This window comes from Ovis canadensis, chromosome 14, assembly GCF_042477335.2.
Source record: "Ovis canadensis isolate MfBH-ARS-UI-01 breed Bighorn chromosome 14, ARS-UI_OviCan_v2, whole genome shotgun sequence".
Lineage (NCBI taxonomy): Eukaryota > Metazoa > Chordata > Mammalia > Artiodactyla > Bovidae > Ovis > Ovis canadensis.
Window position 1 is genome coordinate 39,689,989 of NC_091258.1, and position 72,089 is coordinate 39,762,077.

The following is a 72,089-nucleotide window of genomic DNA, read 5'->3' on the forward strand; positions in this document are numbered from 1 at the left end:
CAATAAAGCACAAATACATGTTTTTCTGGAACTCTTTTGCTTTTTCCATGATCCAGCAGATGCTGGCAATTTGATCTCTGGTTCCTCTGCCTTTTTAAAATCCAGCTTGAACATCAGGGAGTTCACGGTTCACGTATTGCTGAAGCCTAGCTTGGAGAAAATTTTGAGCATTACTTTGCTAGCATGTGAGATGAGTGAATTGTGCGGTAGTTTGAGCATTCTTTGGCATTGCCTTTCTTTGGGATTGGAATGAAAACGGACCTTTTCCAGTCCTGTGGCCACTGCTGAGTTTTCCAAATTTGCTGGCATATTGAGTGCTGCACTTTCACAGCATCATCTTTCAGGACTTGAAATAGCTCAACCGGAATTCCATCACCTCCACTAGTTTTGTTCATAGTGATGCTTTCTAAGGCCCACTTGACTTCACATTCCAGGATGTCTGGCTCTAGATGAGTGATCACACCATCATGGCTATCCGGGTCGTTAAGATCTTTTTTGTACAGTTCTTCTGTGTATTCTTGCCACCTCTTCTTAATATCTTCTGCTTCTGTTAGGTCCATACCATTTCTGTCCTTTATCGAGCCCATCTTTGCATGAAATGTTCCCTTGGTATCCCTAATTTTCTTGAGGAGATCTTTAGTCTTTCCCATTCTGTTCTTTTCCTCTGTTTCTTTGCATTAATCACTGAAGAAGGCTTTCTTATCTCTCCTTGCTATTCTTTGGAATTCTGCATTCAGATGCTTATATCTTTCCTTTTCTCCTTTGCTTTTCGCTTCTCTTCTTTTCACAGCTATTTGTAAGGCCTCTCCAGACAGCCATTTGGCTTTTTTGCATTTCTTTTCCATGGGGATGGTCTTGATCCCTGTCTCCTGTACAATGTCACGAACCTCATTCCATAGTTCATCAGGCACTCTATCTATCAGATCTAGGCCCTTAAATCTATTTCTCACTTCCACTGTATAATCATAAGGGATTTGATTTAGGTCATACCCGAATGGTCTAGTAGTTTTCCCTACTTTCTTTAATTTCAGTCTGAATTTGGTAATAAAGAGTTCCTGATCTGAGCCATAGTCAGCTTCTGGTCTTGTTTTTGTTGACTGAAGGTTTCCTGGTTATAATGGCCCTGTGGCTAGCAGTAGCATAGAAAAAACTCTTCTGAGTAAGAGTTACATAACCTCAAACTAAGAAAGCATAGTTTATTTACTAACGATTTTGAGCAAGTGTGTCAATCATCATAGAACTTAAATTTTGTATGGTGATGAGGTGTTTCAGGTGCTGCTGCTGCTGCTAAGTCGATTCAGTCGTGTCCAACTCTGTGTGACCCCACAGACGGCAGCCCACCAGGCTTCCCCTGTCCCTGGGATTCTCCAGGCAGGAACACTGGAGTGGGTTGCCATTTCCTTCTCCAGTGCATGAAAGTGAAGAGTGAAAGTGAAGTCGCCCAGTCGTGTCCAACTCTTCACGACCCCATGGACTGTAGCCTATCAGGCTCCTCCTTCCATGGGATTTTCCAGGCAGGAGTATTGGAGTGGGGTGCCATCGCCTTCTCCTTTTCAGGTGCTATTGAAGGCATTTCAGGTGCTAATTTCAGGTGCTAATTTCTTTTTCTGTTATACCTGTGAGAATTCTTGTTGACTAGAATTCCATATTCCATTTCATTTAACTATGCTATGTCTTTAATGGGAAAACTTCTGTTTAGCATTTGGCAAAATTCTTTAATTCTATTGGATTCTATTTGTAAAAAGAAAAAAAAATAACCAAGTGACACTAAATCTTTTCAGAGAACCAGATATTCTTGTCCCCCCGCCTCCAGTATTGCAGGAAAAGTTCCAATAAAGTAGATAAACACTACAATAAAGTGATAGCGGAAAGAAGGGGGTTTGAAATCCACCAAATGTGGGTTTGAATCTCTCTTCAACCACTAGGTGGTCTATGAAAACCGAGATGTGACTAAACCACACTGACAATCAGCTATGAAGTGAAAAAAGGGAGTGAATTACTTCATGGTACCAGGGTGTGCTCATCTGATGTCTGGAATTCCTTAGTTGGTGGTTTCCTGTAGGTCCTGGCTGTGCAGAGTACCATCCCTTCCACCCCCACTGAGGTGACCTGGCTGACGCAGGGGCTGGTAAATCCTAATACTGAAGCTGTCTTGCTGTTTATTATTTGTAAATAATACATAGCATGTATTATTTAACATGCTGCATCTCCAGTGACATCTGTATTTAAAATAGGGATGAACGAGCAGATGCAATAGCCCTCTGAACTTTACCATTTACACACTTTACCATAGTGTGTCAGGGGCTTTTCCTGGGCTTGGACAACTAGGGTGGGGTGTGTGTGTATGTGTGTTTAAAAGAGCCACAGCTGTATAGAAAGTGACAGGACCTTCTAAGTGAGTGAGGGGAGCACTATGTGTGTATCTGTGGAGGCGAGGAGAAGATTGCCTTTCATAGGGTTAAAACATATGGTTACAATGTTTTCTGAACCCGGACTGAACCGGCATCTCCGACTCGCGCTAAAGAGATGAGGAGGACTCAGGTTTCCTCCCATCTGCTTGTTGCAGAAATGGGCGAGGCTGCTTGTAGCCTCTGTGGGTGGATGCTGCCACCTCGTGGTAGCTTCTCAGAATGCGCCACGCAGGACACTGCAAAGGCTGAGCAGTCCCGATTCTGCTTTTGGAAGAGGATTAAGCGATTTTACCAGAAAGTAATTAGAAAAAAAAACAAAACTGAAACAAGATAGATATATTCTGGAGTAGAATGTATGTCATATTTACTTTATTTAATACTGTTTTAGAGCAGTTTTAGATTCACAGCGACAATGAGTAGAAGGTACAGACGTTTTCCCTTATCGACTCTGTACCCCTACTTAGACACCTAGCTTTCCTCATTATCAACATCTCCCACCAGGGTGTTACATTTGTTACAACCGATGAACCTACATTGACCCATCATAACCATCCAAGGTCCACAGTTTACACGAGGGCTCATTCTCAGGGTTGTACCTTCTACAGACTTGGACAAAGGTATAATGACGTGTATCCATCATTATGTATGGTCCAGAATATCTTCTCTGCCCTAAAAAATCGTCCGTGCTCTGCCTGTCCATCCAAAACTTTACAGAATGCCAAGCCACGTAAGGACATCTACCGAAACCCTTATTAACCCTTTCACTCGACTTTGAACATGTAAGGCAAAAAAATAACACAGGCATGCCTCAGAGAGATCACACATTGTGTTCCAGACCATCGCAGTAAAGCGGATGTCAGGAGGACCAGAAGATGAAGTTCAAGCAAAAAAGCAAATTTGCCCTTCCTTTACCTTTTTGTTCAATTCAGGTTCTTTAAAAAAAAATTATTTATTTGGCTGTGCGATGCACAGGGAGGCCTGGCATGCTGTGATTCATGGGGTCGCAAAGAGTCAGACACGATTGAACAACTGAACTGAACTGAACTGAACTGAAGAGGAACTAAAAAGCCTCTTGATGAAAGTGAAAGAGGAGAGTGAAAAAGCTGGCTTAAAGCTCAACATTCAGAAAACTAAGATCATGGCATCTTGTCCCATCACTTCATGGGAAATAGATGGGGAAACAGTGGAAACAGTATCAGACTTTATTTTTTTGGGGATCCAAAATCACTGCAGATGGTGACTGCAGCCATGAAATTAAAAGATGCTTACTCCCTGGCTTCCCTGGTGGCTCAGATGGTAAAGCGTCTGTCTGCAATGCGGGAGACCTGGGTTCGATCGCTGGGTCAGGAGGATCCCCTAGAGAAGGAAATGGCAAGCCACTCCAGTACTCTTGCCTGGAAAATCCTGTGGACAGAAGAGCCTGGTAGGTTACGGTCCATGGGGTCGCAAAGAGTCAGACACGACTGAGCGACTTCACTTTCACTTTTCACTACTCCTTGGAAAGAAAGATATGACCAACCTAGATAGCATATTCAAAAGCAGAGACATTACTTTGCCAACAAAGGTCTGTCTAGTCAAGGCTATGGTTTTCCCAGTGGTGATGTATTGATATGAGAGTTGGATTGTGAAGAAAGCTGAGCACTGAAGAATTGATGCCTTTGAACTGTGGTGTTGGAGAAGACTCTTGAGAGTCCCTTGGACTGCAAGGAGATCCAACCAGTCCATCCTAAAGGAGATCAGTCCTGGGTGTTCATTGGAAGGACTGATGGTGAGGCTGAAACTCCAGTACTTTGGCCACTTCATGCAAAGAGTTGACTCACTGGAAAAGACCCTGATGCTGGGAGGGATTGGGGGCAGGAGGAGAAGGGGACGACAGAGGATGAGATGGCTGGATGGTTGGATGTGCATCACCAACTCGATGCACATGAGTTTGGGTGAACTCCGGGAGTTGGTGATGGACAGGGAGGCCTGGCACACTGCGATTCATGGGGTCGCAAAGAGCTGGATACGACTGAGCGACTGAACTGAACTGAACTGAACCAGGTCTTAGTTGCAACGTGAGGGATCTTTCAGGTGTGGCATACAGACTCTTAGTTGTGGCATGTGAAATCTAGTTTCCTGACCCGGGATCGAGCCTGGACCCCCTGCACTGAGTGCAGAGTCTTAGCCATTGGACCACTAGGGAAGTCCCAATTCAGGCTTTTAATGGATAGGATGATGTCCACCCACACTGGGGAGGGCAATCTTCTTTACTCAACTGCTGATTCATATGCCAATCTTTCCTGGAAACACTGTTGCAGACACACCCAGAAATTATGTTTTACCAGCTGTTTGGTCTCATCCCTTAGTCCAGTCAAACTGACACATAAAATTACCCATGACATAGCCCTAAGATGTCCATACCTCTGAATCCTCTTCTTCCTGAGGGTTAACATTTAGATAAAAATTGCAAAAAGATTTGCAACATCTCTCTGATTTAAACTTAGCTTTGTTTTTCTCCTGAGTCAATGGTGACACACCCAATTATTTGCTTACCTGCTAGGACATGAAATTGGGAACCATACAATAGATATTAAATATTTCAACATATTACCCTGCTACATTGCTCCTTCTGGTAAATTTTTGTGACAGCGATGGTGACCTGACCTGAATGTCTACTTTGACTTCTGATCAAAATTTCAAAATAACTAATACCATTACTTTTCCAGAGTGGAGTAGCTGATGGGTCAGAAAAACAGGTGAACATTGGAAGGTGTGTGTGTGTGTCTAGTGGGAAAGAGCAGTTGAGTTCTGTCACTGATAGATGGAGAGTTCAGGCACATGATTTGGTTCCTCTTGGATTTATGAGACTGGGGACCAGTGGCAGAGAGCCCTGGATATGAGGATCCTGGGATCTTTTTGCCATGGCTGCTGATCACAGAGAGCCTGTGGAAGGAAATTCTCATTACCTACCCCCTCTCCATCTGGCTTACAAAAAGACCGTAAAGTGACATTCAAGACTTATTTATTGATAATTGTGGTGTTCAGTTCCCATCTGCCTGCTGGAATCACCCTTCGCTGTCAAAGGTATAGGTTCAGTTCCTTTAGAAATGCTGGACAGGAGACAGGGGCTTGTAAAAATCACTTTAGAAGCCCCCACCCCCACCCAGGTATTCTTCTAAGAATTTTAGAGAATTGAATCTTCTCCATCATATTCTAGCAAGGGTTCATTTGTTCTCTCTTTTTGTTGACAACCCCAGTGTGGCCCAGAGGATTTAAACCACTGGGTAGAAATGCAGCTGATTTTTTAATATGATTTTACATCCTGCATCTTTATTGAATTTGTGTATTAGTACTAGCATTTCTTTCTTTTTTTTTTTTCTGGCAGACTCTTTAGGGTTTCCTTTATATAATATCATGTCCTTTGTAAACAGCGGCATTTTTACTTCTTCCTTCCCAATTTGGATGCCTTTATTTCTTTTCCCTGCTAAATGCTCTGAGTAGGAGTTCCATAACTGTATTGGATAAAAGTGGTCCGAATGGGCACCCTTGTCTTGTTCCTGATCTTAGAGAAAAAGGTTTCAGTTTTTTACCATTTAGTATAATGTTAGCTGTCATATGTGGCCTTTATGTTATTATGTTCCCTCCCTACTCATTTTGTTGCGAGTTCTTATAATGACTGGGTATTGGATTTTGTCAAATGCCTTTTCTGCATCTACTGAAACGATCCTATGATTTTTGTCCTTCATTTTGTTAATGTAGTATACCGCACTTACTGATTTGTGTATATTGAACAATCCTTGCATTCAGGGATAAATTTCACTTGGTCATGGTAGTATATGACCCTTTTAATGTGTTGTTGAATTTAATTTGCTAGTATTTTAAGGATTTTTCACCTATATTCATCAGGGATCTTGACCTGTAATTTTCTTTTCTTGTAATGCCTTTGTCTGGCTTTGGTATCAGAGTAATGCTGTCCGTTTAAAATGAGTTTGGAAGTGTTCCCTCTTCTCAAATTTTTGGAAGAGTTTGAGAAGGCTTGACGTTAATTCTTCTTTAAATATTCTGTAGAATTAATTGGTGGAGTCATCAGGGCCTGTTCTCTGTGTTGCAAGACTTTTGACAACTGATTCAATCTCCGTACTCATTACTGGTTGTCCAGATTGTCTGTTTCTTCATTATTCATTCTTGGTAGGTTGTGTGTTTCCAGGAATTTATCTGCTTCTCTTAGGTTGTGGGCGTATAAATAAATGTTTGTGGTAGTCTTCTATGATCCTTTGCATTTCTATAATATTAGTTGTAATGTCTCTTCTTTCATTTATAATTTTGAGTCTTTTTTCCTAGTCTACCTAGAGATTTGTCAAACTTTCTTTATCTTAAAAACAAACAAACAAACCCAGATCTGAGCTTCATGAATATTTTCTATTGTTTTTCTATCATCTATTTCATTTATCCCCACCCTTATCTTTATTCCCTCTCCTAACTTTAGGTTTAGTTTATTCTTCTTTTTCTATTTCCTTGAGGTGTACAATTAGCTTGTTTGTTTGAGATCCCTTCCTTCCTCTCTTTTATAAGATGACCTACTTTTATTTTTCAAACAAACTGAATTTCACTTTGTTGCACAGCAGAAACTAACACAACATTGTAGAGTAATTTTACTCTAAAACACAAACAAACAACCCAAATTGAATTTCTCAGGAGATTTGTGCACTGGTTAGTGATTGAGTTTAATTTACAGAAGTTGGAGTCACAGGCCTCCCCTAGACCCTCCCTTCAGTCTGCGCTCAGCCCCACGTCCCCACACGACACACTGGACGCTGTGTTGAGTGTTGGGTCACCTGTCCCTGCAGTTGGACGATGGATTTTCTCGGGGGCACGCGGGTCTCCGACCGGGCACCAGTCAGGTGCGTGCTGGCTGAAGAGCCCTCGGCCATCAAGTCCGCCGTGTGGTCTGAAAGGCGGTCACCAGATTGCTAGGAGGATCCGGGCAGGAGCAGCTGCTTCTCCAGGCTGCCATTCCCAGGGCATCGATCGGACTCCCCGGCCCGCCTCCTGCCCAGGACGCCCTCCGTGAGCGCGTGGCCTGTGGCGGCCGGTCCTTCCCTGCAGCTGCCGGGCAGCTGGAAAAGGGGGTGGAGGGCGGAAGCACGGGCGCCGATTGTTTCCTGCGGAGAAGGGCAGGGGACACGGAGCAGCGCCTGGACGCTGGGCCTGCGGCCTCTGCGGAGGGGTGCGCACCCCTGAGCCTGCCCTGGGCGCGCCGGCTGTCGGGGGACCCTTCGGCACGAGGCCGGTGACTCTGAGTGCGTGTGGGAGGCAGGCGGCGGTGGCGTTCCGTGGGCGAAGAGGCCGCCTGTGCCCTGCGTGTGGGCTCCGGCCTGGGCCCAGGTTCCGGGGATGACCCGGCTGTGGTCCCCCTTAGCGGCTCCCGCGTTTGGAGCAGGTGACAGAAGGTCGTGGAAAGCAGGCTGAGGCCCGGGCCCGGGGAGAAAGGAGGGCGCCGAGGAGGTTCCCCGAAGTGGCTGCTGCAGGAGCTGGGCTGGCATCACAGCTCCCCGGCATGTGTCCTGGTCGGTCACCTCCTCCCAGGCGTGTCCGGGCTTGTTGAGAACGGGAGAGTCAGGCACGCGAGGCTCTGAGCACAGTGCTGGCCAGGCCCCTTGCCGACCTGGCCCCGTGTAGCTGGCCGCAAGGTGACGGCTCAGTGCACCGCCGCTGGTGAGACCCAAAGGGCGGAGGGGCTCGGGACGCGGGGCCCTGGGGCCTCCCTCCCAGCCCACACCTTCTGCCCTCCAGCCGCATCCTTCCGGGCCCTTTCTGCTCGTGGACCCAGAAGGGGACCACCCCAATCCTTTCCGATGTGCTTTCCTAACTGATTCTCAGGATGGGGAAGCTGTGGTCAAGGTGTCTTTCCTTCCAGAAGCTTCTGGGCTCCAGGCCTTTGATAAACTACAGGGCCTGGTGAGGCCAGGGCCTGGATGGGGCAGGTCTTCTGGGAAGTGGAGCCCAGGAGCATCGGAGACGTTTGCAGATTCAGCTTTGTGCTGAAGAGCAGCTCACAGGCTGTCAGATGGCAGTGCTCCACCAGCTAAGTGGTCTCCTAAGGGTTTTCAGTGGGCTGATATCATCAGATGAACCTTCTGAAAGAGCCAAGACTCAAAACAGAGGTGGAAACGCATGTGTGGGGTGCAGAGGACACTGGGGAAACGACCTGGGCCACCACAGATATTTTGAGCGTGGCCAGAACAGTGGTTAGCTGGGGGCACGGGCTGATAGGGTGGTCTTTGTGGAGAAGGCTGGCAAGTCTCCACTCTAACCGCTTGCTGTTTCTCTCCCCAGGTTCAGAGGGCTCATCTTGAGCAGGACTGTCACCAGGCAGCAGTGCAAAGGCATGGCCACATTTGCTCTCATCGTGTGTGGGAGGTTTTGCCAGTCTCATCACTTGGGCTTCCAGATGGTGGGGCTGAGACAACAGCTACTTTGGGAGTCTGGTCTTGGCCGGGGAAGGCAGCTGGGAAGCTGAGCTGTGGCTGGGCTGCTGTTCTCAGATGGAAGCAAAAAGCCCTGCCTGTGGCTCCCCCAGCTCACACCTGCCCTCGTAGGCACCCAGGACCAGAGCTGATCCCACGCCTTGAAGGGTTTAACCTGGGATCTGCTGGCATCTGAGGCTGAAGGTGGCTTCAGAACTGGGGTGTTTGCCTCTTGTGGCTTTTCTTTTACGTTAGATTCACTGACGACACTTAGACAGTTACACGTGAAAATCTGGCTTCCCATCTTCTTAAAAATCAAGGCTGTGACGATACTGGTTCATGTCAGGGTAGGCAGGAGTCAGCTGCCACCAGGATGGGCTGTTCTGTGTAGTTTGCCTCAGTGCCCTCCATCCTTTGTTGTCTCCCTCCTGACCCTCCACTGGTTCAACTTGTAGGCCTAGACCCTGTGGGCATTTGTGGTAAGGACCCATTTTTTAACCAGAGCTTGACTTGCGTCCAATTTCTGGGAAGGCTCTGTAAGTGGGACCAGGTGGTTGGAGAGCAGCCAGTGTGGCAGCCCGCTGCCCAGGCCCTGGCTGTCTGGCCCTGCGTGTCCGTGGGCCTCGCTTCAGATCTGCACCCTGGCAGAATCCAGAAATTTCTTCCTAGCACACAGGCTGGTCACTGCAGGGAGGATGGCAGCAGTTATGGCAGGCCCAGGGGGCCACAGGTCTGGAGAGAGTCCCCTGGGGGTGCCCTCCTCAGCTGTCTGTAGGGGCTGAGTGAGCAACTAGAATGAGTGATTTATGCAGGGGAGTCAAGCTGGGTGGTGGGAGCAGTGGGGAGCAGGACAAAATGCAGAGTGGGTTTCTGGGTGACTGGTATAGTGCCTGGTAAGTTGCTAGCCGATGGGAACGAAGGTCTAGAGTTGCCAGAGTATATTTATAGCCAATTGTTACAGCACTGTTTGTTGTTAAGACTATCCTTTCTGCATTGTCTGTGTGCCTTTGTAAAAATCCAGCTGTTCGTATATGTGTAGGTTCTTTTTTTCTGGACTCACTCTTCTGTTTGTTTTTATAGAATACCATGTTGATTTGATCACTCTAGTTTAAAAAAAACTCTTAAAATGAGTTATGTTAGTCCTTCAAATTTGTTCTTTTTCTAAGTTGTTTTTGATTATTCTAGGTTCTTTATCTTTTCATATGAATTCTAGAGTTAACTTATCAATTTCTACAAAAATATCTGCTAGGATTTTGATTGAGATTGCTTTGAATCTGCAGATCAGTTTGGAGGAGAATTGATGTCTTAACAACACTGAGTCTTCTGACCCATGGTCAAAGTATAGCTCTCCGTTTGTTTAATTTCTCTCGGCAACATTTGTCTTCACTGGGTCTTTCCCATCTTTTTCTGATTTATCCCTAATTATTTAAAATTTTAAAATACCTGTTTTAAGTGATATTTTTTAAAATTCAGATTCCAACTGTAGATAGCATATACAAATATAATTGATTTTTATGTATTGATCTTGAATCTTACAACTTTCCTATACTCATCTATTTATTCTAGTAGTTTTTTGGTTGATTTCATCTTTTTCCAGATAGGTTATCATATTGTCTGTGAATAATACTGTTTATTTCTTTTTCTTGCTTGATTACACTGTTTAGAACTTCCAGTATAGTGTTCAGTAGAAGTGATAAGAGTGGAAATCCTTGACTTGTTCTTGATCTTAGGGGGAAAATATTCAAGTTTTTCACCATTCAGTATGATGTTAACTGTTTTTGGGTGTGTTTTCGTGTCTGTGGATGTGGATGGCTTTTCTCAGATTGGAGAAGTTCTCTTCTGTTTCTTGTTTTCAGAGGCTTTTTAAAAATCAGAATTGGATGTTGGATTTTGGCAAATGCTTTTTCTGTGGCTATTAAGATTTTCATGGTTTTTTTTTTTTGTCTTTAGTTAGTATTACATTGATTGAATTTTGAATGTTAAAATAACCCTGCGTTCCTTGGAAAAATCCCACACAGTCCTGATATATTATCCATTTAATATATTGTTGGTTTTGATTCGCTGAAGTTTTGTTTAGAATTTTTGCATCTATGTTCAACAGGAATATTGGTCTGTTTCTTTTCTTGTAATGTCTTTTTCTGATTTTGTTGTTGGGGTACTGCTGGCCTCAGAATAAGTTGGGGAGTAGTCCATTCTCAATTTTTGGAAGAGTTTGTATTGAATTGACATTATTTCATCTTTAAATATTTGATAGAATGCACTGGAAAGTCATCTGGCCTGGAGTTTTCTTCTTTTTTAATGATGCAGCTACTATTTAAAAATCTTTTTATTTTATATTGGATAGTTAACAATGTTTTATTAGTTTTAAATGTACAGCAATGTGATTCCGTTAAACATATACATTTATCTATCTTTCTCAAATTCTTTTCCCAGTTAGGTTATTATAGAATATTGAGCAGAGTTCCCTGTGCTATGCAGCAGGTCCTCGTTGCTTATCTGTTTTAAATACAGCAGCGTGTACATATCAGTCCTAAATTCCCAACCTATCCCTCCTTCAGCACTTCCCCTGTCCACCCCCTACGCCTGTCTGTTACTATAAGTTCTTTCTCTAAGTCTGTGAGTCTGTTTCTGTTGTGTAAATAAGTTCATTTGTACCGCTTGTCAAAGTTCCACGTATAAGTGATAGCGTATGCTCCTTGTCTTTCTCTGGCTTACTTCACTTAGTATGATGATCTCCAGATCCATCCATGTTGCTGCAAATGGCATTATTTCATTCTTTTTAATCACTGAGTGATACTCCATTGTATCTTCCATTGCACCTCATCTTTATCCACCGTCAAGGGACATTTAGATTGCTTCCATGTCTTGGCTATTGTAAACAGTGCTGCAATGAACATTCGGGATGTATGTATACTTTTTTTCCCCTGTATATACAATACCCTATTTATTTTTAAAAACTTTTAATTTCATATTGGGGTATAGCTGATTAACAATGCTGTGATAATTTCAGGTGAACAGTGAAGAGACTCAGTCATACACGCACACGTATCCATTTTCCCTTGATGGGGTGTTTTAAATTATAGTTTAGGCCCCTTTCATTGATAGTCATTTTCAGGTTGCCAGATTTTTTCTTTAATGAGCTTTGGTCATTTGTGTCATCCAAGGAATTTGTCCATTTCATCTAAGTTTTTGTATTTATTGTCATAAGGTTGTTTATTATATTTACTTTTATTTTTAAGTTTTTATTTATTTATTTTCTGGGTGAGTGGCATGTACGATCTTAGTTCCCCAACTAGGGATCAAACCCACGCCTCCTGCATTGGAAGTGCAGCCTCTTAACCACTGGACCATCCCCTATATTTGCCTTTTTCCTTTAATATCTGTAGAAATTTACTTTTTTATTTTTGACTGTAACATATGGCTTGCAGGATCTTAGTTCCCAGACAAGGGATGGAACCTGGGTCCTAGCAGTGAAAATAACAAGTCCTACCACTGGACTGCCAGAGAATTCCCTGTAGAAATTTAAATGTTGTAGCTCTTTTATTCATTATGTTGATAATTTGAGTCTTTTCTCTTTTTATCTTAATCATTATGGCTAGAGTTTTATTAATTTTATTGCTCTCAGAGAAGCAACTTTGGCTTCATTTCTTTCCTATTGCCTTTTTGTTTTCTGTTTCAATTTATTCCCACTTTAATCTTTAGTATATCCTTTATTCTGCTTAATGTGGGTTTGATTTTATCTTCTACTTCTAATTTTTAATGTCAAAAGTGAAATTGATTTTTCTTTTCTAATATAACCATTTAGTCTTATAGATTTCTCTGCTTTGGTGACATTCCATAAATTCTCATATTTTCATTTTCCTCCTTTTCAAAGTATTTTCTAATTTCCGTTTTGATTTTGTTTTTGACCTGTGGATTACTTAGATATGTATTTAGTTTTAAAAACTTTGGGGATTTTTTTTCAGAAATCTTTCTGTTATTGATTTCTAATTTAATTTCTTTGTGGTTGTAATTTCTTTTTGGGAGTTGAGTCCTTTTGAAATAATTGAGATTTAGGGTATGACCCAGTATAGGGTTTTTCTTGGTGACTGTTCTGTATGCATTTGAGCAGAATGTATATCCTGACATTGTTGGGTTGAGTGTTTTGTAAATGTCACTCAGGTCAAGCTGGTTGATAGCTGTTCAGATCTACCACCTCTTTGCTGATTTCCTGCCCATTTGTTCTGCCAATACTGAAATGTCTAGCTGTAACTTGGGGTTTGTCTGTTTTAATGGCTCACGCTTTGAGTGTAAGTATCTCCTGCTTTTTATTTCCCTGGGAATCTTGTTCTGTTCTCCCAGCTCACCTTCAGAATGAGGTGCTGCTCTGCAGAGCACATTCAACTTTTCCTGGAGGAGTGTTCACTGCTGTTTGTCGACTGTTTTTTTTGTTTTTTCTGTCCTTTCACTGGGTCATTATGTCCTGACCACAGTGGCTGGGTTTTGTTGCACTCACATATGAAAGACTCAAGAAGCATTTTATGACATAAGAAAGGTATTTGAGGCTCAGTACATGTACATGTGGCATTATTAAAACTAGGAACAAGAATTCATCAGATTCAGGGAAGTGCTGTGTGGAGTAGCAGTGAGAATATAAGAACCTTGAGAATTAACAAAAATTATTGTGGAGGACATGACTTTTTACTTGATGAAAAGTCAAGAGAGAAAGTCACATCAAGTGTTTCTGGCACGGGGTTTCATTCACATCTACTTAAGTTAGCAGGATCATATCCTTGATCCTTTTGTTTCTCTTCATAACCCATTCCCAAAGGATTCGTGTAAAATGTTTTCCAGCAGATGAAATGTGGGCTTCATTTGAGATCTTATGTGTAATGCCCAGAAATTACAGAGATCACAAGGGTTTACTCTGGATGCTTTGGCCAGAAGGTGGTATGACTGAGGTGGTATGGTTTCACTTTGTTCATGTAACCGGAAGTTGGAAAGTTCATGGGAAAATAAATCATTGTGTTTGGCCAAGAGCTTGGGATCAGAACCTCTGGTGCATAGTAAGAGTCTGAGGACATAGGCAAGATTCTTAACAGAAAAGAGATATAAAAACAAGAGGGTTATAGTTTAGGACAAAATTTGAGAAAGAGAAAAAGCTGGATGAGATAACTTCTTCTTAGGCCTTTTGATCTGGGGATGGGCTGTCAGGCTTAAAGGGACAGAGCTAGATTCTGTAGACAAAATATAGTCTTAAGAGGTGATACATTTGATATCATTCTGCAGAAGTGACAGAAGGAAGCTCTTTCAATGCTCAAAGACTCAACTCTCTGGAGCCAAGACAGATGGTGAGCAGCAATCACTACTTGAATGGGTAGAAAAATGTCGACATCAAGGAACGTTTTATCTCCCGTCTGTTTCCCTCTGCAGTTTCAACGTGGTACAATAAATCCAAGTTTCCCATTTCCTTTCCTCAGGCTGCCCAGGTTGCCAGTGTCTTAGAAGTTGACACGGATCCAGGTTGTTTTGGAAGGGAAATGTTTAACCAAGATGCTGAGCCTGGAGCTTTCAAAAATGGGGTCCTCTTGCTTAGGTTGTCAGATTGTATTAATGTTTTTGTACCCTGGGCTTTGATTCTATATATCCAGTATCCTCATAAAGAGATAGGAAATAATTCATTCAGTAGCTTTCCGTTCAAACAACTCTGCCTTAGCCACTCACATACTCCACTAGTGTATTAATGTATGAATTAATTGAAGCTTCTGTCTGTTTAGCAGCTGATGATACAAATGTAAATTTGATATGATCCTTACGCATAAGGAGCTCATGGTCAAGTAGAGGGGAAAGTAGACAGATATTGTTTTAGTTATCTATATAATAATTTATGATTTCCCATAAATCCATGGCTGACTCTAAGGTTTCTGAGGCACAAATGGGCAGTTTTTCTGCTTGTTTTGCTTGGGGAGTCTCTCATGCACATGCATTCAGCTGACTATTGAGCTTGGCTGGAAGATCCAATATGACATCACTCATATGTCTGGCATCTCAGTGCTCTTCCATATGGCCTTTCTCTTTCTTTGTGGTCTCATCATCCAATAGTCTAGTCCAAGTTTCTTTACAGCGAGGTGGCTGGCTTTCAGAGAAGGCAATGTCATCCCACTCCAGTACTCTTGCCTGGAAAATCCCATGGGCAGAGGAGCCTGGTAGGCTGCAGTCCATGGGGTTGCGAAGAGTCGGACACAACTGAGTGACTTCACTTTCACTTTTCACTTTCATGCATTGGAGAAGGAAATGGCAACCCACTCCAGTGTTCTTGCCTGGAGAATCCTGGGGACGAGGGAGCCTGGTAAGCTGCCGTCTATGGGGTTGCACAGAGTCGGACACGACTGAAGTGACTTAGCAGCTAGGATAAAAAAAGTCAAGCAGCAAAGATAAAAAAAGTCAAATTGATTAGATCTGTGCACAGTCCACAGTGGTGATCTTCTTGCAGGTGTTGCCATTTCTGGACCCAAAGCTCTCTATGGCTTCCACAGTATTCATGACCTCCTTCACCTTTTCAAAGACCACATGCTTGCCATCCAACCACTCAGTCTTAGCCGTGCAGATGAAAAATTGCAAACCGTTTGTGTTGGGGCCTGTGTTTGCCATGGACAAGATGCCAGCACCTGTATATTTCAGGATGAAATTCGTATCATCAAATTTCTCCCCATAGATAGGGGACTTGTCACCAGTGCCATTATGGCATGTGAAATCACCACCCTGGCACATAAATCCTGGAATTTTGTTAAAGCAGGATTTATCCTTTCCCCCCAGTGCTCAGATCATGAAAGTTTTCCACTGTCCTTGGAACTTTGCAGACAGCTCGAAGGAGATGTGGTCTAAAGACTCGCTGTTGTCAGCAGTGTTGAAGAACACAGTGGGACTGACCATAGCTGGGCAATATAGAAGGCTCTGGAGTGGTGGCGTCTGCAAGGCCTGTTGCATTTTATTGATCGAGGAAAGCCATAATGCCAGCCCTGACTCAAGAGGAGGGGTAGTAATAGTGGTAATGGGTGAAGCAGCACACACTTAGAGAGGGAATTCTCTTTGGAGAGTAACTTCCACAGATACAAATAAACAAGAACCATAGCTAAAATTTAGTGAGCTCTTCTGTGTCAGACAGCCGGCTAAGTAGGGTCATATGTTGTCTCACGACATCCTCATATTAACCTAAGTGAAGTAGGAATCATTCTTGTCCCCATTTTATTTATTTATTTTATTTGGCTGCATTGGGTCTTAGTTGCAACACATGGGATCTTTAGTTGCTGCATGTGGGATCTAGTTCCCTAACCAGTGATTGAACCCAGGCCCCCTGCATTGGAAGCACAGAGTCACAGCCACTGGACCACCAGGGAAGTCTTACCCCCATTTTACAAGCAAGTGAATGGAGGCTGGTAGAGATTAACTAAACAACCCCAGGTCTAATAAATGGCCGGGATTCAAACTCCTCAAGAGATTAATTTGTTGCACTAAGAAAAGTTTGAGTGAACTGGTGAAGAACTCCACCTGTGGAGTCATCACATTGTAATTTATGCTAGAGAGAGGGCACTGAGGCTCAGAGAAGGGAAAGACCCTTTCTGTGTGGGAGTTCAGGGAGGTCTTCAGGAAGGGGGACATTTGCTGCTGAAGGATGGTTGAGACATGAACAGATGGTGGATGAAGGTCTCCCTGCAGGGGGGAAACGTGCACACGTGTTGAGGAAAGGGTCCAGGAGTGCACTCAGGGACCGACAGCCAGTCTATCTTGAGGGACTCCAGAATTCAAGGAGGGGGACAGAAAGTATGATGGATGCAGAACATTGGGGGTCAGGTTGTGAACATACTCGAAAACCAGGCTGAGATATTGGGACCCTTATTTCATGGGGAGACATTTAGTGTTTGGGAATAAGAACTTTATTTTACAAAGGTTAAAACCACAGAGGTAGATTTGATACATGAAAATGCAGATGCTTAAGACAGGATGAACAGAGAATGAATTTTCTGTAGGCTCACTGAGAGGAGATTTATGTTTGAAGCTTTTAACTGACCCCTGGGATGGATTAGAGGTAAAGAAGAGTATAGATATTGAAGGGTTGATAGCTGAAGATGAAATCAAAGATGGGTGTCAAATAATCAGCCGCAGTACCTAAAATAATAGGGATGGGATAGATTTGGGAAATATACAGTTATTTAAATTTTAGGCTACTGAGCTGACTTCAAGCAATGCTGTTGACCTGATAGGGGGTGCCAAGGTGGGTTTGCAGAAGTTGATCCAAAGGTAAGAGTCATTGCTTATAAGGAGGAAATGTGACACTTTTCCTTTAAATTTATTTGGCAAGATATTGTAGGCTATTAACATGGTTTTTTCCTTTTCTCTTTGTTACTTTCAAATGCAAATGGAGCCCAGTTACTTTTATGGCCTGATGCATTAGCTGTATATATCTCCTAACTGTATCCCTCCCCCTGACATCCTCACATTAACCTCAGAATAGGTACTGCCCTGTGTCAAGGCATTGAGGGCTCATTGGGATACTATGCCTTGACCTACTGCTTTACACATAAAAAAATGAGAGAGGGAAAGTTTAAATGACCAGTATAACATAAGAGTCAGAATCTGTGCACTGACCTGAGTCTAGGCAGATAGAAGGACATTTATGACCTTTATAGACAGTGCATGGGAAGGTGGAAGGCCAAGCCATAGTTAGATAACCTTAAGCACACAGCGAAAAGATAGGTACTGCCCTGTGGCCTCTCAGCATCAGGAATAAGCCTGGGATAGATAGAGCTGTGAGCCAGTGACTCAGTTTCCTTTGCAAGATATTTACTTTTGACAAGAGTCCTCATGGGTTCAGGATATAAAATCCTGTAATAGTGCTGTGATTAAAGACTTTCCTTCTGAATAGAGTCACACACTGGCAAGTGGGTGGGAACCACCAGAACTGACGTAACTGCTCAACAGAACAAATGCAGTCATTTCTGAAGTGGGCTGTTAACTTTTTACTTGCTCTCTTGTTTTTCGTTTGTTTCAGATCTGAGTATGTGAGTTCTGGGGCCTTGGGAATGGCAACTGGGATTTAAATATTTAATGGGGAATGCTTCCTACCATTATGCCTCATTACCGACTTTCACCCTCATTATTCATCAGATCGGTAGCCCCTCAAGGAATGGGAAGATTGCACTGTCTCCTCACATATGCGTTGTCAAACCCCTGATTATTTGTCTAAGTTGGACTGTACATGGTCCCATGTTGAAGGGAAAGGATTCATGTAGGAGCTGTTTTCCAAGAGCCCGTGCAATTCATTGAGGACTTCCCAGGCCAGTGTTTTGTTACTTGTGGTCATGTGCTAAAAGAGTAACTACTACTTCTACTACTAATATTTACAATAGCAGCAGTGTTCAACTTGTCTTACAGTGGGCTTGGCAAGTTATTATTTTGAATCCTCGTAACAGGAGGGAGGGAAAGATGGCGGAGGAATAGGACGGGAAGATCACTTTCTCCTTCACAAATTCCTCAAAAGAACATTTCAACGCTGAGCAAACTTCACAAAACAAATTATGTAGGCTGGCAGAGGACATCAGGCAACCAGAAAAGCAGACCTTTGTCTTCAAAAACAGGTAGGATAAAATATAAAAGACGAAAAAGGAGACAAAGGAGGTGGGGAGGGAGCTCCGTCCCGGGAAGGGAAGCCCGTCCTGGGAAGGGAATTTTAAGAAGAGAGGTTTCCAAACACCAGGAAACACTCTCCCTGCCGAGTCTGTGGCGAGCCTTGGAAACACAGAGGGCAACATAACAGGAAGGAAAAATAGATAAATAATTAAAACCAACAGATTACAAGCCCACCAGTAACTCCCCCAGCGGAAAAGCAGCACAGACGCCTGCATCCGCCATTGGGAAGTGGGGGCAGGGCAGGGACGCGCGGGAGGCGCGGGCTGCAGAGCTTTGCAAGAATCGGGCAGGAACACCCCACGCGCAACCAGAACGACCTAACCTGGGCTAGCAAATCAGACTGTGGGATAGCTACCACGCGAAAAGCTCAAACATAAGACCCCGCCAGGACCGAGCACAGAACAAAGGACGGAACGGAAAAAGCCGGCTGCAGACCATCCCCCGCCGGGGACAGGCAGCCAGAGCCGTAAGGTCTGGAAAGGGGCAACTGCAGACCCGGAGAGACTTTGCTTACCTAACTGCAAGCAGGCTCCTTTGCTAAGACTTCTGGGGGAGCTGGACAGTCACAATTTGCCTCACGGGGTGCGCCAGCAGTCCGCCCAGAAAGCTGAGCAGCAGCGGCAGAAAAGGTGACAAGCCGCGGCGACCGCGCTCGCCAAACTCCTGAGCTACTCGGACCTGGGAAGGGCACAAAGCGCAGTTCCAGCCGAATCTGTGCCTCTGAGGGCTGCCTGAGCGCCGAACCTGAGCGGCTTGGACCGGGGAAGTGCACGCAGCCTAGGGCCGGCCCCAGACGGTTCCCAGCTGAGCATCGTAGAACCGGAGCGGTTTGTGCGCCGCGAGAAAGGACAGGTCAAGCGGAGCAGAGATACTGTGTGCACACGACAGTGCTATTTGTTTGCAGCATCCCCCCTCCCCACAGCGCGACTGAACTAGTGATCCTAAAAAACCAGCAAACAGAAGAAGTTAATCAGAGGGAACCACCTTGGAAGTGATCCCACACGGCCCATAATACCAGAAAGGGCAAGATATATATATATTTTTTAATATTTTTAAAAGCACTCCTTTTTTTTTTTTTTGCTTTTTTTTCTAACTTTTTTTTTAATTGTTGTCTTCTATTTCTCCTCAAATTTTTATTTCTATAACCTATTATTACTAATTTTTTTTAAAGACCTTTTTTTTTTTTTTAAGGCAAACACCATATATAGTCTTTGGATGGTTGTTGATGGTTTTTTTTTTTTTTTTTTTTTGATTGTCTGTTTGTTTGTTTTTTAATAATTCTTTTTTTTCTTTCTTCCTTTTTCCTTCTGCTTCTCTTTAATATTGTATCTTTGAAAATCCAAACTCTACTCTAGATTTTTAATCTTTGCTCTTAGGTGTTTATTGCCAATTTTGTACATTTAAAAACCCAAACTTCACTACCCCAGTTTACCTGAGAGCGAGATTACTGGCTTGACCACTCTCTCCTCCTCTGGACTCTCCTTTTTCTCCACCAGGTGGCCTCTGTCTCTTTTCCCCCCCATCTCTCCTCTATCCAACTCTGTGAATCTCTGTGTGTTCCAGACGGTGGGGAACACCTAAGGAACAGGTTACTGGCAGGATTTGTCTCTCTCCCACTCATTCCTCTCTCTGATCCTCCTGGTCACCTCTGTCCACTTCCTCCCTCTCCTCTTCCCCATATAACTCTGTAAATACCCCTGAGCGGGCCAAACTATAGAGCGCACATAAGGAAGTGACTACTGGCTAGTTTGCTCTCTTCTCTTTTGATCTCACCGCATCTCATTCCAGTTACCTCTAACTACCTCCTCCATCTTCTCTTCTCCTTATAACCCAGTGAACCTCTCTGAGTGTCCCTCAATGTGGAGAAACTTTTCATCTTTAACCTAGATGTTTTATCATCGGTGCTGTATAGATGGAGAAGTCTAGAGGCTACTGTAAAAATAAAACTGAAAGCCAGAAGCAGGAGGCTTAAATCCAAAGCCTGAAAACATTAGAGAACTCATGAATTCAGGGAACATTAAGCAATAGGAGCCCATCTAATGCCTTCATACCTACACCAAAACCAAGCTCCACCCAAGGGCCAACAAGTTCCAAAACAAGACATACCACGCAAATTCTCCAGCAACACAGAAACAATCCCCTGAGCCTCAATATACAGGCAGCTCAATATTATCCCAAAACCTTTGATGTCTTGTAACCCATTACGGGTTACTCCACTGCACTCGAGAGAGAAGAAACCCAGCTCCACCCGCCAAAACTCCAACACAAGCCTCCCTAACCAGGAAACCTTGACAAGCCACTGATAGAACCCCACCCAAAGTGAGGAAGCTCCATAATAAAGAGAACTCCACAAATTACCAGAATATAAAAAGGCCACCCCAAACGCAGCAATATAACCAAGATGAAGAGACAGAGGAATACTCAGCAGGTAAAGGAACAGGAGAGCTGCCCACCAAACCAAACAAAAGAGGAAGAAGTAGGGAATCTACCGGAGAAGGAATTCCGAATATTGATAGTGAAAATGATCCAAAATCTTGAAATCAAAATGGAATCACAGATAAATAGGCTAGAGACAAAGATTGAGAAGATGCAAGAAAGGTTTAACAAGGACCTAGAAGAAATAAAAAAGAGTCAAAATATAATGAATAACGCAATAAATGAGATCAGAAACACTCTGGAGGCAACAAATAGTAGAATAACGGAGGCAGAAGATAGGATTAGTGAAATAGAAGATAGAATGGTAGAAATAAATGAATCAGAGAGGAAACAAGAAAAACGAATTAAAAGAAATGAGGACAATCTCAGAGACCTCCAGGACAATATGAAACGCTCCAACATTCGAATTATAGGAGTCCCAGAAGAAGAAGACAGAAAGAAAGATCATGAGAAAATCCTTGAGGAGATAATAGTTGAAAACTTCCCTAAAATGGGGAAGGAAATAATCACTCAAGTCCAAGAAACACAGAGAGTTCCAAATAGGATTAACCCAAGGCGAAACACCCCAAGACACATATTAATCAAATTAACAAAGATCAAACACAAAGAACAAATATTAAAAGCAGCAAGGGAAAAACAACAAATAACACACAAGGGGATTCCCATAAGGATAACAGCTGATCTTTCAATAGAAACTCTTCAGGCCAGGAGAGAATGGCAAGACATACTTAAAGTGATGAAAGACAATAACCTACAGCCCAGATTACTGTACCCAGCAAGGATCTCATTCAAATACGAAGGAGAAATCAAAAGTTTTACAGACAAGCAAAAGCTGAGAGAATTCAGCACCACCAAACCAGCTCTCCAACAAATTCTAAAGGATATTCTCTAGAAAGGAAACACAAAAAGGGTGTATAAACCCGAACCCAAAACAACAAAGTAAATGGTAACGGGATCATACTTATCAATAATCACCTTAAACGTAAATGGGTTGAACGTCCCAACCAAAAGACAAAGACTGACCGAATGGATACAAAAACAAGACCCCTCTATTTGCTGCTTACAAGAGACCCACCTCAAAACAAGGGACACATACAGACTGAAAGTGAAGGGCTGGAAAAAGATATACCACGCAAATAGAGACCAAAAGAAAGCAGGAGTGGCAATACTCATATCCGATAAAATAGACTTTAAAACAAAGGCTGTGAAAAGAGACAAAGAAGGCCACTACATAATAATCAAAGGAACAATCCAAGAAGAAGATATAACAATTATAAATATATATGCACCTAATATAGGAGCACCGCAATATGTAAGACAAATGCTAACAAGTATGAAAGGGGAAATCAACAATAACACAATAATAGTGGGAGACTTTAATACCCCACTCACACCTATGGACAGATCAACTAAACAGAAAATTAACAAAGAAACACAAACTTTAAATGATACATTAGATCAGTTAGATCTAATTGATATCTACAGGACATTTCACCCCAAAACAATGAATTTCACCTTTTTTTCAAGTGCTCATGGAACCTTCTCCAGGATAGATCACATCCTGGGCCATAAATCTAAACTTGATAAATTCAAAAAAATCGAAATCATTCCAAGCATCTTTTCTGACCATAATGCATTAAGGTTAGATCTCAATTACAGGAGAAAAACTATTAAAAATTCCAACATATGGAGGTTGAACAACACACTTCTGAATAACCAACAAATCACAGAAGAAATCAAAAAAGAAATCAAAATATGCATAGAAACTAATGAAAATGAAAACACAACAACCCAAAACCTGTGGGACACTATAAAAGCAGTGCTAAGAGGAAAGTTCATAGCAATACAGGCATACCTCAAGAAACAAGAAAAAAGTCAAATAAACAACCTAACTCTACAACTAAAGCAACTAGAAAAGGAAGAGTTGGAGAACCCCAGAGTGAGTAGAAGGAAAGAAATCTTAAAAATTAGGGCAGAAATAAATGCAAAAGAAACAAAAGAGACCATAGCAAAAATCAACAAAGCCAAAAGCTGGTTCTTTGAAAGGATAAATAAAATTGACAAACCATTAGCCAGACTCATCAAGAAGCAAAGAGAGAAAAATCAAATCAATAAAATTAGAAATGAAAATGGAGAGATCACAACAGACAACACAGAAATACAAAGGATCATAAGAGACTACTATCAGCAGTTGTATGCCAATAAAATGGACAATGTGGAAGAAATGGACCAATTCTTAGAAAAGTACAATTTTCCAAAACTGAACCAGGAAGAAATAGAAAACCTTAACAGACCCATCACAAGCACGGAAATTGAAACTGTAATCAGAAATCTTCCAGCAAACAAAAGCCCAGGTCCAGACGGCTTCACAGCTGAATTCTACCAAAAATTTCGAGAAGAGCTAACACCTATCCTCCTCAAACTCTTCCAGAAAATTGCAGAGGAAGGTTAACTTCCAAACTCATTCTATGAGGCCACCATCACCCTAATACCAAAACCTGACAAAGATGTCACAAAAAAAGAAAACTACAGGCCAATATCACTGATGAACATAGATGCAAAAATCCTCAACAAAATTCTAGCAATCAGAATCCAACAACACATTAAAAAGATCATACACCATGACCAAGTGGGCTTTATCCCAGGGATGCAAGGATTCTTCAATATCCGCAAATCAATCAATGTAATTCACCACATTAACAAATTGAAAAATAAAAACCATATGATTATCTCAATAGATGCAGAGAAGGCCTTTGACAAAATTCAACATCCATTTATGATAAAAACTCTCCAGAAAGCAGGAATAGAAGGAACATACCTCAACATAATAAAAGCTATCTATGACAAACCCACAGCAAACATTATCCTCAATGGTGAAAAATTGAAAGCATTTCCCTTAAAGTCAGGAACAAGACAAGAGTGTCCACTTTCACCGCTACTATTCAACATAGTTCTGGAAGTTTTGGCCACAGCAATCAGAGCAGAAAAAGAAATAAAAGGAATCCAAATTGGAAAAGAAGAAGTAAAACTATCACTGTTTGCAGATGACATGATCCTCTACATGGAAAACCCTAAAGACTCCACCAGAAAATTACTAGAGATCATCAATGAATATAGTAAAGTTGCAGGATATAAAATCAACACACAGAAATCCCTTGCATTCCTATACACGAATAATGAGAAAGTAGAAAAAGAAATTAAGGAAACAATTCCATTTTCCATTGCAACGAAAAGAATAAAATACTTAGGAATATATCTACCTAAAGAAACTAAAGACCTATATATAGAAAACTATAAAACACTGATGAAAGAAATCAAAGAGGACACTAATAGATGGAGAAATATACCATGTTCATGGATCGGAAGAATCAATATAGTGAAAATGAGTATACTACCCAAAGCAATTTACAAATTCAATGCAATCCCTGTCAAGCTACCAGCCACATTTTTCACAGAACTAGAACAAATAATTTCAAGATTTGTATGGAAATACAAAAAGCCTCGAATAGCCAAAGCAATCTTGAGAAAGAAGAATGGAACGGGAGGAATCAACTTGCCTGACTTCAGGCTCTACTACAAAGCCACAGTCATCAAGACAGTATGGTACTGGCACAAAGACAGACATATAGATCAATGGAACAAAATAGAAAGCCCAGAGATAAATCCACACACATATGGACACCTTATCTTTGACAAAGGAGGCAAGAATATACAATGGAGTAAAGACAATCTCTTTAACAAGTGGTGCTGGGAAAACTGGTCAACCACTTGTAAAAGAATGAAACTAGATCACTTTCTAACACCGTACACAAAAATAAACTCAAAATGGATTAAAGATCTAAATGTAAGATCAGAAACTATAAAACTCCTAGAGGAGAATATAGGCAAAACACTCTCAGAAATAAATCACAGCAGGATCCTCTATGATCCACCTCCCAGAATTCTGGAAATAAAAGCAAAAATAAACAAATGGGATCTAATTAAAATTAAAAGCTTCTGCACAACAAAGGAAAATATAAGCAAGGTGAAAAGACAGCCTTCGGAATGGGAGAAAATAATAGCAAATGAAGCAACTGACAAACAACTAATCTCAAAAATATACAACCAACTTATGCAGCTCAACTCCAGAAAAATAAACGACCCAATCAAAAAATGGGCCAAAGAACTAAATAGACATTTCTCCAAAGAAGACATACGGATGGCTAACAAACACATGAAAAGATGCTCAACATCACTCATTATTAGAGAAATGCAAATCAAAACCACAATGAGGTACCACTTCACACCAGTCAGAATGGCTGCGATCCAAAAATCTGCAAGCAATAAATGCTGGAGAGGGTGTGGAGAAAAGGGAAGCCTCCTACACTGTTGGTGGGAATGCAAACTAGTACAGCCACTATGGAGAACAGTGTGGAGATTCCTTAAAAAATTGCAAATAGAACTACCTTATGACCCAGCAATCCCACTTCTGGGCATACACACCGAGGAAACCAGAATTGAAAGAGACACATGTACCCCAATGTTCATCGCAGCACTGTTTATAATAGCCAGGACATGGAAACAACCTAGATGTCCATCAGCAGATGAATGGATAAGAAAGCTGTGGTACATATACACAATGGAGTATTACTCAGCCGTTAAAAAGAATTCATTTGAATCAGTTCTGATGAGATGGATGAAACTGGAGCCAATTATACAGAGTGAAGTAAGCCAGAAAGAAAAACACCAATACAGTATACTAACACATATATATGGAATTTAGGAAGATGGCAATGACGACCCTGTATGCAAGTCAGGAAAAAAGACACAGATGGGTATAACGGACTTTTGGTCTCAGAGGGAGAGGGAGAGGGTGGGATGATTTGGGAGAATGGGAATTCTAACATGTATACTATCATGTAAGAATTGAATCGCCAGTCCATGTCTGACGTAGGGTGCAGCATGCTTGGGGCTGGTACATGGGGATGACCCAGAGAGATGTTGTGGGGAGGGAGGTGGGAGGGGGGGTCATGTTTGGGAACGCATGTAAGAATTAAAGATTTTAAAATTAAAAAAAAAAAAATGAATCCTCGTAACAACCCCTTTACACATGAGGAAATTGATATGTCTCAGTTCCATGACTTTAAATCCTGGTTCCGATACCAAAGGTTATGCCTTTTGTCTTCTGTGATGGGAACTCTGTTTTTTCTCTTACGTGGTGGGGAATAGGGATGTTAGGAGAGGCCTGTGAATATGATCTGCCATTGTTTCCATACCCACTTTTGGTTATTTCAGCAAATATGGGCATCGTGTATACACAGTTCCCAATATTGTATTTCTTCCTTACTGCCTGGGGTAGCCAGAATAGAATGCTCATGACAGTAAATTGGTCTTGGACGTCAAGGAACAAAACAGACCAGGATCATGGAGTATATGGATTTCTTGGGTCCTCTTTTCCCCTGCAGCTAGGCTGGCCTCTGCCAATAGGAGGTGAGCATTTTGAAGTGACACGTGAATCAATACTTAGCAGGTGTAACTTAAGGTGATAGGTAGTATCGATCAGGAGAGAAATCTATTTTATGTGTTAGGGGGGTACAGCAGGCTAGGAGGGGAGCCCACAATAATGAAAAGGACATAGACTGTCCAATTTAGTGGACACTGGCTTGAATATTGTCTCTACAACAAACCTTGTGACTTTGAGCCACTCTCTTAATCATTCTGAGCCTCAGTTTCCTTGTCTGCAGAATCCTCCTGCCTACTGGTTTGTTCTGAGGAAGTTATAGCTACTTGTTGCCAAGACTTATTACTCCTAAGGCACTCTGATCACCGCTTTAAGTACACTCTGTGTGTGTTTATGCTTTTATTGTTGTTTGGTGCTCACAAATGTTTGACTGTTAATTTCTGCTATTATATTTTCCTTGACTTATAATTTCACCTTTTGATGGTTATTGACATTGTTTTTGAACATACCAGCTTATCCTTGCTCTACTTAAGACAAGGAGTACATGTTTAGTGGTCACTGTGGATTCCAAGAAGTGAAGAGAAAGGATTTCCCTGGAGGTCCAGTGGTTAAGACTTCATGCTTCCAGTGCGGGGGTCACAGGTTTGATTCCTGGTCGGGAAACTAAGGTCTCGCATGCCACATGGAGAGGCAACCCCTCCCCAGAAAAAAAAAAAAGCCAAAACATCAGGATACTCCTGGATGCTACAGTGGAATGAAAGGAAAGAATACAAGCAGAAGACAAAACATAGAGCGCTCTTCATGCAGCCAGCCTTCTGTCTGGGGGAATCCCAGTTATGCCCTGAGCCATCAAGGGTCCAATTTCACAGGTCTCAATGCACTGAATTCAACAAAGCACTTATTCCTTTGCTAATCCCTTAAATTCCTTTATTTGCATCTTGTTTTTGTACTTAATCAAATGTTACCTCATACTGTTATTGTTTTCTAAGAACCTTATCAGTGTTTTTGGGGTTTCCTTGATAGCTCAGTTGGTTAAGAATCCGCCTGCAATGCAGGAGACCCTCGTTCGATTCCTGGGTTGGGAAGATCCAGCAGAGAAGAGATAGGCTACCACTCCAGTGTTCTTGGGCTTCCCTGTGGCTCAGCTGGTAAAGAATCTGCCTGCAGTGCATGAAACGTGAGTTCGATCCCTGGGTTGGCAAGATCCCCTGGAGAAGGGAAAGGCTACCCACTGTAGTATTTTGGCCTGGAGAATTCCATACACTGTACAATCCATGGGATCACAGAGTCAGACATGACTGAGTGACTTTCACTTTATCACTGTTTTTATATTATTATGTCATCACCATTTCTACTGTACCTAGCTCAGCATTGGCACATAGTAGGTGGTTAGGTAGGTATGTGTGTGTGATGTTTTTCTGTTGTTTCTTTTGATTTAAAAAGTAAACTAAAAAGAGAGAATTGCCGTTTCAGTTAATCCCACAGACCTTTGTTGCTGTTTCTGTCTCTTTGCTAAGTTGCGATTGTCTCTCTGCAACCCCATGGATTGTAGCCTGCCTGGCTCCTCTGTCCGTGGAATTGTGCAGGCAAGAATATGGGAATGGGTTGCCATTTCCTACTCCAGGGGATCTTCCCGACTCAGGGATAGAACCTGCATCTCCTGGGTCTCCTGCATTGGCAAGTGGATCCTGTACCACTGAGCCACCTGGAAAGCAAATCCTTATGAGGTAATTACACAGATAAACTCAGTTATACACACACTTGAGTGTATGGGCAGAGCTAGAATCTGAGCATACAAAGAAATCAACATAGTCCTTGCCCTTGAGATCCCATAGTTTGGTGTGCAAAATAGCCACACAGGAACACTTCGTAGTAGAACACTGGATATTATGTAAAAAAAGAAGGGGAGTCATATTATCTGGGGTTTCAGGGAAAGCCTTCTAGACATGCATCTATGCTGAACCTGATTGAATGGATAAAAGCCATCCAAGGGAGAAAAGAAGGGTGATACAATCCAAGCAAAGAAAATAGCATAAGCAAAGCTGGAAGCTATGTGGGAAATGATGTGTTTGACCAGAGTTTGTGGAAAGCAGTTTGGAGTTATCACACTCCAAAGTACAAAGTAACTTATTTTGGAAGTGAGGAAAGGAAAATGGATAGGGGGTCAGCCCAGAACTAGTAACTATAGCCCACCAAGATAAAGATGTTGTCTGTAAATATGGTGACATAGTTGCAATTGTCTTTAGATTGATCAGTATGGTTGCTGATTGGATGATGAATTTATGATGTGCTAGAAATAGGGGGAGGAATTAGAAGGTTGTTGAGATAGTCCAATGAGAGAAATTAGGGGCCTGGCTTAGGACGGAGAAGGACAGGATGATGATGATGAAGTTGCTTGTGCTACTGTTACTACCGATAGCAATATTTAAATACAGTTGATCCTGGAACAACTCAGGGGCCCCCCAACTGCCCCCCCTCCATGCAGTTGAAAATCCTCATCTAACTGATAGTTGGCCCTCCTACCCATGGTTCCACATCTGTGGATTCAACCAACCTTGGACCAGGTGGTACCACAGTATATACTATCGAAAAAAATCTGCATGGAAGTGGACCTGTGCAGTTTAAACCCACCTTGTTCAAGGATCAGCAGTACATCCTGATATATTACAGGTTCCGTTTAAAGGGTTTAGTAGGAATTAATTTAATTGTCCTATTGACCCTAATATTTTCCCCATTTTATAGATGAGGAAACTAAGAGGTTAAGTAGTTCACCTAGTGTGTCATAAGGCAAAGGGGCCGAGCTCGAGTTCAGGCCAGGCTATCTGGCTGAGTCTGAGTTCTAATCACTGCTCCATGCTGCTGCTTTCAATCTTGAAGCAACAACAGGGTTTGTTTTTCTGATATTTTAGCAAAGGAATCTATTCCTCAGTTAATTCTCATAATTAAAACTGTAACTTTATCCTTTGATTAATAGTTATGATAGCAAATTTATATAGTATTGATAAGCAAAAAGAGAAAAATAAGCAACAACTCCATTTCCAACATCCTTTGGTAACTAGTGAAAGCAATTTGTAATTTCTTTTTGTGTCTTCTTCCCTCCCTTTCTGACTCTTATCTTATCCTCTGTGTGTATGTACACATGCTTTTGGGACATCATTCTAAGATATTAGATATTTCTTCATCTCTCCCTCTTTTTTATTTTGACTGAGCCTTGCAGCATGCGGGATCTTAGTTCCCTGCCTTGGGAGTGTGGAGTCTTAACTACTAGACTTCCAGGGGAGTCCCTCAATCTTATTTTTAATGATTGCACAATACTCCTTTTTAGAGTGGAGGACTTTGGTGACTAGATCAATGTGGGTGGGTAAGGAAGAAGTAACATATTTAGTATGACTCAGATTTATGGCTCTGTGTGTGGTGATGCAATGAGGAACAGAGAACTCTGGAAGGCTATATAGGTTCATGTGGAGTTTGAAGGACTTATGTATCATTTAAATAAGGATGCTTTCAATTAGCTCAGTGTATGAATCTGAAGATCAACAGAAATTTGTTTTTCTTTCCATGCACTTGATGAATTTGAAACTCAGAGGTTAAGTCACTTTCCCAAAGTTCAAAGTCTGGTCTGGTCAGAGCTCATATGTTTTTCACACATTATTATTTTTTTACACACATTATCCATTACATGGGTAAATAAAATAATGAAGAAACTTATAAAATAGTCTTTTTTTGGGATAATATTCAGTGTTCAGCCCACTTTTCATTCTGCTAATTTTCACCTCTCACTTTCTTCCTCAAAGAAGATACAAGGGTAGGCTTGCCCTAAGGAAGTTTAGAAGCTGGATTTGTTTAACATTACTTCAAAGATCCAGTACCCTTAGGCTGTTTAAGATTGTTTAGCCTTCTTTGCTGCTATTTGAATAGACAGGATGCTTTGAAATGAGTACAAAACAAACAAGAAAACAGACAAAAATAACACTAAAACCCTAGTGATACATATAGGGTCATGAGATGGAAAGATTGGGATGTAACAAACAGGCCACCTCACGTTCTGAACTTTGTCTAGCTCTGTTTGGGAGCTCTACTCCTTGGCTGTTTGTGAGACCCTGTGCTCTTACTTTGCCACTGTGTCCAGTAATGGTTGCTGCTGATTTAAAGCTTTAATCCTGTGAAGCCATGTGTAGCTCATTTATTTCATGGGCAGAGGAGTAGACGATGAGGCAGTGTCCAAGTGAAAGGAGGCAAGAGGAAGAATGATTTTCCTGCACTTAAGGAGCAGCCAGTGTGTAGAAGTCTGCCCTGGCCCAGAGGGGAAGAGACCTTGGATTGCATCCAGCTTATTTTTCTTCTTGCGTCTGTCCCTTTCTCCAACATAGCTGGCACATTGTTGCCCAGCTTGCTGTACGCATGAGCAAACACACAAAGAAACAGGCACCACTCCATCCTGCACAGCTGGACCACTGACAGTTGCCCTTTTGGACTTCCTCCCATGGGACCTAGTTCTTTCTAGAGCCGCACGGAGTGTGTTGCTTACCTTGTCCCTGTGATGTCCCTTTAAAGAAATTCAGGCATTACAAGAAAACTTCCACATGCTTCATTAACTTCCTCCTTGAATCTGCTCCACTACTTCGCATCCGATAGTTCCCGCTTTGGACCCGTTTCTTTCAGGGTGTGGCATTCGAAATATTGCTGCATTTAGTGTTTAAAAAGCTTACTGTGGAGTCTTTATATAGATACTAGGTAGGATGTATGGACAGTTAAGAAGCCCTAGCCCCTGCAGTGGCCATACCAGTTACTGGGTGGGACTTGGGCAGACTAGCTCTCTAATCTCTAGTGCCCTAGTCTGAGCATCAGTGTTTCCGTCTGTAAAAGGAAGGGCTCAGATGAAGAGATCTCCATTCCTCCTGGTTCTGAATGGGCCCAGTGACAACGGAGGATGAACTTTATTAAAAATCACCTTTTAAAAAGATTTAACACAGAGGATTGTAGAAATGAATACAAAAGGATCTTAAATCTAATACCAGGATATCCTCTGGTGACTTTAAAGGGTTACATGTGTTGAGTAGAAAATTTAAAAAAATTTGATAAGATGTGAAGTAAAAAGTAAAAGTCCCTCTTCCGGTCTCTGATCCTGGTTCCTTTTCCCAGAGGATTTCAGTATAACTGAAATTAAACTGATTTCAGTATAATTACTTGTTTGTCTTCCCTCTTTTCCCAAAATGAGAGTACCAACTTTTAAAACAAGAATATAGAATTTCAACATGTCTGTTTCTTCATGGTCTTGGGTCGGGGGAAGCTACACTTTCTTGTGCAGTTTCTCTTGTGGCAAGTGCAATTAAATACAGACTTTCCTCAACTTGTAATGGTTCGACCGATGATTTTTATTTTATTTTTAGAAAATGCACAACCTCCTTTTTTATTAACTGATTAATTTATTTTTGGTAGTGCTGTGTCTCTGTTGCTACATGCGGGCTTTCTCTAGTTGTGGTGAGCAGGGGCTGCTCTTCGCTGCGGTGCGTGGGCTTCTTATTGCAGTGACTTTTCTGGTTGCACGGCACAGGCCTTAGGCACATGGGCTTCAGGAGTGGGCTTAGTTGCTCCCAGGCATGTGGGATCTTCCTGGACCAGGGATCGAACCCAGGTGCCCTGCACTGGCCGGTGAATTCTCATCCACCGTACCACCAGGGAGGTCCTGACTGATGATTTTTAGACTTAACAATGATATGAAAGTGATATGTGTTCAATAAAAATCGTACTTGGAATTTAAAATTTTGCTCTTTTCCTGGGCCAGCAATACACACATATAATACTCACCTGTGATGTTGGACATCCGCAGTGAGCTGCAGCTCCCAGTCAGCCACGTGATTACCAGGGTAAATAACTGATACATTCTTAATCATTCTGTTCTTCACTTTCAGTACAGTATTCAGTATCTTCAGAGATATTCAACACTTTATGATAAAATAGGCTTTGCATTGGGTGAATTTGTCCAACTGTAGGCTAATATAAGTGTTCTGAGCAAGTTGAAGGTGGTTGTTTAGCCTCTACGTCGTGTCCGACTCTTTTGTGACCCTATGGGCTGTAGCCTGCCAGGCTTCTCTATCCATCGGATTCCCCAGGCAAGAATACTGGAGTCGGTTGCCATTATCCTTCTCCAGGGGATCTTACTGACCCAGGGATTGAACCTATGTCACCTGAACGGGCAGGCAGATTCTTTACCACTGAGCCTTCAGGGAAGCCCCTGCCACCAATGTAAGTGTTCTGAGCAAGTTTAAAGTAGGTTAGGTTAAACTATGACGTTTGGTAAGTTAGGTATATTAAATTCTTTTTCTATTTATTATGTTTTCAACTTAGGTTTATCAGGAGGTAACGCTTGTTAGTTGAGGAAGATCAGTAGTTAAACAGAGAGGTGCTTTTAGTGGAATCTTTGGTAATGATTGTGGCTTGGCTTACAAACCGGAGAGCTAAAAAGACGATCTTGAAGTCCTCAAAGAGGAGTGAAACTGATGGCTAGAGGTTTCACTGGATGGTGGCTTTTAAGTAGACAGCAACACCTAGTGAAATGATTTGTGGGAGTCCTTATGACTGTGATGGACCTTCACTTGGTGATTGAAAAGAAACATTAGCATGGAGCATTAGCTACTGAAATAAGTTTTTTTTTTTTAATCCTAAATTTATGAGTCAGTGTTGAAGGAGCCCCACTTAATGGTCTCATGAGGAAAAGAGTCCTTGTATGAATGGTTGAAATAAATCTCTTGAAATTCTGTAGATTTTTATTTTAGACTTTACTTTTGTTAGTACTGTTTTATTTTAGATTTTATTTCTGTTAGTTAGGCAAATAGGCAGTTATCACCAGCTATGATCTGGCCCATAACATATTTTAGCCATGCTGGACTTTCAGATTGATATCTCATAGAAACTGTAGATTCCATTTCCCCTAAAATGTCTTCTCTTATTATAGCAAATGAAATTCCCACTAGTTTAGACATCTCTGTGGATTTATTATGATATGCTTTAATGCTTTATGATTCTAAAATAGTGAGTGCCCGTTTTTGTTGAGGCATGATTGATATTCAATAAATGGCACATATTATAGTTCATAATTTAATACATTTTAACTTATGTATACACTTGTCACAATCAAGGTAGTAAATGCATGATTGATATTCAATAAGTGGCACATATTATAGTTCATAATTTAATACATTTTAACTTATGTATATACTTGTCACAATCAAGGTAGTAAATGCATGATTGATATTCAATAAGTGGCACATATTATAGTTCATAATTTAATACATTTTAACTTATGTATACACTTTTCACAATCAAGGTAGTAAGTGCATGATTGATATTCAATAAATGGCACATATCATAGTTCATAATTTAATACATTTTAACTTATGTATACACTTGTCACAATCAAGATAGTAAACGTATAATTCAAGACCTGTATTTTTCTTGCTTTGCTTTAAAATTCTTCCCTCTTGTCCCTCATCATCCTGGCTGCTCCCTCTTCCCTCCAACCAGTGATCTGCTTTCTGTCACTATTGTTGTTGTTTAATCACTAAGTTGTATCCAAATCTTTGTGACCCCATGGACTGCAGCACACCAGGCCTCCCCGTCCCTTACTATCTCCCGAAGTTTGCCCAAGTTCTTGTCTATTGAGTCAGTGATGCTATCCAACCACTATATCCAGTTTGTATTTTCTAGAATTTATAGAAAAAGAATGACAAAATATGTTTTTCTATTAAAATTTTTTTAGTCTGGCTTCCTTAACTCAGCGTGATTATTTTGAAAGTCATTCATATTGTGTAAATCAATAGTTAATTCCTTTTTATTGCTGAATATATCCAATTGAATGGATATACCACAATTGTAATATCCTTTTACCTGTCGATGGACCTTTGGCTTATTCCCCGTCTTGGCTATCACAAATAAAATTGCTGTAACATTCTTAAACAAGTCTTTGTAGGGACATAGCTCTTCTTTTCTCTTGGATAAATATCTAGGGGTGGAATAGCTGGATCATATGGTAGATGTGGAGAAGGCAATGGCACCCCACTCCAGTACTCTTGCCTGGAAAATCCCATGGACAGAGGAACCTGGTAGGCTGCAGTCCATGGGGTTGCTGCGAGTCGAACACAGCTGAGTGACTTCACTTTCACTTTTCACTTTCATGCATTGGAGAAGGAAATGGCAATCCACCCCAATGTTCTTGCCTGGAGAATCCCAGGGACGGGGGAGCCTGGTGGGCTGCCGTCTATGGGGTCGCGCAGAGTAGGACACGACTGAAGCGACTGAGCAGCAGCAGCATGGTAGATGTAGGGCTTCCTCCACGGCTCAGCGGTAAAGAATCCGCCTGCAGTGCAGGAGTCGGAGGAGAAGCATGTTCCATCCCCGGGTCGGGAAGATCCCTGGAGGAGGGCATGGCAACCCACTCCAGTATTCTTGCCTAGAGAATCCCATGGACAGAGGAGTCTGGTGGGCTGCCGTCCACTGGGTTGCAAAGATGGACATGACTGAAGCAACTTAGCACGCACATGGTAGATGTATTATTAGTTTTTTAAGAAGGTGCCAAACTGTTTTCCAAAGCAGTTGTACCATTTTGCCTTCCTACCAGCAGTGTCTGAGGAGCCCAGCTCCTCGGCACCTTCACTAGCACTTGGAATGATCAGCCTGTTAAATTGAAGCCATGAAATTAAAGTGTGTGGTGCTGTATCATTGTGGTTTTAATTTGCATTTTCTTATTGAATAATGATATTGAGCATCTTTTTATTCTTTTTTGCCATTCGTATGTCTTTTTACTTTCTGAAGAATTGATTTAACTCTTTTGCCCATTTAAAAAAAATCAGGTTGTTTTCTTATTTTTGAGATTTAAGAGGTAAAATATTCCAGAAGAAGTCTTTTATCAGATATAAAATTTGCAAAAATTTCCCCCTGCTTTGTAACTTGTCTTTTAACTCTTTTAATAGTCTTTTGAAGGACAAAGATTTTCCATTATCATGAAGTTCAATTTATTAATTTGGTCTTTTGTGGATTGTGCTTTTTGTATTGTAGCTAGGAAACCTTTGTCTAATTCAATGTATTTTCTCCTTTGTATTATTCTAGAAGCTTAAGGTTTATATTTGGGTTCAAATGAGTTAATTTTTGTATAAAGTATGAGATATGGATCAAAATTATTTTTGCTATGTTTATATATAGATTATACTAATACAATAGTTCCATCTCCATTTATTGAAAGACTGTTTTCTTCAATTAATTGTTTTAGTGTCATTGAAAAAAAAATCAACTGAATTTTTCATACATCTATGGGTCTTGCCTGGAAAATCCCATGGATGGAGGAGCCTGGTAGGCTGTAGTCCATGGGGTCGCTAAGAGTTGGACATGACTGAGCGACTTCCCTTTCACTTTTCACTTTCATGCATTGGAGAAGGAAATGGCAACCCACTCCAGTGTTCTTGCCTGGAGAATCCCAAGGACGGGGGAGCCTGGTGGGCTTCTGTTTATGGGGGTCGCACAGAGTCAGACACAGCTGAAGTGACTTAGCAGCAGCAGCAGCATGGGTCTATTTCTGGGGTCTGTTCTATTCCACGGATTTGTCTATCTTTAGTTGTAAACCTGGCCATTTCTGCCTTTAATTGGAATATGTGGATCGTTTTCATTGATTGTAATTACTGCTTTGATTAGCTTTAAGCCTATCATCTTTCAGGTTGTTTTCTGTTTGTCTCATCTGTTCTTTGTTTTATTTTTCTTTTTCTGCCTTTTTTTTAAGATGATTTTTTATGGTTCTGTTTTTATCACCCTTGTTAGCTTCATTAACTGTGACTCTTTGTTTTGCTATTGTAGTTTAGTAATCACCTTCTTTTGCCCCCACCTCCCAGCTCTAAGCAACCACTAACTTACTTTCTCTCTGTATAGCTTTTCCTATTTTAGACATTTCATATAAATTAAATAGTATCTATAGACTTTGTCACTGACTTCTTTCACTTTGCATAATGTTTTCAAGGTTCATCCCTGTTGAATTGCTTTTATTTAGAAAGACATGTTTGCTAGGCTTAGAATTCTTTTATGACAGTTTTGTCTTTTAGTACTTGAGATGTGTTACTCTTCTATTTTCTTGTTTTGTTTCTGATGAGAAACCTGCTCTCATCCTTATCTTTGTTCCTCTCTACATGTCTTTTTTCTCCAGCTGAAATTAAGATTTTTTTAACCCCTCTGTAATTTGATTATGATACATCTTGGTATAGTTTTAAAAAATTTTTTCTTGTGCTTGGGGTACATTTGAGCTTGAATGTGTGGTTTATAGTTTTCATCCTATTTGACAGTTTTTGACTGTAATTTGTTCAAGTACTTTTTTCTCCTTCTCCCCCTGTTTTTTAGGGCTGTAAGTACCCATACATTAGATTGCTTTGAATTTGTCCCACATCTCACTGATTCTAATTTTATTGGGTTCTCTTTTCTCTCAAGGATACATTTTTCCCCCAGTGGTACATTTTGAATAGTTTTTATTGCTGTGTTTTTAAGTTCACTTATTTTTTTCTTTGTAATGTCTAATCTGCTGTTACTCTCATCAAGTCAGTTTTTTATTTCATAATTGTATTTTTCATCTCTAGAAGCTTGATTTGTATCTTATTTTTCATGTCTGTACTTCAGATTTTGAACATACCAATAGGTTTAATTGTCCTCCTCATTATGGCTGTATCTTTTTACTTTTTCATGTCTGTTCATTTTTCAATAGATGCCAGCCATTGTGAATTTTACCTTACTGAGTGCTGGATATTTTTGTATCCCTCTAAATCTTTTTGAGGTTTATTTTGGGACATATTTAAGTTACTTGGAAGAAATCTGATCCTTTTGTGTATAGCTTTTAAGAAATGTTAGGTAGAATTTGAGCAGAGCTGTCTAGTGATAATTATTTTCCATGACTGAGGCAAGACCCTCCTGTGTACTCAGCAACTTGTGAATCACATGGTTTTCTGGTCTGGATGGGTAGTTTTTTCACACATATGCGCTGCACTTATCAGTCCTCTTTAAATACTTAAAGGGCACCCTCTGTGGTGTCTGGAGTTCTCTGTGCTGTAAATTGCAGCCACTTTGGTCTCTGTGAACTCTCAGATTTGCCTTTTCAACTCAGGGAGTCTGCTCTGTTTTGCCTGGTTTCCCCTCCTGCACAGAGGCGCACTTTCTAAATAATGTATTTTGAGGCAATCATAGGGCTCCCCTCATTTGTTTCCCATCTCTCAGGGATCACTGCCTTTGTTGCTTGATGTCCAGAGTTTTGAAAACTTTTGTTTCATAAATTTCATCTTTACAAAAAAAATTGCTTATTTTATTTATTTGGCCATGCCAGGTCTTCCTTGCGGCATTCAGGATTTTTGGTTGCAGCATGTGAACGTTGTGGCTTGTGGGATCTAGTTCCCTGACCAGGGATTGAACCTGGGCCCTCTGTGTTGGGAGCAGGGAGTCTTACCCATTGAACCACCAGCAAAGTCCTTATCGTTGTGGTCTGGGCATGGGTTGGAAAAGAATTTCCAGACATGAGACAGAATGAGAGGGAAATAAAGTTTATTAGAGTGCGAGATGCTGTTAGAACATTGGACCAGCTCAAGGGAGAACTGACATTGAACAGGGTCCTCAGTTCCCTTTTATAGCCGGGGTACAAGGAGTGGGATAGGGGTCTTGCAGGTCATTTGCTGATTGGATGAGGCACGTATACTGGGTGGGGGAAGAGTATGGCAAATACCTTCTCCTTGTGGGGTAGGAGGGGAGACAGGTTATACTGTTCCATTAATAGTTATGACATGGGGGTTCTATTTCCAGTTTTTTAAGGAATCTCCACACTGTTCTCCATAGTAGCTGTACTACTTTGCATTCCCACCAACAGTGTTAGAGGATTCTCTTTTCTTCACACCCTCTCCAGCATTTATCGTTTGTAGACTTTTTGATAGCAGCCATCCTGACTGGCGTGAGATGACACCTCATTGTGGTTTTGATTTGCATTTCTCTGATCATGAGTGATGTTGAGAATCTTTTCATGTGTTTGTTAGCCATCTGTATGTCTTCTTTGGATAAATGTCTGTTTAGTTCTTTGGCCTATTTTTTGATTGGGTCATACTACCCAGCAATCCCACTGCTGGGCATACACACTGAGGAAACCAGAATTGAAAGAGACACGTGTACCCCAATATTCATCACAGCACTGTTTACAATAGTTAGGACATGGAAGAAACCTAGATGTCCATCACCAGACAGATGGATAAGAAAGCTGTGGTACATATATACAATGGAATATTACTCAGCTATTAAAAAGAATGCATTTGAATCAGTTCTAATGAGGTGGATGAAACTGGAGCCTATTATATAGAGTGAAGTAAGTCAGAAAGAAAAATACCAATACAGTATATTAACGCATATATATGGAATTTAGAAAGATGGTAACAGTGACCCTACCTGCAAGACAGCAAAAGAGACACAGATGTAAAGAACAGACTTTTGGACTCTGTGGGAGAAGGCAAAGGTGGGATGATTTGAGAGAATGGCATTGAAACATGTGTATTATCATATGTGAAATAGATCGCCAGTCCAGGTTTGATGCATGAGACAGCATTCTCAGGGCTGGTGCACTGGAATGACCCTGAGGGATGGGATGGGGAGGGAGTTGGGAGGGGGGTTCAGGATGGGGAACACATGTACACCATGGCTGATTCATGTCAATGTATGGCAAAAAGCACTACAATATTGTAAAGTAATTAGCCTCCAATTAAAGTAAATAAATTAATTTTTTTAAAAAAGAAAAAAATATTTACAACCTGGGGGAGGGAAGGATGATAAGGGTCTGGTTTTTCTGTTCCTGCATTCCAAGACCGTCCTTGGTTATTTGCTCTTTTGTTCTTGGGTCACCACACTTATGTCACCTGTTTTTTGTTGTTTTTGATGTAAGGGTGAGTTCCTTTTGTTACTCAATCGTTTATACCCAGTTTTAAATATTGAGAAATATAGGCAGTACTCTTGCCTGGAAAATCCCATGGATGGAGGAGCCTGGTGGGCTGCAGTCCATGAGATCGCGAAGAGTCGGACACGACTGAGCAACTTCACTTTGACTTTTCACTTCCATGCATTGGAGAAGGAAATGGCAGCCCACTCCAGTGTTCTTTTTTTTTTTTTTAATTTTTATTTATTTATTTATTTATTTATTTTTTAAATTTTAAAATCTTTAATTCTTACATGCGTTCCCAAACATGACCCCCCCTCCCACCTCCCTCCCCACAACATCTTCCAGTGTTCTTGCCTAGAGAATCCCAGGGATGGGGGAGCCTGGTGGCTGCCGTCTGTGGGATCACACAGAGTTGGACATGACTGAAGCGACTTAGCAGCAGCAGCAGCAGCAGCAGGCAATAATTAAGACAGACATAAAATTAGTTATCATCTTATATTCTAGCAATAATTACTAGTAACAGATTGTACAAGTTTTATCCATAAATCTTGTATGCTGTGTAGTAAAAATGCTTATGGGGGTCAGATATACTTAGGACTAAATATGCCAGTTATTTTTTATGTTATTTTTTATAGGTTACTAAAACTCTAACCTTAGCTTTCTTATCTGTAGGATAGAGGTAATAATACTTATCTCATGGGTTGGAACAAGGACTAAATAAAACTGTATTTTTAAAAGCTGTAGTTTTTATACAGTGCTGAGTATATAATGAGAATGGGCAGTTAATGTTGGAAGTCAGGAATCAGGGAGATGATAAGGCAGAAAGAAACAGACTTGAGTGTGAAGATAGCAATTTGTAAGTCTTGGGGATAAGCCACAAATGCTATGGTGTATCCTAGCTATGGCAGTTTTGGGCATTAGATCCTCAGTGCTTAGATTTGGTGGCTGTTCTGAAAGCATCATAGTTGGATTGCGTGGGAAGTGCAGATGAGGTGGAGGAACACAGGAACTCATGTTGAAGATGTGGATGAATAGGTATTAGTGTGACTTGATAGTAACCACCATAGAAAAGGGAAATGAGAGCATTCAGGCTGGGGGGAGTGATGCAGCTCTAGGCAGATAAATAATAAACTCATTAGCACAGTCCAAGCTCCAGTGGACCAGTTATGTGGCTGCGGAACTGCTTGTTCTCTGGACAGGAGGGGAAAGTGGAATGGTTGATTTTTAGCATGAAAGGGCTTAGCTGAAGGCAAATTGAGGGTCTTTTTTAAACTCTGAGAGCTCTATGAATAATACGATCTAGTCATTTATTCTCCCTTGATGGATTTCTTTATATCATCAAATTACATCGTTTGCTGTTGCTCTGGTTAAAGCTTTTAACTCCGTATCTTGGTTGGGCCATACGTGGTGTGGAAGGTGACTCAAGGTCAGTAATTTGGTCTCTGGCTCCTGGGTCTTCACTCTGTTGTCTTTCTTTAGTAGATAAAAGGGGTCCGTGAGCACTATAGTCTGCTGAGTGACTTTCATTTATAACTTTAAAAGGGGCTGTCTGAAGACAAAAAATTTCCCAAGGTGAGAGTTTTAATATTCAGAGATACAGCCTGCTTTTGGGAGCCGAATTCTTTTGTTGCTGACAAAAATCAGAAAAGCTCTGGAGTTTTGGGGAAAGATCCTTGTTTTTTAAATTGCTTCTGAAATCACTGTGTTATTGTTAAGAAAATGTTCACTTTGTGGATAATGGGGACAAAAATCCCATCCCCTGCCTGCCCTGTGCTGGGGGTTCAGTGCTTCCTGATGCTGTAGTCAGGGGCTCTGGGTGTTGTCTTTTTGAACAGGAGTCAGACTTTCCAAAACCTCTCTTTCAATTCAACATGGTCATCCTGTGGTGTGTTTTTATTTTATTAAAAAGTATTTATTTATTTATTTGGCTGCACTGTGTCTTAGTTGTGGCACTTGAGTTCTTCAGTCTTTTTTATTTTTTATTTTTTAATATTTATTTATTTGGCTGCACCGTGTCTTCGTTGCAGGACACAAGATCTTTGTTGCAACATGCAAACTCTTAGCTGTGGTATGTGGGATCTAGTTCCCTGACTGGGGATCGAACCTGGACCCCCTGCCTTAGGGGGGACAGCACAGAGTCTTAGCCACTGGACCACCAGGCAAGTCCCCCCCTTTTTTTTAACTTTGTAAAATTCTTTATTTCAGCATTCTTTGAGGTTTCACACTTTTCTGTGGGAATGAGTCATTTAATTCTGTACAAGTTTGCAAGAACATATTGTTGGTCTAGAGTAAGATACTGCCCCCCTTAGCTCATCACTTGGGAAGGAATTCCACCCAGATGAGCCCTCCTTCCAGGGGTCTCTAGGGTTATTGCTCATCTGCTGCTGACTCTGCCCCCCTCCTACTGGAGCTGCTCTTTCCTGGGCTTCTCTCCTCCCACCTTCCCCTGCTCAGTCCTGTTTGTCATCATGCCAGGGCATGGCTTCCAGGGCATGCCTCACCTCTACACTCTCCCTTGTGGATTCCTGGGAATTTCTATCTTTATTGTAGCATGTGAACTCTCAGCTGTGGCATGTGGAATCTAGTTCCCCGAACAGGGATTGAACCAAGGCCCCCTGCATTGGGAGCTCAGAGTCTTAGCTGGACCACCAGGAAGTCCCTTGTGGTATATTTTAAAAGTTGCCTCTGTAACACCAACCCCAACCTTCTCTTTTCCCAAAGGGCAGAAACCAGACACTCTCTGACCCCAGGCTTATGTGTGTAACATTGGGAAAGGCATGCCACCAGGACCAAGATTATGGACCATGAGGCAAAATCCTGTCTCACCCTGAAACTTTTCTTCCATATCTCCTGTGGCATAATGCAGAGTTACTTAAGTTTGGCACTACTGACATTTGTGCTGGATAATTCTCTGCTATGGGAGACTGTCCTGCCCACTGTGGCATGTTTGGCTGCATCTGTGGCCTCTACCCACTGGATGCCTGTAGCCTCTCCTCTGCCCCCAGTTGTGACAACCCAAAGTATCTTCAGACTTTGTATCTAAATGTCCCCTGGGGCACAATCACCCTCAATTGAGAACTCAGCATACTAGTTAAAGGCATGGGCCTGGGAATAAGGCAGGCCTGATAACATGTGATCATCATTTGCCAGCTGTGTGGCTTTGGGATAGTTAATGGATCTTTTAGCGCTCAGCAGCTCCATCTGTGGAGAAGGCGATGGCACCCCACTCCAGTACTCTTGCCTGGAAAATCCCATGGACGGAGCAGCCTGGTAGGCTGCATCCATGGGGTCGCGAAGAGTTGGACACGACTGAGCGACTTCACGTTCACTTTTCACTTTTCATGCGTTGGAGAAGGAAATGGCAACCTACTCTAGTGTTCTTGCCTGGAGAATCCCAGGGACAAGGGAGCCTGGTGGGCTGCCGTCTTTGGGGTCACACAGAGTCGGACACGACTGAAGTGACTTAGCAGCAGCAGCAGCAGCAGCAGCAGCAGCTCCATCTGTAAAATAGGGATATGATTACCTACTTTATATGTTCGTTCTAAGGGTTGAGAGAAACAGTACCATCATTGAATCTAAGTTCATGTGTCTGACGCACAGTGAGGCCAAACAAACTGAAAGAACAGAGTTTGGAGCCAAAAAACGTTTATTGATGGAGAGGGGACTGATCTAGAAGATGGGAGGCATAAGTTTGTTTCACATCCATCTTATTGGCAGAAGGCTTTTAAAGGCAACATTTGGGGTGAGGGTTATGGGGGGTGGACACATGACTTCTGATTGGTTGGTGATGAGGTAACAGGTGTTGTTTCAGGAATGTTCATCATCAGCCTTCTGGTTCCAGCAAGTCCGGGGTCTCCATTGTGTGATCAGCATATAGTCACCATGGTCTACCTGGTGGGAATCTTCATTCCTGCAGAACAGCTCAAGGTCAGATTGTTCTGTGTAGCTCCTGGAGGAGGAACTGGGACTCTGTTTTATTGCTCAACTATTGTTTCTTGACTGCTTTTCCTTTATTTCCGTATTCCCTCACTTCCCTATTAGTAACTGCTTAAGTCTACTCTTTGAAACTCAGGAAAGGTGTGGGAGACTAAGGTATTTTTCTACAGAAGATAAATGAGGGACAAGAAAAGGCTTTTGTGCCCAGGAGAGCCCAGAAGGGTCCTACTTGGTTTCAGTACCTGTAATAGCACAGTGCCTGCTAATGCTGTGCCTTTCTTTTTTCTTTTTTTTTTTTGCCATACTGCGCAGCATGTGAGATCTTAGTTTCCTGACTGGGGACTGAAACTGTTTCCCCAGGAGTGGAAGCATGAAGTCTTAATCACTGGACCACCGGGGAAGTCCCAAAGCTCTGGCTTTCTTGCCTGTCTTTCCTCCCTAGGTTTCTAGTGTCTTCTCCATCAACTTCTGCTGGCCCTGCTTTTAGATTGCATATATATATATATTAATATATATGATGTAAAAATACCTGGAAGGATATACACTGAAACAGTAACTACAGTCCCATCTGGAGAGATGGATTACTGGGGAGACAAAGAAACTCTTACTGTGTACATCTGTAATTTGAGAAATGATCTTATAAATGAATATATGCATATGTGCCAGCTAAGGCACTTTAGTCCTGTCTGACTCTTTTCGATGCTATAGACTGTAACCTGGCCAGGCGTCTCTGTCCATAGGATTCTCCTGACAAGAATACTGGAGTGGTTTGCCTTGCCCTCCCCCGGGGATCTTCCCAACCCAGGGATCAAACCTGCGTCTCTTATGTCTCTTGCTTCCCAGGTGGCTCTAGTGGTAGAAATTCCACCTGCCTGTCAAATGAATATATGTATTGACTCAGAGACATTTTGAAATGAAAAATACAGTTTGCAAAATAATGTGAAACCTTTTTAATAAAGAAATTCAAGTATGCAGAAAAAATAATCTAAACTGTAGAAGAAGGTAAATACAAGAGTCAATAACAATTACTTTTAGGCAGTAAGATTGTGGATGTTTTCAAATGTTCTTTTAGCTTACCTGTATGCTTCAATTTTGCTGAGACAAACATAGATTGCCTTTGAATAAGAAAACAAAAACACACACACATTAGGAAATAAAGTTAGAAGGTAGCTGCAGAGCAAATCATCCTTGTTTAGGAAGCAAACTCAGCTTTTTCCTTCAGTGTAAGAAAAAAAACCCAGTTCTTCCCTACTAGGTCTTTCTTCCCTATGTGTCTCCTTACCCTCACAAACACTTCACTTCTGACACTTCTGGTTACCAAATGCATGGAGATTTTTTCCCTACACCAAGCAATTCTCTGTGACACCAACTGGTTGTCCTGCAAGTCAACTCCATTCTGTCACTGTCTACCTGGAGATAGCTTCAGATCCCACTGGGTAAGGGTTCAGTCCTGCAGGATTGCTCCCTCCCTTTTCCCACCACTTCAGATGCCATTTGCAAAAGCCCAGGTTGTTATCTGTGCTTCTGACCAAATGGCTATAAATTAGAGGTTCCTGCGACTGCGCTCTTTGGGTTTAATTAGTTTGCTAGAGTGATGCATAGATCCTAGAAAACTGGTCTCCTCACTAGATTTGTTGTTGTTCAGTTGCTAAGTCATGTCCGACTCTTTTGTGACCCCATGGACCGTAGCCCACCAGCCTCCTCTGTCCATGGGATTCTCCAGGCTAGAATATTAGAGTGGGTTGCCATTTCCTTTTCTGGGTGATCTTGGACCAGGGGTCAAACCCATGTCTCCTGCACTGGCGGGCAGATTCTTTACTACTGAGCTACCAGGGAAGCCCTACTCACTTGATTACTGGTTTATTATAAAAAGATTTATAAGGAACCTCTAGATGGAAGAGATGCAGAGGGCAAGGTATGGATAAGGCACAGCGCCTCCATGCTTTCTGTCAGCACACCCACTCTTTCCAAGTCTTCCTGTTTGCCAGCCTGGAAGCTCTCCAAAGCTTGTCCTTTGGGTTTTTATGGAGGCTTCAGTACTCTTGCCTGGAAAATCCCATGGACGGAGGAGTCTAGTAGGCTGCAGTCCATGGGGTCGCTAAGATTCGGACACGACTGAGCGACTTCACTTTGACTTTTCACTTTCATGCCTTGGAGAAGGGAATGGCAACCCACTCCAGTATTCTTGCCTAGAGAATCCCAGGGACGGGGGAGCCCGGAGGGCTGCCGTCTGTGGGGTCGCACAGAGTCGGACATGACTGAAGCGACTTAGCTGCAGCAGCAGTATTACATAGGCACTGCTGATTAAATCATTGGCCATTGGCAGTGGAACTCAATCTCCATCCCCTCTCCTCTCCCTGAAGCTGAGCGGGTGGTGGGTGGGCACTGAAAGTTCCTACCCTTTGATTGCTTCCTTGGTCTTCCTGGGGACCAGCCCCCACCCCCCCCCCCCCCCCATCACTAAATTACCTACTAAAATTGAAAGTGTTAGTCGCTCATTTGCATCAGAAACTTTGTGACCCCATGGACCCTAGCCCGCCAGGCTCCTCTGTCCATGGGATTCTCCAGGCAAGAATACTGGAGTGGGGAGCCATGCCCTCCTCCAGGGAAATCTTCCCAACCCAGGTCTCCTGAATTGCAGGTGGATTCTTTACTATTCCAAGCCACCAGGGAAGTTACCTAAGGGTATTCCAAAAGTCACCTCATTAATATAACAAAAGACACCTTCAGCGCTCCAATCAGAGGAGATGCCAAAAGTGTTAGGAGTGTAAGGTGATCTCTCATAGTAGTTTTGATTTGTGTTTCTCTAATAACTAACGATGTTAAACATCTTTTCACATGCCTGTTGGCCCTCTGTGTTCTTTGGAGAAATGTCTATTCAGGTCTTCTGCCTATTTTTTTGAGTGGGCTGTTTGTTTTGATGCTGTTAAGACTCATAAGCTATTTATAAATTTTGGAGACTAATCCCTTATTAGTCACATCATTTGCAAATATTTTCTCCCTATCTTTGGTAGTCTTTTCGATTTGTTTATTGTTTCCTTTGCAATGCAAAAGCTTTTGAATTTAATAGGTCTCATTTGTTTCTGTTTCCATTTAGGTTTTTAATATTGATTTTTGTATAGATTTTGTATTGTATTTTGTATTGACCCACTTTTTCCAGCATCAGTTGGTTGACAGGCTATGATTTCTTCATTGACTTGCCCTTACACCTTTGTCTTTTGAACTGTGGTGTTGGAGAAGATCTTGAGAGTCCCTTGGACTGCAAGGAGATCCAACCAGTCTATCCTAAAGGAAATCAGTCCTGAATATTCATTGGAAGGACTGATGCTGAAGCTGAAACTCCAATACTTTGGCCACCTGATTCGAAGAATTGGCTGATTGGAAAAGACCCTGATGCTGGGAAAGATTGAAGGTGGGAGGAGAAGGGGATGGCAGATAATGAGATGGTTGGATGGCATCACTGACTTGATGGACATGAGTTTGAGTAGGCTCCGGGGAATTGGTGATGGACACGGAGACCTGGCGTGCTGCAATCCATGGGGTTGCAAAGAGTCAGACTTGATTGAGCGACTGAACTGACTCACTACTCTTGCACCTTTGTCTAAAATCAGCTGACTTATGTAAGCAAATCTGTTTCTGGATTTTCTGTTCTTTTCCATTGAGTTAAATATCTATTCTTTCCCTTTAATATCATTCGCCTTGACTATTTATCTTTAAAATAGTAGATCTTGAATTCAGATAGTTATCAGTCCTACTTTGTCCCTTTTCTTTTTCTTTTTTTAAAAGAAGACTCATTTGCTTTTCTGAACCACTTTTCAGAGTCAGACCCTTCTGGGCCATCCTCCTAGGAGCTGAGTGAGTGCCCATCTCTGAGCCTGTTTGCTGTTGCTGTTGTTTAGTTGGTCAGCCATCTCTGACTGTTTGTGATCCCATGGGCTATAGCCTGCCAGCCCCCTCTTTCCATGGGATTTCCCAGGCATGAATACTGGAGTGCTACTTTGCTCTTATTTTTCAATATTATTTTGGCTATTCTCATGCCATTGTAATTGCATGTGATTTTAAAAATCAGCTCATCTGGTTGTACAAAACTTTCTGATGGGATTTTTTATTGGATTGTGTTGAATCTATATATCAGTTTGGGAAAGACTCAACACCTTAACCATATTGAATCTTCCAGTCTATTCACCTGATATGTTAAATGTATATATATCTATTTTTTCAGGTACTTTAAAATTTCTTTTGTCAGTATTATATATTTAATATTTTTCAGCATATAACATATCCTTAATAAGATTTATCTCTGAGTATTGCATGCCTTTTCTGCTATTGTGAGTGACTTTTTACAAAATTAAAATTTTAATAGTTCACTGTGAATATATAAAAATATAATAGATATTTATACATTGACTTTGTATCATGCAGCCTTGCTAAATTCACTTATTAGTTCTATTAGGTTTTTTTCAGTGTGTGTGTGACAAATTCTTGGGATTATTTATGTATACAACAACTTTGTCATCTGTGAAAAAAGAATTTTATTTCTTCCTTTCCAACCTGTATTCCTGTTATTTATTTTTCTTATTATATCTCCTAGGGTCTTCTGTAAAATGTTAAATAGGATTGGTAAGGGTGGAATTCTTGCCTTGTTCCCTATCTAAAGCACACTCTGCCTTTCTCCAGTAAGAACATTAACTGTCAGGTTAAAGAAGTTCCTTTATATTTCCAGTTTGCTGAGAGTTTGTATCATGAGAGGTTTTTGAATTTTATTAAAGGCTTTTTCTGCTTCTGTTGAATCAGTAGTATTGTTTTTCTTGAGCCTGTTGATGTGGTGAATTATATTGATTTTCATGTGTTTAATCAGCTTTGCATCAAGAGATAAATTCCAATTGGTCATGATGTATTTTTCTTTTGATTTATTGTTGATTTTATTTACTAAGATCTCAGTGAATGAGGACTTACTTAGGAATGAGGATTTTTTTGGTCAGTGCTCAAGAGGGATATTGCTCTGCAGCTTTCTATTCTCCCAGTGTCTTTGTCAGGGTATCAGTGCAGTGTTGCACTCATAGAGTGATTTGAGAAATGTTCCTTCCTCTTCATTTTCTGGAAAGCTTTATGTAGAGTGTTACTATTTTTTCTTTAAACATTTGCTAGAATTCACCTTGGAAGCTGTCTAATTTTCTTTGTGGAAAAGTTTTAAGCTGCCAATTGATTTCTTTAACAGGTATAGTGCTATCCAGGATATCTCCCAGGCTTGCTTAGTTTCTGACAGGAAGTTTGCTGTAATTCTCATTTTCTCTATGTAATGTGTGATTTCCCTCTAGCTGCCTTTATTTATTTTTAAACTTGGCTGCTATGACAAAATTAAAGTTGAAATATAATTGATTTATAATATTGTCTTAATTTCAGGTATATAGCGTAGTGGTTCAGTTTTTTTTTTTTGCTGATTATATTCCATTATCAGAGCTCCAGAAAAACATCTACTTCTGCTTTATTGGCTATGGCAAGGCCTTTGACTCTGTGGCTCACAACAAACTGTGGAAAATTCTTAAAGAGAGGGGAATACCAGACCACCTTACCTGCCTCCTGAGAAATCTGTATGCAGGGAGATCAAACTGTTCAGTCCTAAAGGAAATCAGTCCTGAATATTCACTGGAAGGACTGATGCTGAAGTTGAAACTCTAATATTTTGGCCACCTGATGCAAAGAACTGACTCACTGGAAAAGACCCTGATCCTGGGAAAGATTGAAGGCAGGAGGAGAAGGGGACATCAGAGGATGAGACGGTTAGATGGCATCACTGACTCGATGGACATGAGTTGGAGCAAGCTCTGGGAGTTGGTGATGGACAGGGAAGCCTGGTGTGCTGCAGTCCATGGGGTCACAAAAAGTTGGACACAAACTGAGTGACTGAACTGAATTGAACTGATATTCCATTATAGGTTATTACAGGATATTGAGCATAATTTCCTTTGCTGTACAGTAAATCCTTGTTGCTTATCTATTTTATGTATAGTAGTTTGAATCTGTTAATCTCATACACCTCACTTGTCTATCCCACTGCCCCCACCTTTGGTAACTATAAATTTGTTTTCTCTGAGTCTGTTGCTGTTTTGTATATAGATTTATTCACTTTTCAGATTCTACATGTAAGTGAAGTCATATAGTATTTTTTCTCTGACATTTTGCTAAACATAATATTCTCTAGGTCTATCCACATTGCTGCAAATGGGAATATTCCAGTTTTTTAAATGTTTGAGTAATATTTCTTGAATATTAGCTGCCTTTTAATATTTTCTCTATATCTTTCATTTCAGGAAGTTTGGACATGGTATACATAGGTGTGCTTTGTTTAGTCCTTATCCTGCTAAACCACAGGTGTTTGTTGTTAGTTTTGGAGTATTTGTCACTATTATTTATTTGAACATTTTTCTTCCTCATTTCTCTCTCTCTTCTGGAAAAGAAATGGAATCTTTTTCTGGGATTCATGTGTATGAGACCATTTGATGCAGTCCCATAGCTCTTGGATTCTCTGGTCTTATTTTTCTCTTTGTGTTTCAGTTTGAGTAATTTTTGTTGACCTATTGATACATTCAAACTCACTGACCTTTTCCTTCAGTTATGTCAAGTTTAGTGATTGGTCTGTTGAAGGCATTCGTTATCTCCGTTACAGTGATCTTCATTTCTAGCATTTCCATTTTTTTTCTGAAATCATTCATCTGATCTCGCATGTCATTCACCTTTTCATGATGCACCCCCCCACCCCCCACCTGCCTTCCATTGGTTGTGCTCTGCAGCTTGTGAGGTCTTAGTTCCCTGACCAGGGATTGAACCTGGGCTTTCAGCAGTGGAAGTACGGAGTCCCAACTACTGCACTACCGGGGAATTCCCTCTATGATAGCCTTTAACATAATAACCATAATTATTTAGAAGTCCCTGTTAGTCTCCACACCTGTGCCATATGTAAGTCTGATTCTATTGCTTACTTTGTCTTGACAGTTTTTAATTTTTTTTTTGGTTTGTCATTGTTTGTATGCCTGGTAGTTTTTGATTGAGAGCCAGACCTTTCTTTTTTAGGACTGTAGAAATTTAAGTCAATAATTTTTATCTTTGGAAATTGGCATGCCTTTCTTTCTGCTAGGCCTTTAGTATAGTGGTTGATTCAGTCGAGTCAGGAGTTAAGTCAGGTTTGGGGTTTATTTTTTCTGTGGTTACTCTCTGTCTTAGTTTGTTAGGGCTGTCATTAAAAAAAATACCACAAACTGAATGGCTTGAAAAACAGACATTTCTACCTCATAGTTGTGGAGGTTAGAAGCCCTAAATCAAAGTGTCTTCAGAGTTGGTTTCTTCGGAGATGGCTGTCTTCCCTGTTTTTCTCTTCACATCATCTTCTATGTGTGTCTGGCTCTATATCCATCCTTCCCCTTTTAGAAGGAAATCAACCCTATTGAATTAGGGCTCACCTAAAGGACCTCATTTAACTTGACTGTGTGAAGAACTTATCTCCAAACAGGGTGATATTCTGAGGTACTAGGGCTCAGGAGTCTAACATAGCTTTTTTGTCAGGAAGCAGTTCAACCTAGAGCATCGTCTTTGTACCACAGATTCTTCTAGCTTTTCTTCGTGTTTAAGGTGGAAGGGACCAACTTGCTAGAGGGTTTCCCTTCATGTGTGCTCCGCCACAGGCATCAGGCCCTCACTGTTGCCCCTCTCCGGCAATGGACTGCTAGTATTGTTACTTTCAAATTGGAGTATGATTGCTTCACCCTGTTAGTGTCCTTACAGTGCAGTGAATCAGCTGTATGTGTACATAGATCCCCTCCCTCTTTTAAAACATTTATTTTTTAATTGAAAGGTAATTGCTTTACAGAATTTTGTTGTTTTCTGCCAAACAGTAACATTTGGTCAGCCATAGGTATACATATCTCCTCCCTCTTAAGCCTCCCTCCCTCCCCTCTAGGTCATCAGAGTATGGAGCTGAGCTCCCAGCCCTAGACAGCAGCTTCCCACTAGCTGTCTATTTCACACGTGGTACTGTACCTATCTTAATGCTTCTCTCCCAATTCGTCTCGCCCTTCCTTTCCCCCCAGTGTCCGCATGTCTGTTCTGTACGTCTGCACCTCTATTCCTGCCCGGGAAATAGATTCATCTGTACTGTTTTTCTAGATTCCACATATATGTGTTAATACACAATATTTGTTTTTCTCTTTCTGACTTTAGTCTGTCAGAGCAGAGGAGGGGCCATATTTTCTGTTTTGATTAAGCCTTAGAATCAGATAGGCACTGTGTCCTATCTGGGTCTTGAGGATGAAGTCTTCTGTGGATTCTGCTCCCTTCCCGCTTAGCTAGCTGCTGCTGCTGCTAAGCTAGAGGAGGTGTCTAATGGCCCATGTCTACTCTTTCCTCCAGGGACAGACATTTTTTTCTGTTCCTTTCCTCAGCTGCAATGGATCTGCTCCTGTGCCCTAAACATGATAAGACCTAACTCTTCCTCTATGAATTAGAAGTACGATAATAACAACAGCACGTCTATAGGGATATTTTATGATAAAATATAAAATGTGTGATATAAGTATGTTAGTCTCTTAGTTGTGTCCAACTCTTTTCGACCCCATAGACTGTAGCCTGCTAGGCTCCTCTGTTCATGGAATTCTCCAGGCAAGAATACTGGCAAGGGTAGCCATTTCCTTTTCCATGGGATCATCCCAAACTAGGGATCGAACTTGGGTCTCCTGCATTGCAGACAGGTTCTTTACCGTCTGAGCCACCAACAGTAGTTAACAGGTAGTTGCTGATTGTGCTTCACCCAACAGCTTTTTTCTCCACATCTTCGTTATTTACAAACCTGAGTTCCTATCTTTTACATCTTCATCTAAGTCATCACAAGTGCTGATTGTTATAAGTCCTGAGCCCAAAGATACTCATTAACAATTTGCAGAGAAATAATAATTATCTTATTGAATATCCTTTTTGGTTTAAATATTTTTCGGCATGACATAATCTGAGATGAACTTTCCAGAGAACCCTTCATGTTGGCAATTGTAATACAGTTGAGTGCCCCAAGAGAAATGTTTTATCTTGTGGGATATTTGCACGGGGCCATGAAAATAGGGAAAATCCAGATTTAGATTAAAGTTTAGAGGTCATAAATGGGAAGGTGAATTGCAAGACTGGAGGCTATTAAAGTTAAGATCCAAACCATAGGCACAATAGACAAGTTATGCTTAGTGTTAGTATTTTTTTTAAACTTGTGTTGGGACTTCCCTGATGGTCCAGTGGTTAAGACTCTGTGCTTCCAATGTGAGGGTATGGGTTTGATCCCTGGTCGGGGAACTAAGATCCCACATGCTGTGGAGCGACTAAGCCCTGTGCTGTAGCTACTGAGCCTGCACTCCGCAACTAGAGAATCTGTGCTCCGCAGTGAAAGATCCTGCATGGTACAATGAAGATCCCACATGCCACACCTAAGACCCGATGCAGCCAAATAAATAAATTAATAAATGTTAAAAAAAAGATTGTGAAAATCTTGAGGATATATAGCAAGTTTAGGTGAAATGTTCAGGGAGGAATATGGGGACGTTTTGGGAGAAAGGAACATTCTAATGGTAAAGTGAAGGGTGTGATTACCCACACATATGCGGTGATTTAGAAAGTTTGTGTCTCACCATGTCTACCTCTGGAATTTGAGCAAAAACAAGATGAATGTGAATTTCATCTCTTCTCAATGTGCTATATGAGTGTATAGAATGGTAGCAGAAAGAAAGTTGGGCAAAAGTATGGTTGAGTGTATAAGGAAGGATACTCATTTCTGATATCTGTGATACAGAGATTTAAACGATCTACCTCTTGAATCTCCAGTTCCATAGTGGAAGAGGACATTAATCATTTTTTAGGTAATTAATAGGAGCACTGAACCTTTTTATTCTCATGTATACAAATCATCAGCAGAGCAAAGAACCAGCTGGAGGCAAGTGATGTTCCAACTCCTCCAGAGCATTTGGAGAATTCATCTTTGGTGGTGAAAGTTTTTCAAATTTTCAAGCTGTGTTTTTACTAGAAAAAAGTTTATGGGAACTGAGTTTCAATGCCCCTGTTTAGATACCACTGATGTTATACCAGTGTCTTAGTAGAGTGTCCCAAGCCATCTATTCCATGGACTATATGAATCTGCTCATTTTTCAGGCTCATTTCAAATCCTTAGCAACCTATCTTAGCATTCAGTTTTCAATGAAAACAGTGACAGACTGTTTTTTTGGGCTCCAAAATCACTGCAGATGGTGACTGCAGCCATGAAAGTAAAAGACACTTACTCCTTGGAAGAAAAATTATGACCAACCTAGACAGCATATTAAAAAGCAGAGACATTACTTTGCCAGCAAAGGTCCATCTAGTCAAGGCTATGGTTTTTCCAGTAGTCATGTATGGATTTGAGAGTTGGACTATAAAGAAAGCTGAGCGCCAAACAATAGATGCTTTTGGACTGTGGTGTTGGAGAAAACTCTTGAGAGCCCCTTGGAATGCAAGGAGATCCAACCAGTCCATCCTAAAGGAAATCAGTCCTAAATATTCATTAGAAGGACTGATGCTGAAGCTGAAACTCCAAAACTTTGGCCACTGTTGTGAAGAACTGATTCATTTGAAAAGACCCTGATGCTGGGAAAGATTGAAGTTGGGAGGAGAAGGGGATGACAGAGGAGGAGATGGTTGGATGGCATCACCGACTCAATGGACATGAGTTTGAGTAGACTGTGGGAGTTGGTGATGGACAGGGCATGCTGCAGTCCATAGGGTTGCAAAGAGTTGGACACAGCTGAGTGACTTAACTGAACTGGACTTTCCCTCTCTCCTAAGTCTGTCTTATATTTTCCTCATATACCAACAGGCTGTGACCAGGATTTAGTAGCCAGCCCAGCTTCTTTTTACCTTTTCTCATATCAGGTTCAGTTCCCCACAATTAGGTCACCCTTTGGGAACAGATGTCATTGACCCCAAATTTGGGCCTTCTGTGCTTTTTTTTTAAATGTTGCTGCTGATTTGGGTTAGGGACCAAGTAAGCTTCCCTATGGAATAATTGAGTGCTTTGGAAAAAAAAAGCCACATTTATTGGGCTTATAAAGTTCCATGAATGAAAGCCAGTCTTTTTTCTTTTTGTTGTTGTTGTTTTTTTTTTGCCACGCTACATGGCATGTAGGATCTGCAGAATCTAAGTTCCATGACCAGGGTTTGAACCCATACTGCCTGCACTGGAAGCTTAGAGTCCTAACCACTAGACCACTAGGAGGTCCCTGAAAGCCCGTCTTTGTAAAGAACTTTCTTTCTGTTCTTGCTTCCTTCCATTCTTCCTTTGTTTTCATTAGATCTGAGTGTCCAGGATGAGCTAAATTCAATAACCATTTGGTTTCAAGGAGTAAATACTCTTAAATTTTTTTAAAATAAAAAAACCCTTTTTATTTTGTATTGGGGTATGGCCGACTAACAATGTTCTGATGGTTTCAGGTGCGCAGCAGAGTGGCCCGGTCATATCTACACGTGTATCCTTTCTCCCTCAGACTCCCCTCCCATCCAGGCTGCCGCATAACCTTGTGCAGAGCTCTCTGGGCTATACTGTAGGTTGTTGAGTAAATACTCTTCAAGCTTGGCTAAACTAAAGCAGAGAAGGGTGCAAGAGCATCAGAAGAATACTAAATCAGATCCCATGAATGTCTGGAGCCAATAAAATTAAAAGCCAGTGGGAGCGATGACAGTTTTTCCTCCCTTTCCTTCCCTCTCTTCTCTTTTCAAAACGTGTTCATCTCTGGTCCGAGACTCAGTGTGGGAAATAAAATGATGTGTGTGGGAGGAAGCCACTGGCTGTATTCTGAAGGTGTCCCTACTTCCCGGAAGTTGAAACAATCATTTTTCTAGCTCATCCCTTTTCCGCAAGGAACTCTATGCATAGGCTTGGATTCCTATCCAGTAGTCCCAGAGACTCCTTAGAGACTGTTTAGAACAGGCCAGAGATTTATTGCTGTAACATTAATTAGTTAGTTCATTCAACAAGTCTTTCCTGAATGTCTTCTTTGGGCCATGTGCAGTTCTAGGTTCTAATGACACATGGGTGAATAAGACAGAGTGTCTACTCTTGAGGACCTAAGTATTAGTAGTAAAACCTTCAGTGAGTTAACTGAGAGCTTTTTGCCCAGACTTACGGAGGAAAACAACTCTCTCCACCCGCTCCCCGCCCCTTTTTAAAAAAATTCAAACTCTTTTCTTTCAGGAGATATAAAGGTCCTGCTTGAATCTCCAAATAGCACAGCTGTTGGTAGGGCAGGTTGTTGGTCAGTTGTACTAAATAGCCTCTCTTGAATATTCCAAGTACTCCTCAATTCAAGAAAACTGAACTCCTCACCTACCAAACTCACACCTTCCGATGCACACTGGCATGCAAACACGTGCAGAAAAAGGCATCACAGTTCAAGGTATACCACTTGTCCAAGGTATAAACAGGAGATATTCTCCTTTTATGCCTTGTTTCCACATTCAGTCGATCTTGTTCAGCTAGTCCTTTTAAGAATTTTACTAATACATCATCTGTCACATTTGCTTCCTCTTTTTCAAAAAATTTTGGCTGCAGGGATCGTTAAGTTCCCCAGCCAGGGATTGAACAGCTCCCCCTGCAGTGGGAGTGTGAAGTCTTAACCACTGGACCCCCACTGAAACCCTCTCCTTCCTCTTCTTTACTCCTTCTGGTATCATCTTCAGACATTCAGTCTCTCTCACCTAAATCCCTGCTGTGGTCACCTAAGTGACCCTCAGTTTCCAATCCATACTCATCTCATCCATTCTCAAAGAGCAGCATCTGACAAACGGTGAAAAAAAGTGCTAGTCTCTTAGCTGTGTCCAGCTCTTTTCAACCCCCTGGACTGTTGCCCACCAGGTTCCTCTGTCCATGGAATTCTCCAGGCAAGAATACCGGAGTGGCTAGCCTTTCCCTTCTTCAAGGGATCTTCCTGACCCAGGGATGGAGCCTGGGTCTCCTGCATTGCAGGCAAATTCCTTACCATCTGAGCACCAGGGAAAGTGAAAGTGAAGTCCCTCAGTCATGTCTGACTCTTTGCGACCCTGTGGACTGTAGCCTACCAGGCTCCTCCATCCATGGGATTCTCCAGGCAAGAACACTGGAGTGGGTTGCCATTTTCTTCTCCAGGGGATCTTCCTGACCCAGGAATTGAACCCGGGTCTCCTGCATTGCAGGCAGACACTTTAACCTCTGAGCCACCGGGGAAGTCCCCTGAAAAACAGTGGTTATTGTTAAAAGTTGGGAAAAAAAAAAAAAGGAACTTCGATGTATTGATTTGATTGCATCAGTTACCCTGATCTCAGAGTCTGAGATGACTGTGTTTTCTATGTGGCCTCCTCTAGATCTTTTCAGTGCTAGGATGGTGGTGGTATCTATATTCTCTACTGAGTAAGAAAAATTATTTACCACTGTTAAATGAATTGTTTTGGTGATTAAAATTTCATATAGAGCTTAAAATTGTGTGCAAGATATTATTTAATCTGTAGACTGCATTTCATGAATAGAAATTCACATATGATGGGTAATGTCTGGATAGCTGTCTCCATGAGCTTGGTCTAAATGATAGAAATCACTGTCCCCTCTATAACAAAGTTAAATACAGCCTTCCACTGGTAAATCCTGAAGTGTAAATAAGTCTTGCTTCCACAGTGCTCTGGTAAATTGCATTCAATGTTAAGCAGATCCCATCATATGAGTTAATTATTTAATTGGTCTAAACTGTGGAAAATTCTGAAAGAGATGGGGATACCAGACCGCCTGACCTGCCTCTTGAGAAACCTATATGCAGGTCAGGAAGCAACAGTTAGAACTGGACATGAAACAATAGACTGGTTCCAAATAGGAAAAGGAGTATGTCAAGGCTGTATATTGTCACCCTGCTTATTTAACTTCTACGCAGAGTATATCATGAGAAACGCTGGGCTGGAAGAAGCACAAGCTGGAATCAAGATTGCCAGGAGAAATATCAATCACGTCAGATATGCAGATGACACCACCCTTATGGCAGAAAGTAAAGAGGAACTAAAAAGCCTCTTGATGAAAGTGAAAATGGAGAGTTAAAAAAGTTGGCTTAAAGCTCAACATTCAGAAAATGAAGATCATGGCATCTGGTCCCATCACTTCATGGGAAATCGATGGGGAAACAGTGGAAACAGTGTCAGACTTTATTTTCTTGGGGCTCCAAAATCACTGCAGATGGTGACTGCAGCCATGAAATTGAGAGACGCTTACTCCTTGGAAGAAAAGTTATGACCAACCTAGATAGCATATTCAAAAGCAGAGACATTACTTTGCTGACAAATGTCCCTCTAGTCAAGGCTATGGTTTTTCCAGTGGTCATGTATGGATGTGAGAGTTGGACTGTGAAGAAGGCTGAGCACAGAAGAATTGATGCTTTTGAACTGTGGTGTTGGAGAAGACTGTTGAGAGTCCCTTGGACTGCAAGGAGATCCAACCAGTCCATTCTGAAGGAGATCAGCCCTGGGATTTCTTTGGAAGGAATGATGCTGAAGTTGAAACTCCAGTACTTTGGCTACCTCATGAGAAGAGTTGACTCATTGGAAAAGACTCTGATGCTGGAAGGGATTGGGGGCAGGAGGAGAAGGGGACGACAGAGGATGAGATGGCTGGATGGCGTCACTGACTCGATGGACGTGAGTCTGAGTGAACTCTGGGTGTTGGTGATGGACAGGGAGGCCTGGCGTGCTGCGATTCATGGGGTCACAAAGAGTTGGACACGACTGAGTGACTGAACTGAGCTGAACTGAACTGAATTGAAAGCTTTCTTTCTAGCATATTCTTCCGATCAATATTCTAAATGTTAGGGACTCCCCTGGTGGTCCAATGGTTAAGAATCCATCTTCCAATGCAGGTGATGTAAATTTAAGATCCCTGGTTGGGAAACTAAGATCCCATATGCTGCGGGGCAACTGAGACCCAAAGCAGGCACATAAATATTAAAAAATACTGTAAATTCTCATCCTACTGCACACTCTCATTTTAGGATGTGTGTGTCTCCCCTGACAAGGTGCTTTTGCTGGTGCTGTTTCTGCTGCTAGTCAGGTATTCTTTCTTTCACATTTTTGTCTATTGAAATTGTACCCACCTTTCAGTTCAACTTCATCCATAAAATTCTCCTAAGATCTTTTCGAAGAGGCATTTAATATTAACTTCCCTGTTAGACCATAGCAATCTTGAGATCATAAATCATATTTTAATTACCTTCGTGTCCTTTTTCAGTTCTTAACACATCAATTAGCTTATAGTAGGTGCTTAGAATATTTGATCAATGGATGAAAATAGTGGCTAACACAGTTGACTTACAAAGTGAAGGTTACTAGGGAGGTATGGAGTCGGAGTGGCCAAAGATTAGTGAGATGTGGTCTCTAGTGTTATGTACGCCTCTGTTTGTGTTGTTGCATTTTCCTGCAAATCAAGCAAAAATAGTTTTTGTTTTGAAATATGTTAAAAATAATATGTCAACTCTGTATCGTTCCCTGAGTGCATGAGTCGGGTGAAGGAGGGAGAGAGGCAGATTGTGAAATTTTGCAAGGTCACTAAGATGAACAATGCTTATTTATTTATTTAACTTAATATTGACTTTTATTTTTTCGATGAAAACTGTTTTGATTGTGGTAAAAGTCACTTAATATAAAACATGCTCTTTTAGCTATATTGAACTGTACAATTGATCGGCACTAAGTACCTTCACAATATTGTTCAACTTGTACCGTTATCCATCTCCTGAATTTTTTACCTTCCTAAACTGAAATTCTGTCCTCATTAAAAACTAAGTCCCCACCCCCCTACTGATTCTATAAATTAGACTATTCTAGGTACCTTGTATAAGCGGAGTCAATCAGTAGAACAGTGCTCATTTTGATGGACGTTCTGGTCTGTTTGTTGCATTTCCAGGGTGACCTGGCAAGACTTTAAATATTTGCATGGTGTGTTATGTGGTTGTGGGCAGTATTTACGTATACAGTGAATTTCTAGTACTTCAGATAAGAATGGTTGAATATGGTCTCAGGAAAAGCAGAGTTTAGGTGAGTACTGTGTCTGAAGCACAGTTAAGATTCAATAAATATTTATTAGGGAGGAAGAAGGAAGAACGAAAAGAAGCCAAGCCAGCTAGCATACTTCTGAATAAACAGAAGCTACCAGTGTTCTTGCCTGGAGAAGCCCAGGGACGGGGGAGCCTGGTGGGCTGCCATCTACGGGGTCACACAGAGTCGGACACGACTGAAGCGACTTAGCAGCAGCAGCAGCTACTACATAAGAACAAGACCAAAATGGAGTCAACAGGTGTGAAACCATGAGGCAAATGAGACAGTACTCTTTTAATTATTATTTTATTAACAATACTGTAGCAACTTAATTTCTTTTTCTCCTTGCACCAGGCGCCTCTCGTATGTTAACAATTTGTTATTTAGAAGATTCCTTAATTATAGTTACTGCTAATAATTACTTTGTAGATGAAGAAGTTAAGATTCAGAGAGAGCAGTTTGCCGAATCACACACAGCTAGCAACTGGCAAGTGTGGTACCCTGTGCTCTACAGAACATTCAGGGTGTTCTCTAAACCATTCAGGGTGAGACCTAGACGCCTGGCATCTGAGGCCACGCCCCCTCCACTCATCTTTTTCAGCTCTGCTGAGGTGGGAAGTTTCCCATCCTCATCCTTCCTTAGGCATGTGTGCCCTTGTCTCTTTCTGGTTTTCTGTCCCACGAGGTTTTCTAAAACCATGGAAGGACAGTCAGGTTCTTATCTGCACAGCCCCGAGATGCAAGGGAGCAGTCCTTCGCCAGTGGAAAAGGAGAGCTGGTTGACTAATGCACCCTATTCCTGTCCTTCTTAAGGACAACCCTGAAGTGCTTTCCAAGTGGGTTCTTGGAGTTGTGGTATCACTGAGCTCTATTTGACCCGCAAGCAAATAGCACAGTAACCCATTCCTCCTTCTCTGTTTTATTTCCACTCTTCCACATTCCTGCTTCTGCCGTCATCTGCACTCAACTTGTTTCAGGCAAATCCAGTCTAGATACGAGTGAATCAGGCCCGTATGTCACATCAAGGTCATACTCCTTAGGGTACCCTGAAGGACCACTGGGTATCTGAATCAGTAAAGCCACCAGTATCTTTGCTTGAGAATCATACCTTGTATGACAGACAGAGAAAGATGTGTTTTTATTAAATGTTTTTTTTTTTGGCCACAGCTTGCAGGATCTTAGTTCCCTGAACAGGAGTGAAACCCAGGCCTCCTGCAGTGGAAGCTCAGAATCTTAACCAGGGATTTTGCCAAAACACCAGGGAAGTCCCAGAAAGATGTGTTTCGACGTTTGGGTAGTTAATATCACATGGAGCTTTCTCATTTCCCATCTATGTCCCTGTGACTGGGACGCATGATATTGATCTCAAGGAAGTGGTGCTTATTTCTAGGAAGTAGAGCTTACATTCTCAAGGGGAGACAGACAATGCGCAACAGTTATAAGAAGGCATGGCAAAGACTGTGATGAGAGAAATATGTCAGGGGAGCGCCCACCCTCGATGCCCAGAGCAGGTTTCCCAGAGTGAGCTTGGATGTTTCCAGGCAGAGGTCTGAAAGCCGGGAAGGGTTTGAGGAGGATGTGGGGAGGCTGGGCCAGCTCATGGAGCTCATGGAGGAGGGTATGCTGAGATGTGAGCAGGGGTGGGCTGCGTGTGGAGCTAAAGATAAGCTGGTGTCCTGGCCGTAGGGACCTTGACTTGCTACAGGGCTTCATTCCGAGGGTAGTGGAGTATTCGGTATTTGGGCATGTTTCCTTTATAATGACCACTGCAGTATCTGACATCACTTATATGTGGAATCTAAAAAATACAGCTGACTAGTGAATGTAACGTAAAGGAAGCAGAACAAACTGGTAGGTTACCAGTGGGGAGAGGGAGGAGGGGAAGGGCGATAAAGGGGTAGGGGATGAGGAGGTACAAACTATTAGGCTCAAAATAAGTTGCAAGGATATATTGTACAACATGGGGAATATAGCCAATGTTTATAATAACTATAAATGAAAATATATTGGAGTGTATAAATGGAGTATATTTAAAAATTGTGAATTATTATATTGTACACCTGTGACATATAGCATTGTATAGCAACTATAGTTCAACTAACTAACTAAATAAAAGCTTAAAAAAAGAAAACAAAAAATTTAAGAGGAAATAAAGGCGGCTTCGTGTGAGGCAGCCTGGTTTTAAGCTGATTTTGGATCGCCTCGCGGGTCATACCCACTAGTGAGCACAAGGGGGCAGCCTCACACCGAGTTCTCAGGGAAGGCTGCCTGTGATCGCGACGGCTGTTAGCTTCGCCCCCCTTTATATGCTCAGTAAGTAAAACTCCATAGTTTGGTGTGGAAGCGGATTGATTTTTTTTTTCTTTTTCTTTACGAAAAACTTGAGTTAGGGACCAGGGTTCGCTCGGCGGCACATCACAGGCCGTGCACCGTCTTCGCATCTCACTTGCAAGGGTCTTTTGATTGCCGGGAAGAAGAGGCACCCACTCCAAACACAATGCGTCCAAAGGCGCTGAGAGTCGCTGCCTTCCCTCTTGTTTTCAAGCGTCGTCACAGAACTGCTGTGCGTGAGCAAAAAGCCCAGAGCTCTCCTGGAAAGTAGTGGAGTGGATTGCTCCTTTGGGAAAATTCTCTCTTTGCTTGGGTGACCTCATCCAGGCCCAAGACTTTAAGTGGGATCTCTTCCCCAGTGGCTCAGTTGATAAAGAATCTGCCTGCAATGCAGGAGACCCAGGTTTGATCCCTGGGGTGAGGAAGATCCCCTGGAGAAGGAAATGGCAACCCGCTCCAGTATTCTTGCTTGGGAAATCCCAATGGACACAGGAGCCTGGCAGTCATGGGGTCTCAAAGAGTCCGACTCTAGTTAGCCAGGAAACCACCACCAAGGAAGATAACTGTCTGCTGGATGCCTCAATTCTCAGCGTCCTCCTAGAACCCCAGATTTGTAGATTTCTATTTTGAATTATCTAGCTGGTATCACATAGTGGTGTCTAGTAGGCATCTCAACTTTGACCAGAAACAGCTATTGCTAACCACACTTGATTCTTTCCCGTGGCCTTTTTTCCTCTTCTCAATATCAGCCACCACCACTTATCTGATTGCTCAAACCTCAAACCCAGCAATGATGCTTCCCTCCTCTCTTTTCTCACCTCCTCCCACATCTAATCAGTTGATATATGAGTTCTGTTCACTCTCCAGCTCCACCTTCACTCTCCTCTCTCACTTGGTTGCCTGTTACAACTTTCTTACTAGGCTTTCTTGCGGGACTCTGGACTCTCTACATATACGCAAGGATGATCTTTTAAGGAGAATTCAGATCAGTCTTCAGCTTGTATCTCCCAGGACTCCTAGGTGGCTCAGTGGCAGAGAATCCACCTGCCAATGCAGGAGATGCAGGAGGCGCAGGTTCAATCCCTGGGTCAGGAAGATCCTCTGGAGAAGGAAAGGGCAGCCCACTCCAGTATTCATGCCTGGAGAATCCAATGGACAGAGAAGCCTGGTGGCTACAGTCCATGGGGTCACAAAGAGTCGGACACGACTGAGCACACGCACAGTCTCTGCTTAAAACCCTCCAGTGGCTTCTATTGCCCTTGTAGTAGAGCCGTCCTGGGTGCACAGTCCTGCGGCGTCTGCTCGTGGCCTGCCGCCCCTGCCTCGCTGTATGCTCCTCTCCTTCCTCTCTTGGTTCGGGATGCCTTGGTCTTCTTGGCGTTGTTAAGCAGCCTTGGGCCTTGGCATGAGCTTTCTCTCCTGCTGCATGAGTTCCTCTCTGGTCTCTACATAGGCGGCAGTGTGCGTCCTTCAAGTCTCAGCTGAAGTGTGACTTCTCAGGGAGAGCGTCTCGGGTCCTTCCAAATATAATGGCCACCCAGTCATTCTCACATTCCTCTGTTTTCATTCTCTATAAGCACTGATACTGGATGCATTTCTTTCTTTCCTTGCTTCCTTCTTTTCTGCACAGCTTATGGGATCTTAGTTTCCTGACTAGGGATTGAAGCCAGGCCTTGGCAGTGGGTTGAACCTAGCCAAATCCTAACAACTGGACTTCCCGGGAATTCCCTAGATGCATTTTCTTGCTTATTTATTTGTCACTTTATTGTCTATCTTCCTTCACTAGAATACTAGCCCCATAAGGGGTTGGACATATCTGCTTTGGACATTCAACCTCATCCCGGTGACTAAACAGGGCCTGACACATGAAAGATGCTCAACAGATGTTTGTTGAATAAAGAAATGATTCAGTGGATAGAACTTCCACACCTGACCCTGCTGAGGGTGGATTGCAGGGTTCTTTACTAGTTATTACCCATGTGTTTGGTCTGAGGTGAGACATTTCTTCTCTTTGAGCATCAGTTCCCTCTTCCAGATAAATACTGTTTTGAAAGTGAAAGTGTTTTGTGCCCTTCCCAGGTCCGAGTAGCTCAGGAGTTTGGCGAGCACGATCGCTGCGGCTTGTCACCTTTTCCGCCTCTGCCGCTCAGCTCTCTGGGTGGACCGCTGGCGCACCCCGTGAGGCAGACTGACTGTCCAGCACCCCCAGAAGTCCACTTCACACCAATCAGAATGTCTGCGATACAAAAATCTGCAAGCAATAAATGCTGGAGAGGGTGTGGAGAAAAGGGGACCCTCCTACACTGTTGGTGGGAATGCAAACTAGTACAGCCACTATGGAGAACAGTGTGGAGAGTCCTTAAAAAATTGCAAATAGAACTACCTTATGACCCAGCAATCCCACTTCTGGGCATACACACCGAGGAAACCAGAATTGAAAGAGACACATGTACCCCAATGTTCATCGCAGCACTGTTTATAATAGCCAGGACATGGAAACAACCTAGATGTCCATCAGCAGATGAATGGATAAGAAAGCTGTGGTACATATACACAATGGAGTATTACTCAGCCGTAAAAAAGAATTCATTTGAATCAGTTCTGATGAGATGGATGAAACTGGAGCCGATTATACAGAGTGAAGTAAGCCAGAAAGAAAAACACCAATACAGTATACTAACACATATATATGGAATTTAGGAAGATGGCAATGACGACCCTGTATGCAAGACAGGGAAAGAGACACAGATGTGTATAACGGACTTTTGGACTCAGAGGGAGAGGGAGAGGGTGGGATGATTTGGGAGAATGACATTCTAACATGTATACTATCATGTAAGAATTGAATCGCCAGTCTATGTCTGACGCAGGATGCAGCATGCTTGGGGCTGGTGCATGGGGATGACCCAGAGAGATGTTATGGGGAGGGAGGTGGGAGGGGGGTTCATGTTTGGGAACGCATGTAAGAATTAAAGATTTTAAAATTAAAAAAATAAAAAACTAAAAAAAAAATTAGCTGGAAAAAAAAAGAAAAAAAATGAAAAAAAAAAGAAAAAAAAAAGAAAAAAAAAGAAAAAAAAAAGAAAGTGAAAGTGTTAGTCACTCAGTTGTATCTAGCTCTTTGTGACCATATGGACTGTAGCCCTCCAGACTCCTCTGTCCATGGGATTCTCTAGGCAAGAATACTGCAGTGGGTAGCCATTCCATTTTCCAGGGGATCTTCCCAACCCAGGATCAAACCCAGGTCTCCTGCATTGCAGGTGAATTCTGTACCAGCTGAGCCCCCAGAGCCTGTGATATGTTTATTCTAATCCACAAGTGTGCTTCTCACCTAGGAACTCCTGAATGGAAAACCCCCTTGCTGTCTAAAAGTTTTGAACACCTTGAAACTAGTGAGAAGCACCGAGACTTCATGATTCCTATCTATTCATTTTCATATAAAGAACCAGCACTTGAAGTTGCCAGGGCTTTTGAAGTCTCCTATGATGCTGGTTCCGTGTCATGAGACAGACCAAGCTCACCTTCTCAAGACAGTGGTTCTCTGAATAGATGAGCTGGAGGTCAGACTGCCTTTTCTCAAAGGCTTTTGGTTAGTGATACTTGGTTTGAAATTCCGGACCTGCTATTTTAGGAACAATTTAGGCGCAGCATGTCCATTCTGTCTTAGTGTATCTTAGATTTTATCTAAGTGAGGCAACAATTACAGACCCAGACTTTTTAGGATGCTAAAGTGTTATTCATAAGTAGTCAGGAAAGGTCACCAGATAAATACTTTGATGTCTGCTAAGAAGGGAGATTAGTGAAAGCCTTGACTCTATGTTCACCCAGATCGTGGGATGTGGGAGCATGTTTATTCCTTTTCAATTCCTTTGTTGCTCTGGGATTCTGATATGCTACTAAGCTTTAATTTCTTAAAAAGGCGTTTCATCAACCCTGTTGACTGTGTGCTGAGATTCCCTTCTCCCTCCCTCTCCTACATTTGGGTCAGCCGGAACCAAAGGAGAAGGTTATCTGGGCTGTTAAACCTTTGACTTGGTGTCTTTTGAAGAGCGCATTTTGCATTTTGTTATGTCAGGATTGTAATTAGATCCGTTAATTAAGGAAAGAATGAACTTTTCCCAAACTCTGCACCTCTTTGAATTTTTGATAAGTTTGCTTAGGTTGCCACTGACCTTTGCTAAGGGCTATGCTACTGCTCATTAATTGGCAAATTTTAATGAGGAGAGTTGATGGATGTGCTGGCCTTGACAATAAATAAAGCTGGCTTCCACTCCAGGCCTTACCACCTCTGGCTGCTTCAAAGTGTTTGGTGTTTCTTGACTAGTGACCATTAAACTTGGGACACTTGGCCAGCATTCTATCTTATGAGTAAGCAAGGGAGGGCCTCCTTACCCCGGCACTGATCTGAACGGCTCCTCATCCACCATCTCATTTCACTTTGGTTGCTTTGTGGGCAGTGTGGTCAGTCTTATTTGACTCTTTTGGACGCCAGAGACTGTAGCCCGCCAGGCTTCTCTGAACATGGAATTTCCCAGGCAAGAATACTGGAGTGGGTTGCCATTTCCTGCTTCCCAACCCAGAGATTGAACCAGGGTCTTCCTGCATTGCAGGCAGATTCACTGTACCCCCTTGGAATTCCCTTTATTCTGATAATAATCTTATTATACCTGTTTTAGACAAGGGGAAACTGAGGCATAGGGAAAGTGGTACATCACATAGGGATAGGTAACCAGTTAATGACAAAACTAATATTTGAGTTCTAATTGGGTGCTAAGCACACTCCCAACCTCTCAACTTGCATTGTGTCACTTCATACTCATAACAGCCGTGTGAAATAGGTAGTATTTTTGCCCCTACTGTAAAATGGGACTTGATTTCCAAAAGGGTTGATCTCCTGTAGGATGAACTGGTTTGATCTCCTTGTAGTCCAAAGGACTCTCAAGAGTCTACTCCAACACCATAGTCCAAACGCATCAGTTCTTTGGTGCTCAGCCTTCCTTATGGTCCAACTCTCACATCTGTACATGGCTACTGGAAAACCTGTAGCTTTGACTATACAGACCTTTGTTGGCAAAATGATGTCTCTGCTTTTTAATATGTTGTCTAGGTTTGTCATAGCTTTCCTTCCCAAGGAGAAGCATCTTTTAATTTCATGGCTATGGTCATCATTTAGAGTACAAAGAAGAATAAAATTCAGATTCTCTCACACACACACACACACATGTGAAGATTTCTCTCCTTTTCAAATATGTTTCTGCTACCACTCCAAAAACCTAGTGAGCGGTGACACTTCAGAGCATAATGAGGGCTACAATATTTAACATATGGAACTGATCGATGAGGGGCCTTCCCTGGTGGCCCAGTGGCTAAGACTCCACACTTCCACTGCAGGGGGCCCGGGTTTGAACCTTGGTTGGGGAACTAAGATCACACACACCATAAGGCATAGCCAAAAAAGAAAAAAGACCTGAGTGATGAGAAATTTACTTAGTTATCCAAGTCCGAGACATGAACTTTGGCTTTATAGCTGTACTCACAATGACTCCTTGGATTACAGTGAGCAAGAGTGTATCTTCTGTTTGGAAGTATTGGTAGGAAAATAAAACAAGCCTGGCCGAAGTTATAAGTAACTCTTCAGAGCCTCTTTTGAAGATTCTGCAAAATATTAGTACTTCTAGTAATTACAAAATGTGGCGCTGACGTCTCTGTGCCCCTTACTGAAACACTTAGGGTCCTTCTACTAATCCACAACCATAATAACCCTAAAAAACGATTACTAAATACTCAACAGTTTAAAATACTCACCAGCACTCACAGTTGCCACAAACATTCCCCATTTTTTTTTTTTTTTTGCTGAAAACATCCTCTCTAGCAAAATGTCACTACATTTAGAATTTCTGTTTTTGCACATTGCCCTAAGTGACTTCTGAGAAATTTTTTTCGGACCGTTGATGACGATAGTTTGACATCACTGAGTAGCTGGTTCGTTTGGGGAAATGCTATTCACATTTCATCCTTATCATGTTCCTATTATTCCTGTTTTCTAGAGGAGAAACACCGAGGCAGAGAGAATGTTGGTGTCTTGCACTGGGTATTACTTAGCGAACACTTTTAAAGGATGTTTCCTGATGAATCTCACAATACACTTGTGTACTTGAATATATACCCTGTAACCTGCTAATATGGTGAAAGCCTGTTTAACCCCTTGAACCTTGGACATGGACTAGAATTTCTACACAGAGGTTTTCATGTCTCTGGATATAGGAGGAAAAATCATACCTTAAGTCAATATTGGAGGCTGATCTGGAACTCAAGGGTCTGAGGTTTACCTTAAAAATCTCTCTCAGGGGCCTGAGGTTTTCCTTAAAAATATCTCCTGAACTCAAGGCAACAGGTATTATAAACTGGGATTGTAGGACCCAGTGAAACCAAAACCTTCTGCTACCAGGCATGGCCTTGCTCTTTTGTTGGTGGGTTAAGAGCAAATGAGTTGGTTATGAAAGTGCAAAAAAGAGTGCTGAGATTGCCGAGGGGAGATCTAGGAAGGTTTTACAGTGAGGGCAGTAACTGCGTGAAGCCTTGGAAAATGTACCAGATTTCTGTTTCTAGATCCGTGTTTCCTACTCACGTCATAGCCCTTTACCCCTCTTGTTAGAATGTGAATGAAAAGAGGGTAACACATCCTCAGGAATCCAGGGTGTTAAGACTTTCACAGTGTTCTGTTTTCTTCTGAGCTTCTGCTGAAGAGTGAAGAAAGAAGGGCATTGCGTTTTCTATGAATCCTGAAAGGAGCAAAGCCATACACGTGTTAGAAATGAAATAAAATAAAAACAGAATCCAGAAAATCCACGAGTATCTCATCCTCATTCTGGATACTGAATAAATAAGCAGAAGGGTGGTATGAAGCTCTACAATGTTTGCAAGGAGGTGGATTGTTTTCCCAGGGCCTTTTCAGGTTTAAATGCAGGAGGGTCATAAAGCCACACCCTTATTACAACTGGAGCATGGCAGCTCTGTCTTCCAAGACAGGAACCAAAACTTTTTATGAGTGCTCAATCAAGGGCCAACTTTTCAAGTGATGATGCCTATTAAAGTTTATTAAAAACAGAATAGAAAGTGCAGACCTCCCTGTTCATGCTTTCTCTTCCAAATTCCTCTCCAGAAGCATCACATAGACCTATGGACCCGATTTTTTCGTGTCCCAGCTGGCATTCTGACTGAACTAATATAGGTGACACACAGCATTGTCTCTTGGAAATACGGGTTGTTTCTTGGAACTGAGCCTGGCATTTGCAGGGGTCATGTCTTAGTTCAAATCCTCCCAACAGAGGCTCAGATATGAACTTGGTGTGCAGTTTATTTGGGAAGTGACATCAGGAAGCAGGAACAAGGCGGTGGGAGGAAAGAGATAGGGAACAAGGAGAACCCAGTGCCAGTGTATATCAAGATTACTGTTCTGGGAGATGGCGATTTGATTCTTCCAGGAACCCCTGAAAAAACTACAAAATGCCTCTCAGAACTTTTCATCTGAAAGGACAGTCATCCACAGGTTTCAAACCACTGGTTGAAGGTTGCTCCCATGATCTACCACGAGTCCCGCAGGAAGTAGTAACTCAATATTAAAAATTAATTAACTGATGGATGTGTGTGTGTGTGTGTGTGCGCCTGTGCATGCGTGCATATGTGCTTGGTCATGTCTGGCTCTTTGCCACCCCATGGACTGTAGCCTCCCAGTCTCTTCTGCCTATGGGGTTTTACAGGTAAGAATACTGGAGTGGGTTGCTATTTTCTACTCCACCAGAGGATCTTCTCAACCCAGGGATCAAACTAGCGTCTTCTGCATTGGCAGGTGGATTCTTTACCACCAGCGCCACCTGGGAAGCCCATAGTTGATGGGTATTAGATTGTTTCTAAATTTTTGGTTATTAAACAGAGAGCTGCTATAAACATTCATGTGTAAATCTTTATGTGGTTATATGTTTTCATTTCTCTAGGGTAATTGCTTTAGGAGTGGAATGGCTGGGTCATGTGATCAGTGAATGTTTAACATTTAAAAATACCGCTGAAGTGTTTTCCGAGGCAGTTGTGCTGTGTACATGCCCACCAACAGCGTCTGAGAGTTCCAGTTGTTCCGTATTTCACTGGCACTTGCCTTTTTCAGTTGGTGTGTAGTATATCTCCCTGTGGTTTTATTGGTAGTTCCCTAAGAAACTAATAATGCTGAATGTCTTTTCATGTGTGTGTTTGCCACCTGTTTATTTTCTTTGGTGAAGCCTTTGATAAAATATCTTGACCGTTGTTTATTCTTTTTACCCCAGTGTGTTTGTTTTCTTCTTATGGAGTTCTTTGTATATCCTGGTTCAAGATTCTTTGCCTAATATATGTCTTGTGAATATTTTATCACAGTCTGTGTGGCTTGCCTTTTCGTTTTCTTAACTGTGTTTGGAAGAGTGAAAGTTTTAATTTTGCTGAAATTCAATTTACTCGTGTTTTAACAGTTCATGCTTTCGTTGTCTTAGATATTTTATCCCAACTCAAGACCATTATGATTTTTTTTTGTTTTCTTTTAGAATATTTGGAGGTTGACAGTTTCATCTATGGCCCATTTCACCTTAGGTTTTCTACATTATTACCATAAACTCAATAAAAGGGACAGAGTATTGATGTATGCAACAACAAGTATGGGTCTCAAAAGCATTTATGCTGAATTACATAAATCAGATCCAAAAAGAGGACATCCTATATGGCCTCATTCTAGAACATTCCAAAAAATGCAAACAAATATAAAATAACAGAAAGCAGCTTTCCTTGTTTATCTCAGAGGAGGCAAGGCTACAACTTTCTCCAATCTTCTAGCATCCAAGTTTGTTCAATACCAGCTGCCTCTAACAGATTGCTTATTCCACCCAGCAATAGTGAGGTTGTGTTTATCTGAGGTGGCTTAGTGGGGAAATTGATGCCACGTCTGCCCTGGTCACGAAGATCTGTCCCCTGAGTCTGTCTCTGAAAAAGCTTGGTGGTGACATCACCAAGGCAACCAGTGATATGAAGGGCCTGCTATAGTGGGCCTGCACACTTAGTACAGGCCTGATTAAGGTGGTAACTTCTTCCTCTGCCTTGGCCATCAAAGCCCTCAAAGAACCACCTCGAGACAGAAACAAGCAGAACAGCATGAAGCACACAGGAAATACTACTGCTGAAGAGATTGTCATCTTTGCATGAAAAATGTGGCACAGAGTTTTAGCCAGTGAGCTCTTTGGAACCATTCAAGACATCCTGAGGACTGCCCCGTGTATGGCGGCAGTGCTGATGGTCACCACCGTCTTGACACAACAGAGATGACATCAGCTGGTGCAATTGAAAGTCCAGCTAGTTAGGAACTATTAATACTAAGGAAACTGTTTCAATAAAGGATCACTTGGAAACCAGTAAAATATACTCCCCAAACTACAAACCCCCCCCAAATAAACAGGACAAACAAACAAACAGATTAGCGGTTGGAGAGTAGGTTGCAGACAAGCCTAGGAAACTACTGGGCGTCATGGAATTGTTTGTAATGTTGACTGTGATGCTGGTTACATGAGTGTATGTAAATTTCAACACTGGTCAAGTTGTCCTCTTTGAGCACGTGCATTTTATTGTATCATTCATACCTTAGTAATACCATAAAAATAAAAATTTTCTTCCTCTGAGGAACCTTGTAATTTCGCTGCCACAAAAAAACTTCTAAATCAGAATCAAGTATTAATTTTTTCTTTAGTCACATCTAAATTAGAAGTAACATTAAATTTTAACAGCCTGCTTTTTCTAGTGTGGTCAGTTGTCCTTAGGTAGGGAAGGAGCCCAGTGAGCATATTTTATGGTCTCATTGCGGTGTGCTGTTCTTTTTGAAACTGGTGTCTTATCTTTATATCTGCAATTAGCCGAAGCTGGCACCTTCAAGAATAAATCCTGTACTCAAACATGTTGGCACTTAACCCTGCACCGTCCTAGGGCAGCAGCTAAAATCCACATCTTTCCCTTAGAGCAGGCACTTCATTTGGAATTGTCAGAAACACGGACACTCTGAGGTCAGATGCGGTCTACACCTGTTCAAAAAGAGGGCCAGTCTCTGAAAACTAGGATTTGCCCATCTTAAAAGAAATAAGTCCTGTTTTCTGCTTCTCAGAATGAGCCTAATATCCAGATAAAAGGAATGCCAGATTAAAATTTAGCTGGATGACTTCAACCATGCCATCTGATCTCTTGGGCCTCTGTTATTTCTAATCTAAAATATTGGTTTATTGGGTTAGTTTTTAATAGTGTTTCCTATAATGCACTTCTTCTAGAATTGGTTATTAGAAGCCATTTTATGGCTCACCCTTAACCTACTGAATGCAGCTGTATTTTTG

General features: G+C 41.8%; 1 pseudogene; it reads right to left on the reverse strand.

Moving 5' to 3' along the window:
• Positions 1-15,292: 15,292 nt before the first annotated feature.
• LOC138419078 (peptidyl-prolyl cis-trans isomerase A pseudogene) lies at positions 15,293-15,772 on the reverse strand (annotated as a pseudogene).
• Between the last annotated feature and the right edge of the window lie 56,317 nt (positions 15,773-72,089).